The sequence below is a fragment of the Myripristis murdjan genome, chromosome 12, assembly GCF_902150065.1.
Source record: "Myripristis murdjan chromosome 12, fMyrMur1.1, whole genome shotgun sequence".
Lineage (NCBI taxonomy): Eukaryota > Metazoa > Chordata > Actinopteri > Holocentriformes > Holocentridae > Myripristis > Myripristis murdjan.
This window is the reverse complement of record NC_043991.1, coordinates 24,755,335-24,827,423: the sequence shown is the minus strand read 5'-3', so window position 1 is coordinate 24,827,423 and position 72,089 is coordinate 24,755,335. Positions and strand designations below refer to the sequence as shown.

The 72,089-nt window shown below is 41.5% G+C and overlaps 1 protein-coding gene across 1 annotated transcript; it reads left to right on the top strand.

Annotated features, from left to right (window-relative positions):
- Positions 1-52,408: 52,408 nt before the first annotated feature.
- On the top strand, positions 52,409-68,467 carry tmem38b (transmembrane protein 38B). Its single transcript, XM_030065343.1, has 6 exons — positions 52,409-52,893; positions 60,735-60,891; positions 61,343-61,527; positions 61,692-61,779; positions 62,337-62,454; positions 67,394-68,467. The coding sequence occupies exons 1-6, from the start codon at positions 52,770-52,772 to the stop codon at positions 67,691-67,693; spliced, it is 972 nt and encodes a 323-aa protein (XP_029921203.1). The 5' UTR covers positions 52,409-52,769; the 3' UTR covers positions 67,694-68,467.
- Positions 68,468-72,089: the final 3,622 nt, after the last annotated feature.

The following is a 72,089-nucleotide window of genomic DNA, read 5'->3' as shown; positions in this document are numbered from 1 at the left end:
AGCACAGTCTGTATATAACAACATCCTAAAGTGAGACTAAATGAACCTCTTTGGATGACTCTCTCTTTGCTCCGTCCCAAACCAAACATTTGTTAATTTCATTTTCTTGACCCGCTCTGCAGTGAGCAAAAGGCTAGGCCAAAGCAAATTGAAAGTGGACAAATTGAAATGAGGCCAACAGTATAAAAGTGAGAAGACAATGCTTTATTTAATGGCAATGCAACAATCAGTTTTCATCAGGGGGCATGTATTTCATTAAGGGCGTTAGGGTGCCGCCCCTCCTGTAGTTCCAATTGTGAAATACATAATGAAAAAATGTATTCGTTATTGTTGTGTACATAGTGCACCTTTAAACACTTCATGTAATGTTTTACATACTGTACCCAGGTAATTAAGTTTTATATACATTAATAAAACTAATATTACTGCAAAAACTCATTAAAGTTTCACATGTCATTGTCTCAGTTAAATCGTCAATACTTGTAAACATGGTGGTGTTATTCACCATGTTGTCCACACCACCTGACCCAGGACCGACCCTGGTATCACTGCATTACCTCTCTGATGCAGAGCTGACCACGGGCTTGAAGTTACAGCAACATCAACTCTGAATGACGAAGCTGGCTCACATCATTTGCAAAATGCTGCCAAACAGATCAAAAAAACAAAGTCTGAAGGAATGCATGGAAACAAACTCACTGACTGCTGGCTACATTGTGGGAATGGATGACCCTACAATTCATATATGTCTTATGTATAACACATAACCCCTAAAAATCCTCAAATAAAGGCATGATTTACTTAGTTATGACTCACAAGAATGTGCAAGCGGTTAGCCCATCTTCAGTCTTCCACAAAGCTAAAAGCCAAGAGACTGGGCCACTGCTGATATATATAAAAAAAAGAGGGAGACAGAGATTAGATGTTTTTACCTGCTGCTAAGCCTGTAGGAGGCTATCTGTTTCCCTCCCAGCTGCCTGAGAGGATCGATGTCCCTCGCTGCTGTGATTACAGGCCTCCCAGTCAGTCTGCCTGTTAACCTCAGGCCGACAAGACTCTCACTCTCTGTGCCACTCTGTGTCCAGATACTGTATCTCTCTCTGTCTCTCTGTCTGTCTATCTCTCTTGCTGTCACACACACACACACACACACACACACACACACACACACACACACACACACACACACACACACACACACTATGCCATGTTATAATGCAATTCCAAAAAATATCTACACCCCAGTATTGATTAACTGACTGACTGCATTGATCGCTTGATTGAGTGAGAGATAGATCAATAAACCATTTGTATGTATGTACTATTGTATGAACATTACCACCATTCCTCCATCATCATCACATTGACACTGTGTGTAAACACCAGGGGCGGGTAGTAATGCAATACAGGTTATGCAAATGAGTAAATAAGTACAAGTTTTAAAGAATGAGTACTCTTTTTTTCTGTTTTCTGTGGGCTGCTTGTTACTCTTAAACTACTAATTTGCTCCTTTCCTCGTCACATTTGGCCAAGCTGCTTGTGTTAAAATTGTCTCCCCCGTCGTGGAAGGTCAAACAGCTGAATCAGAGCAACCCTGGGCCGCACTTACGTCCACTTTTTAAAATTATCCTGAGGGAAACGGTTACATCATGAAGTGCTGCCTGCGCCTGCCCAAAAACCACCGAAATTTCAATGTTTAAAAACACATCACCCAGCCTACACAAACACATCGAAGTGGGTTTTTCATCGCCAAGAATTGGATAAACAGTCAAATGGACACATAATGATAGTGCTGTTCAAAATCAAACCGGCTTCACTTCAGCGTTGGACAAAATGTAGTTACATGTCAAAAATTCAGTTATATATTTTGTGGAAAAGTATCTTGACTGAATGATTCTCTGTTTTCAAGAGGAGCAAAATAACAAAACAAAATTAGATTGAAAAAAAGTAAAAAAAATGCATTAGCCCCAAATTCAGACGAGAACTATCACTGTTATCACATGATGTGAAAACTAAAAATGTTTTTACTTATTTACTCTCACCTGAGTTTTCTTACAGGGTGACTTATACTCGTAAATTTTTAGATGAATAACTTAACTTTTACCCAAGTATTTTCTACCCACCCTTGGTAAATACTAACACTAAAATATCCTTTTATGGAAAATAAGATCCTCTTTCAACCTACTGCACTGATGTACCTGTCCAGTGTCACAGGCCTGTCAGAGCCTATTAATATCATGTTTATATTATTTTTTTTTAATTTTTGCTTTTGCTCTTTATTTTATTTTATTTATTTCTCTATGAAGCACTTTGCTTTGAAAAGTTTTAATGGAAATAAACATTATTCTTATTAATAACAACAACCTTCTAATAAGTAGGTCTTCCTAATGTGTGTGGGTATGTATGCACCCACACACACCCGCTGTATCCCGGGCTGTGAACCCCCATATCCAGTGCAAAGACACAGGCTCTTGTTTTAAATATGAGATGGAGGTGAAAGCTGAAACTCTTTGTTATCATCTTGATTGCTGGGATGATTATCTCATGAGTTGACTCTCTGACTGATCGACTGAGGTTTTTCTTTTTTTTCTTTGACCGATTTCTTTCTTCTGGGTGCCGTGAGTCACAAATAGTCTGAAAAACAAAATACTAATGAAAGAACCACCTGATTAGTCAGGAGTAGACAAATGAAATGTGCAATTGTTGATTCACTGGAGGTCTTTCTTACTCTGACACACACACACACACACACACATACACAGAAAACTCTTAACAAAGCCCCTCTCAGTGAAGTGCCTGAGGCTCTATATAGCAAAGCGAGCTCTATGGGGATGAGTAGCGTGTGAATCACACTTGGTTCCCAGACGCACGTTCTCTCCAGACTTCACCTCCCCCTCCTCCTCCTCGCCTCCTCTGTTTCCCCACTGATGACCTCCTGGAGGTCAGCGCGTCTCTATATCATGTCAAACACCAAAGACTTGAGCGCGCTTCATGGAAAGAGCTGCAGCTGCCAGGTTTCAAGTGTGCAATACATGCAGTGAATTCTGTCACTGCTGATCTTTGTGTTTGCATGCATGGGAGTGTGTGCGCCTGCATGTGAATGTGTGAATGTGTGAATGCGTGTCTTTGTGTGTGTGCACTGGTGTGTCTGTATCTATTAATCTGCTCCTTCCTGTCTTGATGTATCCCTTTATGTCACTGACGTCTATGATGATAATGTATTCCCAGGAAACAAACGACACAGCTTGTTTGTGCCAAAAATGTGTTTCTCTTCTCGCTGATATGGACTCCATGGTGCCGCCGCAGCAGAACGGCCTCCTGTGTCTGCTTGTGACGCAGCTCCTAATGTCCAGATGTCCCAAAGAAGGATCAGTGTCAGACTCCAGGTGTGATTTGCCTCCTGTGTTTTCGCTCTCTAAGCCTCTTCCTCATGAAAAGGAGGAAGGAGATCTTACAAGTATTGCAGCAAAACACCTGAGCATGCACATGTTTCAACGCAGAATCAAAACAGTGATGCAACGGCCATATGACCACAACTCCCCCCTCCTCAGCCCTCAGCTTGCAGCGTCATGAGGCCACAGCTCTGCAGATCACTTTTGCACCAGATACTCTGCAACAATTGTGGCAGCAAGGTGAGAGTGCAGATTGGCCAAGTCTGACTGGTTGCAGATTTAAGAGACAGAATTCATTCGGAAATCATGGTCAAGGACGGTGAGCAAGAGAAAGTTATTCGTGCTTTTGTCTCTTTGTGATCAGACAAGTCATTCTCTACTCTGCCTAACTCTTTGTTGGGCATAAGTCAGTGTCTGAGCTTTAATTAGTACCAAAGACTGTTGCTAGGATACTGCCTATGGTTAAAAGACATTACTCCTGCATTTTAACATTGGCTGCCTGCACCTTTCGGAAGAAAATGAAGGTTTCACTGATCACTTTTAAGCCCAGTATGAGATATTAAGGTGACAAATGGGACGGGGCACTCAGATTTTGGAGTGCCCTGTCTGTGGATGTTAGTGAAGTCAGCATCCCTCCTTCAAATCCCTTCTTTAAACTCATGTCTATAAGCAAGCTTTGTTTTCTAACTGTTCTCTTCCTGTTTCTACACCTTTCTGCTCTGTTTTAAAACATGCAAAACATTAACTTGTCAATGTATGTCTATGGTCTTCTTCATTTGTGCTTTGATACTGACTCACTTGCCTTTGTACTTTATTTTATGTGTATCTTGTTTTTATTGAGGTACTTTATAAGCATGTTTCAAGGTTATATGACTACAATTATTGGTAAAATATTCTTAAAATTGTCATAAAATTAATATACGATATGTTTTATCACCTTTATGCAGTCATTGTAAGATATTTATGTTATATTTGCTTAGTTAAAAGGTGGCATGTTATTAGATAGGCAATCTAATGTTGGTTTCACCAGCAAACAATACATACATCAAAGAGCATCACTTAAGGCCTTTTATTTAGCACCAGCCACTGGAAAATTTGGCACACAAGCCATTCACCAGAGGCAGACTGGGGCATGTAATATAATCGGGGGAAAGGCAGGTCTTATATTGTCAGATTATGTGTGATTAGCTTGTTCCCTATTCTCTGCTTGTTAAATCCCTCACCGGGCAGCTGGTTTAGCGCACACGGCCTGAGTTGGACAGGGAACTAGAACAAGAGGGAGGAGGGTGTGTGGTGAAGTGGGGCAGAGAATCAGTAAACAAGACTGTGACATTTTCAGCCAGTAAAAATAGCCAGTCATGTTTTCAGGCTTCCGAAATAACCTTTGTCTCCCTGGGGAACAAAAATGCAAAAGGCAGATTTGGACTGCATTGGTTCTCACTTTATTTAGAGGTTGTGGTTTGGTGCGCTATTTATATGGGAGCTACCCACCTACAACTGGGTGCATTTAGTTTGGTGGTGTTTTTTCTGACCCTGGCAGTTTTTTTTTTCTCTCTTCCATGACCTGCATTTTAGCCAGCCACACTAATTTGAGCAGAGATCACGGTAAAGGTGATGACTTTGTGAAATAAAAAGAGACAAAGTCGTCTAACTTGTTAACATGAACTATAGCTCGCTGAATGGCACCGCTCTCATACAAATGTCAACTAACACTGAAATGTGAAGTAGTTACATCCTACTCAAATATAGTGGTAACACTTTACAATAAGAGTATAACAATTAACGTTAGTTAATGTTAGTTAATGCCATAATGGTTAACTGTTAGTTAATGATTATTATGGCATTTACTAATGTTAATAATATCTACAATAACCCTTAAATAACATATAAATTAATACCGTAGCATGGACAGCATTAGTACATGATTCTTAGACACATTAGTTAATGGTTAGTTAACTGTTACTTAATGTTTATTACCTGTTACTTAATGTTTATTACGGCATTAACTAACGTTAATTGTTGTACTCTTATTGTAGTGTTACCAATCTAGTCTTTGGACACATGCTATCAGACAAATGCATGTAAGCATGGGTTGTCAATTGATCCTTGTATCGACTGCTTTGGTTCTAGTATCGATACCTTGTCAGCATCTCAAAAACAACTCAACCACTAAACAAACTTACTTTGGAAAATTCCATTCAGGTTTGCTAACATCAGGTCATGTTGCAGGAAACCTGTCGGTCCAGTGGTTCCTGACTTGGTTACATTTGCGTGTTGAACCAGAACCAGAGACAAAGGGCCTGGATTTAGCTGAGCATGCGTTATGGCACTTCAGCGGGGTCTTTGTTCACATGCTGCCTCCCAAGCACACAATGCATTAGTGTTAAACCCAGGAAACCAGGTAGAGCCTTCATGAAAGGCGGTATTACCTGGCAGTGGTAATGGTTGAATGAGAGCAGCATAAAATAAAATAAAAGAATGAATAAAATAAAAATAACACATGAAATAAAAATTGTATCTAGATAAAAACTGAGAGTCATAGGTAAGAAAAATGAAATAATCTAACATTTTTCAAATAAAGACTTCTCATTGCCAAATTCACTAAAAGCCTGCAGTGCACTAAAAAAACAACTCTCATGTGGTCGTCTCACTGCTTTGCATCAGTAGGAATGCTGGCATTGCCTAATATTTGTTAAGTACTGCCAGCGGGGTCCGTGGGGAAATGCTTGGTTACATTTTATTGCTAACCCTTACATCATTGCAACATTAAAATGCCGTCTGAAAACCCCTGTCTGTGTAAGCAGGTGTTTACACGGCTCTAACGCTTCTCTTCTCTCTGGCAATCGTGTCAGCTAAACTCCAAGCCAGTCGATGTGGAGGGGTTGTTACAGCGAAGCAGCGCAGCGCAATCCAAACTTTTTGAGGTGGCACGGCACAAATAAGTCGATGATGCAAACTCGTATAGATCGGTGACAAAGCTGCACATGAAGGAAACCTGCCAGTTTTGCTGCATTTATAGGAAATACTGAGTCTCTGTTGACATTATGAGCCCAGGAAGCTGTGCTCCTCTGTTGCCAGTAACTGGTTATACCGAGCAAAGTGGCTTCTTGACAGATCCAACCTGTGGAAAAATACCAAAGTGAAAAAAAGTGCAGGTTACATGCTGTGGCAGACATTCCTCTGCCATGAATTGGATTATGTGGCAACAAAACAATCTGGATATGCCACATTCTCTTGTTTGGATGTTAGAATGTTTACCGGCAGCTAAGTTTAGCCATCAAACCTTGATTAAAGTAAGGTAAGGTTTCAGTCATGGTTAAATAAAAAATGTCAGAAATGTCACCCTTACTCAGTAGGTAAGAGCATGATCTGAGAAGGCAGACATTGCTGTCAGAGTTTAAAGTGAGAGCTTAAGCTCCTCCACCACCCCGACCACAACAAGCTCACTTTCCTCCACACTGTTTCAACATCAAACTGCTGCCTGTTTCTAGTCGTGCCTGCTTCACATTCTGCTTTTCCTGAGATGGTAAAGTACAATTTCTCTCATTTTTGTGTGCAGATCAAATAATTTGATCATTTAGATTATCCAGAGAAAGACAGAACATGAGATAGAGGGAGATAGAGGGAGACAGAGAAAGAGAGAACATAAGTACTTGTGGCTTTGGTAGATGCCAAAATTAGTGTGATGCATCACCAGTTTCAGTTCCGCCCTGTGTGCCCCGCAAACTGCAGTGAGGGGCTGGGAGGGGCAGCAATCAGGGTTGTACACAACAACAATAACAATACAAAGTCCAAAACAATCACCTGCTTTTGGGTTTTTTAACTCAAAAACAAGCTTTGGCTTTTGGATTTTGACATTGCACATGCACAGCAAAATAACTTCATCTGTGTGTGTGTGTGTGTGTGGCTGTGTGTGTGTGTGTGTGTGTGTACTAGGTATTGCTAATGTTGTGGGGACATAAATCTGTTTACACAGTCATGTTGTGGGGCCTCGCCTCCCTTATGGGGACAAAAAGCAAGTCCCCATAAGTGAAAATCATTAATTTTAGGTAAGGTAAGATAACTTTAGGGTTAGGTTAAGGTTAGGGTTAGGCAGGTAGTGGTTAGGGTTAAGGTTAGGATAAATCTCCAGGAAATGAATGTAAGTCAATGTTATGTCCTCTGAAGTGATGGAAACAGGACTGTGTGTGTGTGTGTGTGTGTGTGTGTGTGTGTGTGTGTGTACAGAAGAGGAATTAATCACGATTGTCTTTTAATGGCATGGAACAGGGCAGTGGTCATAGGCCTCAGAGGAGTTGGGAGAACGGTGCATTAACCTCTAGTGTACCCAAACACCTGGCCTACATTTTAAAAATGAACAGAGGAGAGGAGAGGAGAGGGGAGTGGAGGAGAGGAGGGGAGAAAACAAAAGCAGACCAGTTCAGTGAGTCAAGGGTAAAGGAGAAGCCGCCACAGGATGTTCAACCGTGCATCCATGGATATCAGCACGGATTCGGTGCATGAAACTCAGAAAACATCATGCGTTACTGTTGCATCATTTCAAAAAAGCGATTGTACCCCCAGTTCCAGTTCTGCTCCATACCACTCGAGCGTAACAATTGTAGTCATTGGGTAGCGACAGCAGGGGTGGAGAGGGAGCAGGGGGGAATTCAGCAGAGCAGCCACTGTATCAAATTGGCACAAGGAACAGTGGTTTTGCATATGTGCTTAAATGTCATGGTAATTGTCTTCTATCAAACAACACCCAGATTATCAATTAACTCCTCAGGAAAACAAGTGTTTCCAGTCCCTGCAACTTGGACACACTCTGGACTTCCCAAATTCACTAACACTGCTAAACTCCATGGCAGCCATCTGGAATTATGCCAAAAGACAATAACTTGATCCATCAGGAAATGGCCAGTCGGTTAATTCTATTTTTTAGCGGGGAGTTAAGAGAGTCAAAAACAGTCATTATGATGATTGATATGACCTCGACTGGATTTGCTGTCTGTTGTGGGTCAACTGATGAAACGATGTGTGTGTCTGAGCGATGCAAGACAGATTCCACATGGAAACCGCAGAGCATTAATAAATGAGTGTGTAAAATGCACCGAGTTAGCGGCCAAGTGTCCAAATATCAGAGAGGAGGAGGCAAACAGAGACACAGGGATGGAAACCCCACCCAGACGTTTTGTTTGTCACCTTCATCTATAATGTAACAGGAGCACATCTGGCACTCAGCACCATTATAAGTCTGATGGCTGACCACAATGCTTGGCTGACCACACACACACACACACACACACACACATGAATGCGTGTGCTCTAAGGAGTGCAGATTAGGAGTGCTCTCGTCACCTCTGCTTCTTTCTGTCCCAGCTGGAGTGAAGCAGAGAGCGGGGGGGGGGGTGGAATGGGCGCTGACGCTGGTCATTACGTTTGAATAGAACATCAGAGTCTGGATTAGAGTGACCAGATGAGAATGGGTGAAATTTGGGACAGGGGAGCTGGGTGTGGGCGTAGTCACATGACCAAGGTGCTTGTTGCCTTCAGTGTTATATTCAGTGTCAACAAACACTGACAGTAACAGTAAAACACATGAATGCCAAAACTCAGCACTGAAATGTATTATTTTTCTTCATAAACAGAGAGCCAACTATCTGTCATCAGGAAACAGAAACACAATGACTATGTGGTATGTAACAGTGTGTAAATCATTATCTGTGGCATAAAATTAATTTTATTCCATTCATTTTAACACTGCCTGTCACATCTGTCAGATCACTCCCTCTCTAAGGCTGCCTGCACATTTTTTTTTTTAGGTTACAACTAATCAAAACTCAGGTTTAGTCTGATTTTGGGGACAAACAGGACGGGATTCTGGATTCAGGACAGCTGCTTGTAATTCAGCCCTGTCCCAAATCTTTCAGGACGTCCAGGTTTGGATGCAGAGAATATTTAAAGTTGAACTGAGTCTGCCCACACAATGCAAAGGCAGAGAAATCCAATGAGAAATAGAGAAAGAGAGCTGTGTCAGCTTTCCACAGGCCCATACAGAGAAGCTCAGGTGCCTCCAATGTTCCAGCCCTGTCACCAGGTACTGTTGTCATTTTACATCTCTGCATATCCAGGCTAATATAATATGTTTTCAAATTTCACAACGTAGTATAAAGTGCCAACCAAGTAGTTTTGGTAGCAAACAAAGGTAATGAGCTAATGTCAGTTACGTAATGTTGCCATATTGGCTTCAAGTCTAAATGTTGATATGCATTGTATATGAACGTGGACACTTCATCATATTTTTGGTTGCAGAAACGTAAAACAACAACATTTTACTCTGCCGACTGGACTGAATGTTCAGTTTGACCCGAACAACAGAGGATCTCTGAATGATAAATCATCGGTCCTTTTAATCATGACGATGGGTGTATTATGAGTTCTACCCCATGGGACCGGAGCACCAGGCGGAGCAAGTGAGAGCGGCCGGGCCGCCCTGAGATCACATTACCAGCCGGTGCATTAGGATGATGAGGGCACCTGCTCACTCACATAGATATCAAACACGGAATGGAGGTCACCATGTATGGTGCTAAATTAAAATGTGGTGATTAATAATTATGTGTTGAGGGAGGCAGAGATGGGGGATGAGATTAAGCGTTATTAATACCAGGAAGCTGAGATTGGAACACGAAATAATTACAGCATCAAGGGCTGTGAGTAATAACAAGCGCCGCATCAACAATTATCACAGCCACAACAACAGCAGCAACAACAGCATCAACCGTAAATACAAGTGAGAGTGGGGTTGGGATGTGATTATATGATTGATGATATAAATAGCATTGCATTTTGCTGCAAAATGTTTGTTTTTGGTATAACCAGGGGAAGAGGGAGGTGTGAAGTAAAATAAAGCGTGTAACGGTGAGGGAACAATAAAAACAATCTACTCTCTGTCTGCGGCTCATCGTCTTAGCTGATGCCAGGCAAATCCACTCTGCTTTTCTGGAGACATAAATATGCAGCGCGCCATGTACAAACTCAGACTTAATGACTTACATTAATCATCCATCGCCGTTTAATGAGTGCTACGGCATAAAGCCCTCAAGACACATAGAGCACACACCCATGCTCATGTACACACACACACACACACACACATTTTATCCCAATAGTCACTCCCAAATACACACAGACAAAAAAAAAAAGTCCCAATTGTTCATCCAACACTCACAAAAAAGGGAATAGAGGGAGCGAGTGCTGACTGCAGAAATCCTGCAAGAGCCGCCCCGTCTAACCAGAGAGAGAGTCCTGCCCTCCATCCCACAGTCAAGTTCAGTGCATCGTCCCCCAGCGCCCACAACAAGGAACCCCGCGGTGTTTTGACTTCACATCTCAAACAACATGCTGATTAAATCTGTCCTCAATAACGGGACAAGAAAAGCCACAGCAATTGCCTGAATATTAAGAGCTGAGGAGAGAAACAAGAGGGAGAGAGAGAGGAATGAGGAAGAAGATCCTGAGGTTTTATTTCTGAGAATAACTGGGTGGTCTGGAAGAAATGTACATATCTCTCTCTCTCTCTCTTTCTCTCTCTCTCTCTCTCCGTTATAGTCAGACTCCTGACTTCAGCCGAGCAGGACACAGGGTTACCAACGGAGCTTTACTGTCTTAATGAGCACCTGTCTAGGCCGAGACCAGAAATTCCTGTCTGGTTTCTGTGTGTGTGTGTGTGTGTGTGTGCTTGTCCGCGTGTGTGTTTGGTAAGTCCCATTGCAATGGAGCTCACTGATTGCTTGTCATTTGTTGACAGAACAGCCACAGGTGCAGGTCTTTTCTGCTCTATTACTCTTTCTGAGTGTGCTCACTTTAGCGTTTCAGCCCCGGTCCATTCAGAGGCAAATGTTTGGTACAGTCGAGTCTCTGTGTCCTCTTTCACCCTCTTCAGTCACCCCCTGCACCCCCCCTTGACACACACACACACACACACACACGCACACACATGCACATTCGACAGTGGGACTCCGCTCAGGACTTGCTCAAGTCTTACAGGAACAAATGGCACTTTAGGAAGGAAGCTGTGTGAGTTGGCTCGACGAAATGGAAACACAAACCTGGAGGTGCAGCGCCCAGAGCGTACAGCACAAGATGCCATATCAGACGATGAATCAAGACTAAGATTAGAGCACACCAAAAATAGATAAAAATGTGGCAAAAAGGATGACAGCGGGTCTGCCTGTTTGTGTGTGGGAGTGTGTGCATGCATGCGTTATAAAACTGTCATGGAGAGATTTGAAAAAGTATTAACAAACCAGAATCTGAAATTACAAGAATGCCCACTATTGAAAACATGTTATTTAGGTACTGTTGTGCTTACAAATACAATTCGATCAGTGTTTCTGTATCTGCATGCAGAACGTGTGCAGAGCGGGCTCACGTACTGTCCTTAGCCAAACAGTTTGTTTTGGCTTGGTGTAAAATACATAAATCAGTCGGATTAAAGTGTCTGCACTGGACTGGTCCAACATGCCACACATAATCAATGATTTTTTTTTTTTTTTTGTGCCAGACACGTCCAATAAATCTGGGGGGAAAAAATGATGGAGTGCATTTTAGATACACGTACTCATTTAATTTACTGATATTAAATACAAAAGCACAGCATATGGCTCCGATAAATCAAATTGCTGATGTTAAATATAAGATAATAAATGTGCAAAAGACCGGAAGAAAAGAAGGAACTGTATACAGTGTGGAGACGAGACAGAAAAGTATAGAGGGTGACACAGAAAGAGAGGAAAGGAAGCAGAGGAACACAGAAGAAGACAGAGGAAGCGGCAAGGAGAGAAGAAGAAAAAGAGAAGAAAAGCGAGTGCCAGAGCTCCGAGACAATAGACAAGTTCTTCCTGTTGTGCAGCCTCAGCAGTGAGGATGTCCCCTGCAGATGGAGGATTTGCACACACACACACACACACACACACACACACACACACTCGAACCCACACACACACACAATTTGATGAGAGTTGGATGGGAAATAGCTCTGTCTGATAAGGCCTGCGAGCATAACTGGCTATTGTTCTGTGTGTCGCTTCGCATCATCTGAAATCAGACAAAGCGAATGGAGCAATAAACTCTTTTTGCTGCAGGACATTTTTGATTGCTTTCTGACACTGTGGCGGTGCTTGAAATGGTCTGAATGTGAAAACAGGCTCTGTGTGCTGGCAGTGGCCTCCAGCAGCAGCAGCAGCAGCAGCAGCAGCAGCAGCGGCAGCAGTGGATGATCCAAAGACAAAGAGGCTGGAAAAGCTCTTTAGTTCATTGTTGTAACAATCCATAGATAAAGAAACGTATTGAATTTTCCATCCTGCATTTCTCAGCAATTTCCTGGGGGCATTTCCATCACTTTGCAGGAGACAGATCATAGCTCAGGTTCTAAAATTTACATACTGTTTACCTTTACCTTTGACATTGGGATTCCAGCTTGCATTCAACAGACCTGAACTGCACAGTCTTACTACTGATAGCAAATTTGGAAAGCTGGCTCCTGAGCCACAGACAGGGTTCCTACACCTTTTCTTAAATCAAATTCAAGCACTTTTCAAGCATTTTCAAGGTGCATTTTCGAGGTTTTATAGCACCTTATGGCTGTGGTATATTATATACACACTCAAAATGATTAGTTCACTACTTCATCACATTAAATGAGATGTTATCGTGCTATAAACAAAACAAGTTTCAAGTTTCAAAACCAAACCAGCCATTAACTATGAAAATGCAACTATACTTTCAACCAGTTTTGAGCACTTTATTCAAAATCCAAGCAATTTTCAAACCTTGAAAATGCAAATTTCCAGGGATTTCCAGCACCTGTACGGACCCTGCATTGAGCTTTATTGTTGCAGTACAATCAGACTGCAGCTCTCTGGCCCCCCTGTAAGCAGGGGCACTGAGGTATTAATGTTTTTGGAAAGCAGGATATTTAGACCACTGCAAGTGCTTTGCTGGATTTGAGGCCCCTCAGCCACAACTAGAGCAAATTTCATTCTCGGTCTTATTCTTTCTTTAGAGTTGTTGTATCAGTGTTGTGGCTTGTCTCGGGCTTTCTCATATCCTGTCAGCTGTGGGTTACTTTTTGCTTCCAGGAAATGTCTAGTGTTTTTTTTTTTTTTGTTTTTTTTTTTACCTCTGCCAGCAGGCTTGGACAGAGGTTATGTTTTCACCCCATTCAGTTTTTCTGTGTGCTTGTTAGCAGGATATTTCGAAAAGGTATGAATGGATTGGCATGGAGCGTGGTGGAAAAAATTGATCATGGAGCAAGAGGGAGCTGATTCACCTTTCACAATCAATGTGAAAAGTGAATCAGTGTTGTGTGGCGGTGGGCGAGGCCTCTCATGACAAAGGCATGACATTTCCACACGGATTCAAGAAACGTTATAAAAACTTTGTGGAAAGGCTGGTCACGTTTGAAGGAAGAACTGACTTCTCAACAACTGGCCAAGTGGATTGTGGGACTGGTTGTGAAAGAGGGACCATACCAGTGCTTTTTGCAATATATGATTGTAATATCTACAAGATGTATATGCATAAAATGTTAATCTCTTCCCAGAGCAAGCAGTTGTTTTTAGGATTCTGCATCATTTTCCCTACCTTTTATCAAGACATTAATTTCCATTCATTCCACTGTGATAAGAAAATGATCTTTCACAGACTATAAACTTTCTTCACACCAGTATTCCATCACTGTAATAAAATCGTCCACATTAGTTTCCCTAAAAGCAGCAGCACTGCTGTGTTTTGATGACTTGAATTTTGGTGGGATGAAATGCTCTCTCCGCCCTGGAAAACCCCGGGGAAATATGTGTTCACACAGCCAATTATCAGTTCTGCTCTTGTTTGTGAATGCTGACAACTTTGTTCGCTGCAGAACATGATTTGCATGATTTGCAAATCGGTGTGTTTGCGATGGAAAATGTGGGTAAACTGTAGGAAATGGGTCAAACATTCAAACTCACTGGTGTGCTCCTTCAACTTTTGGTTAATATCCAAGAACAGGCATATCTTGACAATTGCATAATTTTGGTGAAGGTATGCTCTCTACTAAGGGTGTTCTAGTTTAAGTATGAATTACCCAATAGTGCATATGTATCTGCATTAAAAGAGTCCAGATTTTTGCAGACAATTTTTTGTTTCATATTCCCAAAGCACAGCCTTTAAAAGAGCCTCACTGAGGCAATGATTACATAAATTGTAGGGCTAATAATGCGACCTCTTATTGTTGAAGCTATTCCATTTTGGAGCTGCTCTGGAAGCTGCCTGCACATTGTACCAGTCGATTTCAGAAATGCTGTATTACAAAGTATTAAATCTGATTAATGCTCAGCTGAGAAACTTTGGCTATGGACTACACAAAACAGATGCAATACTGAATAACCTTTACCCATTAAGGAAAACACCTTCACTTGGTAGATACTTAAAATATCTACACGTCATCAGATATACTGGCAGCCGTTTTCTCTACTGCACAGTTTGTTTTAGTCTTGGTCTTCTGTGAAAATTAATTTTAAAAATGGAAACCGCTTTCACATTCGATTACTAATTTAATGGCACTGACTCTGCTGTGTGAGGTGTTGATGAGGTCGGTAAGCTGATTAGCATGCCGAGCACAAGAGGAGTTTAAAATAGAAGTTTTCATATTTAATTTCCTTTATAGCCGTATTTATGCAATATTTATCCGGCACCAGCTGATAAATTGGGTGTGAGAGAATATCAAATCAGCGAGCAGAAAGCGGCGGGTGTGATTCTCGTCCGAGAGCAGGTATGTGGTTGACGTGGTGCAGTATAAATAATGAAGGATATAAAAAATTGACCATGCCTCTGCACCATTCATATATTTTTCACCAGGCAGCGACTGGATTAGCATTCCACTTAGACAACGTGCGAATGTGTGAGACAGATGAGAACATGTGGAGAGAGGACCGGCCTTTGGTGTTGGAGGAGCGGCACCTCTCCTCTCGGTGCTCTGAATTATTCAGGGGAGAACGTCTACCTGTGTAACCGCTGTGAGACTCATCTGGAAATTCAGGTTTTAGCTCGGTCCATGACGGGATAAGTGCTGACAGAGAGCGTTAAGAGGATGTAAATAATGACTGCACTTTCTGTATTTTGTATGGAGTTGGCTGTGTGTTGCTGTTTGCACTGAATCATTCAGCTCGCTGCGCTGCTTTGAATCCACATTTTGGCAGAGAAACACACACCTGCTGCGTTCAGAGGCACAGCAAACACACACACACACACACACACACACACACACACACACACACACGCAGGCTTTGAGGAGAATATCTTCAGAAAAGGGAAGTGTTAAGTGTAATGACAGGTTTCTCCCATCAGTGAAGATTAACTCTACAGTCCCAGTTGATGATGGCACAACTGGGGATATGATGATATCGGATTTTATCATGGATTGCAATGAAAAAAAAAAAAAAATACGCACAAAAAGTTCATCATAGTGAATTTTCCACTATCAGGATAATTGTAAATTGGGATAATTATAAATATCCTCACATGTGTGATTTGGAAAAGATGTCTAGTTCACCAACATCCAGTTGTATATTGTTGTGGTGCTGGCAAGCAAATGAATCTCTCCTTGTTTTTCACTAAGAATGATGTTCACTAAAAAAATAACTGTGTCATATCTGTGCTGCAATAAAAATATTTGTCTCTTAACAAAATGTAAGGTAAAAGTGATTCTTGTATGTTTTAGTGTAATTTTAAGACTTTCAAGCATATTTGGATGATTATCAAGATAATACCATGAATCGCAATTATTTTGGCCAGCATAATTGCGACATGAAATTTTTCATATCGCCCCGTACCTAGTCACAATCACAGAGCAGAGGAAGAGAGAGAGAGGAAAAAGAGATCCATCAATCCTAAAGGTTATAACCCCTTTTCCTTCCCCTCTTCCCCCCTTTCCTTTTGGAAAATGTGATGACACTCAGACTCTGTGCAGGGCTCAGATGGGACGCTTCCTTATAAATGTCCCATAAATCAAAGAGGGAATATGAGAACATGCTTCCTCCTCTGGTTTTCTTAAACTTTTAATATGTCTGTTGTTTCCTATGTGCCATAGCGTAAGTGATTTTTTTTTTTTCTGTCTCCTTGGTATGTTTTTTTTTTTTTTTTTTCTGTCATCTGTGTTAGCATTAATCATGCATCATGCTTTTCAAATTATTGTGTTTCATTCATTTTCATTTCCGTTCTGAAATTGGCCCACGGACACTAACAGAGGAAAGAGCTGCCACTGTTCTCTTAACAGTTCACAAAGGGAAAATATGCAATGGAGGCTGCCTGCATTGTGTTTCAGTGTGTGTGTGTGTGTGTGTGTGTGCGTGTCAGACTGTCAAACAACAACAACAACAACAACAGGGGGCCACAGCCTGTCTACTTAATCAAAGAGTTCAAAGCTCAAAAGTTTAGGGCACACACACACACACACACACACACACACACACACACAGTGAGATATCCAGCCTTCTCTTTTGTGGCAGCTGTCAGCTCATTTCCAGTCTCACTGACATCTTAATGGTGTGTGGTGTGTGTGTGTACACGTGTGTGTGCATACACTAGTGTGTATGTGTTGTGTGTTTACAGCTGCATGTGGGATAACAATCTTGTGAGAGCGCACAAACTGTCTTCAATTTGCTGGGTTCATCTTTTCGACTGACATCAGAGTGAAGACGTAAACCAAAGCAAACCTCAGTCCCACCTCCACCTCTCTGTCCCTCGAGGCTTGAGAGAGCTCATAAATATTTTCCTCCATTTCATTCTCAGTCAGAATTTTTTTTTTTTTTTTTGCATAACAACATTTAGACTTACAGCCAGTGTTGTGGAGGCTTCATCAATGTCATGTGACTGTTAATGTCTGCATATGCATGAACTTTTGTTAGCAAAACTACTTGGTTAACCCTATAAAGCCATTTGTCTTTATAGTCATTTATCATATATGATATATGATACACGTCATCAAATAACACATTCCATTTTCATTTTAATCAATACTTGACCAAAATACTGTTGTATACCTTTAGACACTTCCCCTGTTCACCCTGGACCATACCATTGGCACTTCAAGTACATATCATATATCATACACCAGAAAGCTCATGTAATAACATATTTTTTTGATTTTTTTTTTTAAATATATTTTGTTATAGGACTAAATAAAGGGTTCAATTTCAAAAAACTGCAATTTTCTGCCAATTCTTTCATAGTTCAGGCTTTATAGGGTTAAGGTTAGGAAAAGGTCCTGGTTAACATTTCAAAGGTTCAGTTCATGTTTATTAATATTAGATATATTAGCTAAAAACAAACATAAGTCTGCAGAAGCAAAGTGCTGTGAAAGTGAAAACGTGACATTACAATGTGTCCTTGGTTTTCAGAAACATCAAATGCCGTCATATTTTCTTCCCCTGGCATCCAGGCTGGTCATTTTACTTGTTTACTTTACACTCCTCTGTCTGTGCACCTTTTGGAGTAAGGCCATGGCCACATTAAGCCAGGTAAATTTCACCTTTCTTCTCTCTCTCTACCACCAACCACTGATGAAACGATGGTTTGTGTAGCTTAATTTATTCGATTAAACCATTGGATTTAAACATGCAGCATTCCAAAAGTTTGCTTTAAATTCGCTTGCCAATTAGACGGACACATATCTTATGTGGCTGGTTGCTCACTGGGTTCCTATGCAGACCGTCCGTCCTGCAGTTCATTTCTCCGAGCGCTCTTCCCCTCTTCTTTCTCTAAAGGTCAGTACGCTTTTGAACAGTCCCTCGGCTCCCCATTCTTTCAACTTTTTTGAATTTTCCTTCTTTGAAGTCATCAAAATAATATAGATTGTTGATGTTCTTCAAAGCCGACGGAAGGCATCAGGTGATTGAACACACACTTTGTATGTGTGTGTGTGCGTGTGTTTGTGTGTAAAGTAGGGGCACAAGTGAGAATCTGAAAGAAGAAATACCTCAAGCTTCACAGATACTTGATATTAAAGCATGTCTCCCAGCTGCTGAATTATTCAGTCCCACACAGGCTTGTGCAGGTTGAAGTATGAAATTGGACTGGTGTTGTGTCACGGGTGAGGACATCAAAACAACCCTCATCAGTTCCATGTATGTCAACATCTATTTGTGTTTCTCTGCATGCCTGTATAACCTGCATGTGCACTACGCATTCTGAGTGCTGGGAAATTAGCAGACAGGAAAAGGCCATCATGCATGAATGAAATCACTGGATAGATAAATAAATGGAAATAAAATGCCACAAAAAAGCATCAAATACCTAACTACAGAGTGTAGGGACATTACACTGCAAAAACTCAAAATCTTACCAAGAATATTTGTCTTATTTCAAGTCAAAATGTCCCATTACACTTAAAATAAGACATGATCACCTGAGAAGTAAACTTGTTTTTAGAAAATTTTCACTTGTTTCAAATTTCAAAAGTGAAAATTAGCTTGAAACAAGTGAAAATGGTCTATAAACAAGTTATTTCTTAGGTGATCATGTCTTATTTTTAGTGTAATGATATATTTTGACAAGAATTAAGACATTTTGACTTGAAATAAGACAAATATTCTTGGTAAGATTTTGAGTTTTTGCAGTGTATTCAGAGTTTAGGCACAGGCACAACTTATATTTATTGTAAACCTTCCTCAAAAAAGGCCATTTCTGTCTCGTACAGTCTCTTGCAGTGCATCACATGTTACTGGTGTGCAACATCTCAAAGTGCACTGATGTTTTAACCCACTGAACACTTTTCTTCCCTTAAATTTCCCCTTAAATCGGTTCAAAGTCACATAACATACATAATGCAACGCACATATTCTGTAGCTGCGGGTTGAGATCGAGTGGGATATGAAATCTCAAGGTGCCTTTGTTTCACGGCTGCAGCATTACATCAAATAGAGAGCATCTCGATGTCTTGCGCTTCATTTTATACACACTTCCCTGCAGTTCAGAGGGACTTATATGGGATCTCTGGAAACCTTGAGATCTCAAATAAAGCTCAGTGGATCTGAACAAACCGTGGTCGTGGTCGCGCTCCATGCATTTGTACAGTAATGACGTACACGCTGTTCTGTTGTGTGTATGTGTGTATGCATGTGTGTGCATGTGCATGTGTGTATGTGTTTGTGTGGGTGGCAACGCAGTATCACCTGTGGTGACTGTTGCACTGTTCTCATGGATGAACAGTTTGAACAGGGTGGATTTATGAACTTTGAATTATTGATGGAATGAGGATTATGTAACATGTTGACATAGTGAATGTATTGTTTTATGACCCTTACCAACTCAAAAAAATAATAATAAAACTAAAAATGTAAATGTATAATAATAATAATGATGATGAATAAAACAAAATGAAAAAATGATTGTGTTGAGTCAGTGTGTTAACTATGCTGGCGTTTGTTGGAGTTTGTTTTCCCAGAATCAGTGTATTCAGTCTGTGTTGTGTTGTGTTGTAGAGATGGAGGTGATTTTCCACCAGTGTGTAATGTAACTTACCACCAGTGAGCCCATAACTGTGGTCACGCCAGCCTCCAAACACCTCCGCCCTCATGTTGGGTTGCAGGAAACATTACAATAGCTTCACACTATATACACTATAAAAAGAAAAATGTATGTCTCCACCTCAAAACTTCACGCAAATAGTGAAATGTATCTGATTTTACCTTTGAAAGTGACAGGCCATTGTGATGTCTGAGGTAAAGAAATACTGTAAAATGTTTTGTGAGGAGCGCTCATGTTTCTGCCGCAGTGAGCCGGTCTGTGCGAGTTTTGTTATGGCAGATTGAAAATTACAGTAAATTTGTCCAACCTGCTGAGAGCTGCTGGTTTCATGATGCTGGAGTTTGTTGTGCAGCATCTTTCTGTGCAGGACTCCTCACATAAACAAAGGAATCCCTCAGATCTAGCTATCCTCAACCTCGTTTCATGACAGTTTTTTCTTTCCCACATATGTCAGAGATCTTCTCCCCCCCCATCTCAGGATGTTAAATTATTACCAGGACAGACATTGTGTATATTGTCACTGCCCTGTTCTCTCTTTTCCTTCCCCCTCTTTTTCTTCTCTTTGTCTCCGGTTTAATAACGGCTCCTTTTTGCCTAAATGGTGATTTTTTTTGTGTGTGTGTGTGTTGTTGTTGTGTGAAGGGTCAGTCTTTGTCCAAGTCACTGTCTCTCCCTCCCTCTCCCTCTCTGTCTTTCTCTTTCTCTTTCTCTTGTCTGTATCTCTTCCTCATGCCCTCCACCTTTCATTGTCTGCCCCCCCTCCCCTCCTATCCTCTTTGTTTTCCCCCCTCGTGCGAGACTCTTCCACTTAAAACATGCAGGTCTCATCCCCGTGTTTCATCAACACTTCTGCTGACAAGAGCGTGACGCATTCTTATTTCCCCTTTTTAGAATAATCCAGTGAGAAAATGGTAAGAAACTTTGGCATTAAAAAAAAAAAAAAAAAAAAACATATTTAAAAATGCACACAAACTTCCAGACGCGTTTTTGCAAACTTCAGTCTCGGCGCAGCTGGTTCGATGGGTTCTTTCGGACTTGCAAAGTTCAAACTACATCTGGGTGAATCACACTACTTCCTGATAGCGGTTGGCCACACAGTAATGTATGCATGGCTAATCTTTTCCCATACATTGGGCCAGTGTGTGTCAGCTTGGGGCGCCTCTACAATAGCCTTTTGTGTGCTTCCAGTAACCCCAAGCTTTGCTGCTCAGCTTACTTAATTGGCCATGCTCTGTTTGAGGTATTGACGGGGCTCACTGAGTGTGTGTGTGTGTGTGTGTGCATTTCTGTGTGTGTGAGAGAGAATTTGGAAAGGCGGATGGCCACTGGATCAGTCATTAGACATGTCAGCGGAAGCAGTGGTGTGCTGTTTGGGGCTGCAAAAAGTATTTGCATGACATTAAAACACTTGAACATTTGAATCACACTTAGCTGGAATAAATCTGTTTGTGCATACAAGTAGAGTGAAACTGCTAACACACACACACACACACACACACACACACATGCAGCCCTTTCATCTCCCGTCCTGAAGGAAGCATCTCTGCCAGCAGGACGTTTCTTCGCTGTGTGTCCTCCAGCTCCCCAGGGAGACAGGCCCGTGACACTGGAATGCAGCAGAAAGACGGGGAGACTCTCCCATTGTTTGGAAGAGCCGGAGCACCAACCAGCTCCGTCACATGACAGGAGCGCAACGTGAGACCCTTCCAGGTTCCTCGCTTTTTTTTTTTTTTTTTTTTAAAGTGGCTAAAGGCGGCAGCATCCAGTGATTTCTGCCACTTCATGGGTTTTTAAAATCTCATAGTGGCACAAAACAGATCACAAAGAATTGAACAGACATGTCGCATAAAGTTTTTCCTGGCAACAGGGCTGGGAATACTGTGAGAAAAATTCAATGCATTTTGTCACAATGGGGAAATGTGTTTTTTCATAGTTAAACAATAAGACGAGTGTGTGTCTGAGTCTGAGTGCCTGACAGCTAAGTGTGTCTGTGGTTGTGGGTGCATGTTTTTATTCGCAGTCCTCCTCGCTGATACGTTTTACCGTGTTCATTTGTTCGCTGTCTTTGACCACTCTACCCTATCACGCCGGCTTCCTGCTCTGTGGCTGGCAGGGGAACTGAAACCAGATCAGTCGGTGATCTGCTTCCTGTCTCTCTGATGCCAGCGAGGTGACAGCTCTCCAAAGGCCGCTCTGATCCCACCCACAGACCAGAGGGAGCAATGCAGTCTTTTAGAGTCAAAACCAAGGGCTTTCCATGCACCAGTATGTTTCAAATTTTCATCGTGGTCGACACATGGTTGATTTGTTGATTATCCTGGTGGGACAACCTCCCGCCTAAATACACAGAGGGTCAAAATCATCATCTGTTTTTTGTGCGGCCATGTCATCACAAAACTAATCAGTCATCAGAAGGCAAAAGAATGACCCCAATATTTAAATGCCATCATAGTGTTTTAAGTCTGCTGTGTTAATGTTGTTGTACTGTGATGTATTTCACATTTTACAGTCCACAAAGATCATATTCGTTCCTATGGGACATGCCCGCACCACAGCGAGGTTTATGAATGTGTGTGCATGTGTGTGTTTTTTGTTTTGTTTTCAACAATTTAGAAAAATCTTTCAATAAAAGTATTGCTAACTTGGATCGTTTGACCATAAACTTTCAAGATGCCACTGCAAAAACGCAAAATCTTACCAAGATTATTTGTCTTATTCAAATCAAAAATGTCTTATTTCTAGTCAAAATATCTCATTACACTTAAATTAAGACATGATCACCTTTGTTTTTAGACAAAAAAATTTGCTTGTTTCATTGGCAAAATTTGCAAGTGGAAAAAGTGAAAATTCACTTAAAATAAGTGAAAATTAGCTAGAAACAAGAAACAAATTTTGCCAATGAAACAAACAAATTTTCACTTGTTTCAAGCAAATTTTCACTTGAAACAAGAGACAATCGTCTAAAAACAAGTTACTTCTGAGGCGATCATGTCTTATTTTAAGTGTAATGAGATATTTTGACTAGGAATAAGACATTTTTGACTTGAAATAAGACAAATAATCTTGGTAAGATTTTGAGTTGTTGCAGTGATGTAACTTGTGAAATCCACAAGTCAATAGTAACCTTGTGTGTGAATGAAGCACGTTGCCACCACATACTTTGACCAAATTAAAATATTTCTTCAATCTTATATCTACAGTCATTCAATAATCGCTGTTATCACTGAATAAAGAATTTACAGAAATAAAAAAGAAACATGTTGTATGACACAGAAAGTCCTGGTCTGTCATTATGGAAAGGAAGGAACTTGATGTATAAACTAAAGTTAACTGAACTAATGTGAACTAAACATTTAATTTTAAATTCTGTTCCTTATAGACAATAATCTGAACATTCACTTACACTCATGTCTGGTTGTTCCTACTCAGTCATTTCATTTTCTTTGACATCTCTTTCTTACTGTACAATTGATGTGTTTATTCTTTATTTTTGGGATTGTCTCATAACTAAAACTGGAAGGGATTTCCTGAATAAACAAAGGATGGGTAAACTGTAACTTTGGCATTGTTTGATGTTGGGGTTGGCAGCGTTTTGGTATGAGAGGAATGTCCACGTGAGAGACACAGCAGCTTAAAGAAAATTCTGCTCGTCTCCCTCCGTGCCCGCCGCTCGGAGGAGGCACAGCTCCACATGCTGTGTGAGCGCTTCTTAGGGGAAGGCATGACGTGACATGAGCGGAGAAAAAAACACACACTCGTGAAAGCTTAGGTGTGCTGCCAGACAGACAGACAGACACACACACACACACACACTGCAACACGTGCACAGAGAAAAAGGCAGGGTGCCCACTGTGCCTCCCTCAGTGTTGCCTAGGAGGGCACACCTGGGACGACCTACGTCAAGCAGGTATGATGCCACAGCTGTCTCAGAAACACACACACACACACACACACACACACACACACACACAGATCTTGCCCCATCTGTTTTCTTGTGCAGGTGGTGATTAATAACTGGATACATGTTTTTGTTAGCTGTCTCATTTTCACTCAGAGGTTCCTGGTGTGTGCACGTGGATGTGTGTGTGTGTGTGTGTGTGTGCGCGCTGTGTACAGATGTCTCCGTTTCACTGTATCACTTCATGACTTAAACGTCCAGAGGTGTTTCTCGGCCTGTCCATCATTCAGGTGGTTTTGGCTGAGCTGAGTGTGTGCGTGTGTATGTGTGTGTGTGAGTGTGTGTCTCACTGGCTGCCGTCTTTCTCCCTCTGCACGGCGCTTTACTGCCCTCAGGCACTGACAGAGGATCTCAGATCAGCCGTACTTCTGAGGGCACGGCGCTCGGTGCTGAGATTAGGATCAGACCCACCTGATATCTGCTGAACATTTGATTCCTCCAAATACAGAAAAAATCTCAGCATAAGAGCAGCCTGAGATACTTGACATGGTGTATGAAGTGATAGAGATGCAATGGCACTGAGACACACTTTCAGGAGAAAGTACTCGGCATTTAAGTTTTGTGTATGTATGTTAATGTAAGAACACTTGCAAGACATAAAAGCAACAGAAGGGAATGAAGAGAGGCCACACAAGCAACATCCAAACAGAGTCCACCTCCACTCAGTTAAATGATGTGAAACGTTTACTTCAGGGCGGCTTGTGAAAGATGAAAAATATTCAAAGAATCGAATGCTTCGTTGACCGCGGGTGCCCTCGACAGATTTCATATGTAAGCCTTTACTAAAGACGAGGACAAGCTTTCAGTCCTCTCTGTCAGGATGCTCTCCTTCACCTCCATACAGCAGGAAGATGGCTTTTTTGTTGTTCAGTGACACTGTGGGGTTGTGTTTTTTTATATGAACTCATAAAGGGATCCTTTTAAAGTTAAACGTCATATCCCAGGAAGGTCTACAGATCAGAATTTTGATTGTGCACATGGAGTTTCTGTTTCTGTTTCTTGTTCAGCCAGGCACTTTGTTTCATGCCCTTCTCCTTCAACAGATTTCCAATCGATTTTTTTTTAATAGCGTTTTCAAAAATTTTAAGAAAATAAGCTCTATCACAAACATTACACTTGAACAGACTGTCAGTGTCATGTCACCACCAGCCGCCTGTGCACATTCACCATATCAGCTACTCTTCTCGTGTTCAAGCATTTAGCCAGCTGTCAAACACGCCAAAAAAAAAAAAAAAAAAAAAAATCATAAAGGTTGAATAGAAATGTTTATAAGAGTGTGGATGAACAGGAGACAGGAGGCAGGAGACAAACTGCAGGTTAGAGCAGACAATGAATGTGAATTAAAGTTTCACTTAATGACGTGTAATTACTCTGACAGACTTTGCTACACTTTCGTTGGGGCAAGTTGGCTTCAGATTTTCCAGCTGAGATGTTAATGGGTGTAATTTAATTTATGACACAGAACAAAATGTCAGACTTTCTTGGGCTTATGTTGACCACAAACCTTATTTTCTGCATGAATCAAAAACCCTATGGGGAAAAAAAAAAATGGAAATCCACTCTACTTCTGTGACATGGCTCACAAGAGAGACGAAGAGCTGGAGCGATGGATGTTTACGGTATGGAAAACTGTGGTTCTCTTCCAGCCCGGGATCTTTGTGGCACATTGTCCTCTCTCTCTCTCTCTCTCTCTCACCTGTCCTTCCTGTCTCCTCCCACTGTACCTAAAAAAAAATAATCTTAAAAAAGAAAAAGTCTTGCTAGTCAACCAGAAACTGATGGATCAACCTGCCACAGCCACACTGATTCAAACCATTTGGAAAAGGGGTGGCAGGTACAATCCATAGCAGGTGATTGGAACAACCATCTGTCAATCTACTGTCCAATCAAACGAATGTCATACGGCACACCACTGGAGCTAAACAAAAAAAAAAAAAAAAGTGAGTAAGCATATTGGTAAGCATATCAATAGCATTTTAGCATGTACCTATGTGATTTTTACTGTTTTGGTGAGAAAATCTACACTGATGTTCTGTTGTTTCTGTGTCCCAGTTCTGCACACTGTAACTTTTCATATCATCATCATCATCTGAACCACCTGCAGTCCTCACAGGGCGCTTACTGGTCTGAATATTTATTAATTGGAAACCAGGCTCTTCAGCTGGACAGCAGCCAGGCTGATCATTTGAGAGGCTCCTGCTGCACTGCTATAAAACTGTTATATACCTACTGTATTTAACTTCTTAGTATTATTGTATTTTACCTTATTTTATTCTATCTGCTGCTTTTATGTCTTGGGTTTTATCTTATTCTCAGTCATGTTTTTATTTGCTGTTTTATTGGCTGATGTATTTTAACCAACTTGTGAAACAGAAGACAAATTTCCACTTCTGGACAATAAAGATCTATTATTTTCTCCTTCCAATATCGATTAAAACATGGAGGGAAAACATAACATTGAAGTAAAATTCACTTGCATTATCTTGTGCCCTGATCAAAGTAATTCAGTGGAGAGTTGTTTAGTTTAATCACTACATATGACTATGCTATATAACCCCCCCACTCCCTGTGTTTTACTTCTGCATTGTGTATTGCTCACTCAAACACAATGTCTTGCACGTGCTCTCTTTAATATTCTATTTTTCTTCTTGCTCTAAGTTTCCTTCCTATTTTGCTCTTCCCTTCTTTGACCTTATCTCATTTGTTCCTCCTCCTTGTGCACGTGAGGTACAGGGGGAAGTGATACCCCCATGAGGGATGGATTTGGAAAGGAGCCATCTCATAAAACTGCAATAAATCATTGATGGCCTCTATATGTACAAGAGGCTGCTCTCTTTCCCTCTCTCTCACCTGATTCCCCTTCGAGGGATCATGGGACCTTGTACGAAAGGCATTTACCTGTTGTTTCCTTTTAAGGAGATAAAAAAGACACAGGGAGAAAAGTGAGAGAGACACAGACACTATGAAACAGAGAGAGAGAGAGAGAGAGAGAGAGAGAGAGAGAGAGGGGAGAGCCGACTGAGGAGGAGATAGGGAAAGTACTGAGATACAGTGAGAGTGAGAAACAAAGAAAAGCAGGATGGAGCGGTGACCGTGAGAAATGTGCTGCTGGAGGTAAAGTGGACGGCTGTTTAGGCCAGTTGTAATAAATGTGTTTCAGATAAACGAGAACAAGGTCAGAGGAAGAGGAACTTTTATGTCTCGCCACTCAGGCCTGCTGCAGAAAGGTGCATGTACATGTGTGTGTGTGTGTGTGTCCGTGGATGGTTTTTACATCCCTATATTCTTGTGTCCTGTAGTGATGTGGCCATAATGATAATGTCTGCCATATGTGTGTGTGTGTGTATGTGTGTGTGCATCTACATGTACATGTGTGAGTCCTGAAGAAGCCAGCAGGGCAGGGCAGGATGTCTCCTCCATTGCAGTGAGCAGCACTTCAAACTTTATTACTGCGGCTGCAGGAACAGCCTGTTTCCTATAACATTTTACAAGCTTGCCCACATGTCAAAATGTCAAAAAAAAATAAATAAAAAAAACATGTCAAACACATCTCATTCAGATGTGCAGAAATGAAAAAAAGAGCAAATCTTACAATAGAAAAGAGAAGAATATTACATCACAGGAGACTAAATAAAAAGTATATTACACTAATAATAATAGGAAGAACAGCATATACTAGTCTGTCTCGTGCATATTATTTATATATTACATGCAATCACTGGAATGACCTCACCAGAAGGAAAAGCCAACGTTATGGTCCTGAGCTGATAAGAGACTTTGACTGATTGAATGTAATCAGCGCTGTGGACTCGTGGGCAGATTCAGGAAATATTTCTTCTTAACTCCATCGGGTTGCCGCTGGCATCCAAGGCCGTTGCAACCGCTTGGCATTTTCACTGAACCTCACTTCCTGGCATTCATTCGCTTCCTTCCTGCCGGCCAATTAGAAACAGCCGTTTGGGGCAGCGTGAGTCTCCGTTTCCGGGCGGCTCGGTGAGCTCAGCTGGCGTTTCTGTGATATCTGCGACAGCCTTGACCTACTGGAGGTTTCTCTCTCCATTGTTTGAAAAGCAAGATGCACCGCGCGGGCGACGCAGAGCCAGGGGACAAACTGTGTTTTCACAGATGTGATGCATTTTACATAAGTCAGACGTACTTTAAATAACTGTGCACAGTCCTTCAGCAACAGGTGGAAACAGCACTTCACAGTCCCTCGGCCCTAATAAATAAAACATTGAATCTGGCATGGCAGATTCTGTCTAGTGAAATGCATGACTTGGCCTCTTCCCTTGAACATCTTGAACTATTTAGTTGGAAAAACTTCACTATTAGTGCATGACAGTGTCACTTAAATATTCTCTATCTGCTGGTTGCAGCACTTCATTGAAGCTACATCATACTTACACTGAGTGAAATATTACATAAAGCAACGTGTTGTTGCTTTATGGATGCATCTTTACACCACATAGAAGATATGTCAGTGTTTTCTACATTGTTTTATATGCATTTTCCTTGTAATCCAGCAGGATACTGGAAATAGTGTAAACCTTGGGATCCCCACTAGAATTTAAATGAAAGCTCTGTGGATTTGATGTCCCGACACTTTTGACGATATTTTACCAAGGTTTTGTTCATAATGTCAAAATTCGCTCTTCTGCCCTGCTTCAGTTTATTGTTGTGCACATGCAGTTGAGCTGGAGCCCAGCCCCTCTCTGCCATGCCGGTAACATGATCCCTGTCAGTAAAGTGCTGTCCCTTCCATGAATGTTCCTGTTATGTCGAGCATGGAGCCTTGAGAACGTAACTGCTCCCCTGGGAAACTCGGGAATAGATCTTCGTGTGATGAGGGCAAGAAAAGGCTGATTCAGCACACGGGCTCTGACCCCAAACCCTCCCCCGCCCCTCTGCTTATCATCCCATCCCCTCTCCCCCCCCTCCTCTATCTTTTCTAGTATACTGTTAATCAAGACTATCCGTCTGGGAACATGTAAGAGGAGAAGTGCTCTAAGGTGGTGGCTGTGGCCTGGCGATGGCTGGAGGGGGTTCAGAGGGAGACCGACACAGAGAAACACACACACACACACACACACAGAGAATGGTAAATATTTGTAGCGGCATGACTGTGAAGCAGAACATGGCCGAATAAGACTTTATGCACTCAGCAAAACCTTCTCTGGGTAAATAAAACTTAAAAGAGAGAACACCATATCCTTATGTTGATTCCTACTGTCCATGAATCTGATACTTCTAATCTTATCTTGAGGCTTCCAGGGAAAAGACAAACTGAAAGATATGCCTGTGTGTGTGTGTGTGTGTCTGTGTCTGTGCATGCACCCATAGACCTACAGCACACTTTCTTTGAAACACCTGTATCACTAGATGTCTGTAATTTTCCAGCGTAATAAACAGGGATGAAGGGCTGTACGCAGCCATGTTGTTGTGAGTGTTTACCCTCGACCCGCATCCCGTATTTAGCGCTGCACTTGTTGAACCCAGCGGTGGTTTGAGAGCAGGATGCTGTTATGACAGACAGAAAGGGTGTTTACTTTGGGAATATAAAGCTTTCATGATTTACACTGAGCTGACAATATTCAAATGTATCATGTTTCCATTCACATGGCAAGTTATATATGTATATATGGGTTAACCAGTTGCAAAATCCATTCTCTCCCATTATATCCAAGGGAGAAAATAGGTGGAGTCTGTAGATATAGATATGGATACAGATATAGATGCAGATGAGCCTCCTTCATGCAGTCAAGCTCTCTCTGGTGTTTGTGTGTCTCCTTCTCTGCTGCTGTACAGGTCCTAGGCTTTCTGCAGACATGGGATTCTGCTTTCACCAAAATACTGCAGAAATGCTTTGGCATAAGAGCAACTGGGATGCTGCGGTTTATGATACAATACATATCACGATACATGCATCACCATCGCAAAACTCAGAACCAGCTGAAAATGTATGGAGCTTAAAATTGCACCTCCTGTACAACACCAATGAAATATGCAGTGCATTATATGATAAATCAGTCAAGAAACTGTCTCAAAATGTAATTCAGAATCCCATTTCATTGTATTATGGCAAAATTACTCTCTTACTTTACAAAGTGGAATAAAATCAAATCTTATGAATATGAAGTGCATGGCAGCAGGATGCTAAACATAATACTGTGATGCTCAGTTGTATTTTCTTTGCACAGCTCTATTGGCCTGATTGGTGAGTGTGTTTGTGTGTGTGTGTTTGTGTGTGTGTGCGTGTGTTCTGCGTCGGTGTGTACACGCAGAAGTAGACAGTCAACTGTTGTCTTTTGTCATTCGCCTTGTCTGGAAACAGGAGCCTTGCTGATAAGATCTATTTTGGAGCCGCAGAGTTCACAACAGCTCTGCACTTGTGTTTTTCTTTTTTTTTTTTTTGCCCCCCCAACTACATCTGTAATGATAGCCGGATAACCCAGCCCGTTTTACTGCTCGTTTGTTGTTGTCCTTCTCTTAAAAGTGACAAAACTCCTCAGGCGACAGATGCCATCCATGCTGTTTGATTTAGTGTGGAGACGTGGAGTCAAAAACATATTCACATTAATATTCACGCTACATCTAATTGCCATTAGATGTCGTGCTAATTTGTGCTGATTTGAGAATAAAAAGGAAAAACAACAACAACAAGAAACCCTGCAGTAATCAGTTTCCTTATCTCGTCTGTTTCTGATGTACGTTATCCCACGTGTGTACAGTGTACACATGCAACCCCCTCCCTCACACACCCATGCACACAGAACCCACCCACCCGTTAACCCCCTCTCCTGAGCACACACCATGTCTGTGAGAAAGTGTGTGTGTTTTTGCACGGCCGTTTCGAGCATGCCTGGACATGTCTCTGAGGAATGTGTGTTGCATTTTGCGGCGGACAGAGGAGGCTCCCTTGGACGTCACAACAGGGCCAGAGAGCCTATAGCCTCGAGCCCCGGTACCACAAGCATCACCGACGACCACTGCAGCTATCAGCATGGGAAAAACCACTGAGGAATGCCTGAGAGACACAAACAGGCTCAAATAAACAAGCCTGGTATGCGCAGGTATGCGCCGGAGCAGATAAGGGTGAAGGTGTTTGTGCATGTGTCTGCACTTGAGTTCCTTTTTTGTGAGACAACAAGGTATTTCTGGGTGTTTTGTGTTTTTGTTTGGGCCCGTGTTTGTGAGCATCTGTGAGCCCGAGCCTTTCCTCATCAGTGAGCAGCGAGCACACACACAGACTGTAATCAGTAGCAATTATCCTCAAACACAAAGCGAGTCAAGAGGAGCATTCCTCCTCAGCACGACAACTGCTCAAGTGAGGCTTGATTAATTTAAAAGCCTCGCCGAGGCGGCTCGAAAAAATGAGCGGGACTGAAAGCGCCGTCGTTAACCGATGTTCATTTAAAACATGGCAAAATGATGTTGACAATCATTTATGTTTAAGTGTCTTCATGCAAAATAAAGGGGAAAATAATGAACAAATGAATTATTTATATTCTAATCAAATATTTGCATAAAATCTATTTGTATCTGCTGAGAACTATAATCCATTTACATTCCCCTTGACACAAAGCTCTGTAATGCATCCGTTTGGACTTGGCCTTGGTTTTAACACCAAGAGCCCGTGTCTTTTCACAAAGTGCAAAAACACTCCCAGTTTTCCCACCGTGGATCATTACCCACACATACACACACACACAAACACAGTGCACCCCTCTTTCTCCACCAGTTGAAAGCAAAGAGAAAGCCGGGAGAGCATTTGGCAGACTCTCAGTGGATTTAACAGTTTCAATTGACCTGTGGTCTGACACCCTCTTATGGTGATTTGAGGAGAAAGAAAAGGGTTTGATCACTGGACTCGGATCCAATAGAGCAGACCAGAGGAACTGAGAGCCTTGAGAAAAAAAACAGAAAGTAAGAGTGAGAGAATCTGAAAAAGAGTGGAGTGGGGAGACAGAAAGAAAGAAAGAAAGAAAGAAAGAAAGAAAGAAAGAAAGAAAAAGAAAACAGGAGGTATGAGGTAGTGGCATCCCAAGAATAGTTGAAAAGAATGCGGTTCCTCCTCCCCCTGGGCCTTGGGGGCTTTCAAAGGAACTCATTCACAGCGCTGGTTTATCTGATGCTCTGAACAACCTCTCTGAGCTGAATCCTCTCAACTCTTCACAAGCCCATCAAATACCAGGATTATTCAAGAAGAATTCACAAATTAAAAACCATGTCAGAGCACCTCAGTGTCATCGGCTCTCAAGGATAGAGCGCTGTTTGTGCTTCAAGCCTCAGATGGCTCCAGTACCAAAACCAATGTCATTTTTTTTTTTTTTTTTGAGAGAGAGAGAGGGGAGTTATTGTTCAAATCAGACAATATCAATGTTTCTGAGTCTGTCTTGACTATCGAAAATTATTATTATGAAATTTTTTGACACATTCACATCATGGTTAGATGATCCAAAAACGGAACACAGAAGATTGCGAAGAAAAGAGACCAAGAAAAACAAAAACATGTTTTCTCGCTCTCATTTATTTACATAGTAGTCTTTGCTGTTTGAAAGGAGGATGAGTTTATTGCAGTGATGGAATACAGTTGTTAAGAAAATTTGAATATCATTTAGGGTGAGTCCAAGTCCACTTTTGCTATTTTAACAGTGCGAAAGGGGGGTAGTTGTGCCAAGCATATGGTTAGAAAGGGTTGTGCTTAGTCTCTTCATTTATCATATGTGTGTTTTGGGCATAACATGCAATAAACCAATCCGAGAGCTATCTCTACTCTCTCTAAGGAGCACGTGCGCAAAGTAAAAGTGCACGAGCAGACCGTCTACAGCAGCAGCAGGATTCCATCAAGGCTGCCTGAGGTGAATCAGGCGTCCCTGTGTGTTTAACAAGCACAGAGTATGCATCTGCCTATGTAGGTGGACATTATCATAAAATAACAGTGAAAACTGCACCATGGACTTCAGTATTTGTTGGTCGATTGCACAATCGCTTTCGGCTGCCTCGAGCATTATAACAATGTGCCAAGAATGCATCTGACCAGAGATCATTTTAAGATTATTTGGCATTTCTGCTTTATGGAAAGGCAGGGATGAGACAGGGGATGACATGCAGCAAACGGCTTGGGCTCAGACTCTGTGGTCAAGACTCAAGTGGTACGTGCTCTACAAGGTGAGCTACTGGGTCACTGCCCCACACCTCGTTTTAAGACCAGCAAGCCCATGGGCACACAGATGGCAGCAAGTGCAAGTGCTATTTACACGCAGGACTGGCAAAGACAGTCACACTTGGTAAAACCCTGTGTCAGGTGTATGACAGGACCCTGAAAATTAATTTTCAAATCGTTATGGAATGAATGGAAACCAATGGCTGGCTAAAAGGCAGGAAAAATGATATCAGAGTTCTATAATACGACGACTTGCTTCAGGAAAAGATTAACAGAAACGTGAAGGCACATGTTGAAGATACATGCAAAATCACTGGCATGGTCCGTTAAAACAGTATAATGGGTTTTGTTACAGTTGTAGGTATGAAACATAAATATTGTTTCTGGAAATTCTGGGATAACTCCTGGGAAAGCTCCAGTCATGGGAAAAACATGGCCTATTTACCCCGGCTGAGCGTTGTGAGTCATCTTCTCTCGCTGACGGTCTACAAGTTAAAGGTCACTGTTGGAGGTCAAAGCCGGCTTGACCTCCCCAACTCCAAAGTGTGTTTAAACTCAGCTGTCCCCTGCACCCTCCACCAGTCTCGCCTTCTCTAAATTGTTCATTGAATCAACTCGCAAAGTCTGTTTTTCCCCCTTGGTGGTGCAGACACACACACACACACACACACACACACACTGGAGAGCATAAATCATGTCTTATTTTGGTGATGCCAGATCTGGGTGCAGCATTTTTTTTTTCTAATGACCACCTCTCTTTCCACTTCTCTCATTCAAAGCCGTTCAGTCTCTCTGTCTAACTAAAGAGTCATAGCTTCTAATAAGATCATAGCCACAGCCATCTCTCTAACCAGCCCCACTGCCTGGTTTCACCAAAAAGCAGACTACACCCTGATCTGGCCTCCCCAAAATGATACTGTACAGTCCAGGAAACGCTGGCAACGAGTATGTGTGTGTATATGAGAATGTGTGTGTGTGTGTGTGTGAAAGAGAGCAAGAGAGAGAGAGGGAGAGAAAACAGAAGATTTGTGAAGAACTACACCCTCCACCCTCTGTGTGTCTGTGTCTGCTTGCATGATGCATGCAGGAGCATTTTCGTTTGTTTGTGAGTAGCGGTGGTGGTCAGAGGGGGTCACACGGGACAACAGAGCAGCTCCTTGTGTATTTGTTGTTGCCACAGTGCTTTGACACACACACACACACAGGAACATTTTTAACACTGCCCGTTTCCTGGTTGTGGACGGAAACCGTGTCTGCATCCGGAGAAAAAATGACGCGGTTCTCCAGAGGAAGATCGCTGAAGACGCTCCTCCAACCTGCAGTCAATAGTAATCAGTGGAAATATCGCTCTCATTTTATATTAAGATCTATTAATGTGAATCACAATCATTCCCCTTATAATCAACCTCCACATTGCACTCACGAAAGATTTAGTAGTACTTTTCGTCCAGGATCCATGTCCTTTTTTTTGGTAATCATGCCCTGTAACTTTTGTACAGTAGTGTAATTACTGTGAAAACCTTTAGTATAACCAGAGAGGGGACACGTGGCCAGTTGGCTAAGCCGTCATTTTGTGTGTAATCAAAGACCAAACTAAAAGAGTTTACAACATGACTACTAATTTACCACAGGATGACGTCAAACACACAGGCTGTGCAGTGTCATTAGGCTTGCATCTGCACACACACAAATCAAATGCGCAGACACACTTGAGTATGTTGTAGGTATAATGTGTTTGGCTTGTACAGTATGTGTGTTTGTGTGATTGTGTATGTGTGTGTGTGTGTGTGTGTGTAGTTGGTATGTGAGAAAACTGTGGAAAGGTCTCGAGGGTGAGAGGTTTTTCCAGCCAGACCCGGAGGCAGCCAGTGCCCCACATACATACCAGTTTCCTCGGGCGGAACGCAGCAAGCTGACTCACTGACTGACCTTCGACGTAGATCTAATGCGCTGCAGACTCCATTGTCTCGTGTGTCATAACGCTCAGCTGCTTGATTTATTTCAGGCACTTTCCAGCAAGCAGCGCTTTGTAAACATGTCAAACCACCTGTTTATCGCGAACAGCGGAAAAAAAGACCCCATGTCCTTTGAGGAGAGGGGGAAGCAAGGCAGGATCACGCTGCTTTAGCTTCAGTCAAAATGCTTGTGACTAGAGAACCTTCTGGGTAAAACCTGTGGTGAAGACACTGTCACGTGCAAGCAGGCAAACGGATCCAAACGCAGGAGCAGATGCAGTGAAGAAAACATGCATTTATTAACAAATGCTAGAAACTAAAGAACACAGACATAACATACCAGAGGTGACTATTATTATGACAACTGACTGTCATTTCTGTTCGGCTTGCAGCTGGTCTATGGTAAACTTTAAAGTACCATGGCAGTGATTTTTGTGATATTGTTTAGTGTAATATCTATAACATGTATGTAATTCATGAAGAGCCGCTCATCCCTAAATGCAAACCTGCACTGTGCATTGGGCCTCATGCGCGAATGTGGTGCATATCTACACGCTGCAGTGTCCCCGGGGTGAGAAGGTCACAAAGATCCCAAGTCATCGCTCATGAGGCCTGCACACACCAAGTCAGCTGAGCTCTGTCATCTACGGGACGCATCGCTATAATGATCGACAATCAACATCTGACCAATCACGGCTCAGAGTCGGGCACCAGTGCAGGTGAAGAGACGGCCACGAAGAGACAACTTCAATCCAGTGCAAGCAAGAGGGGAAAAAAATCAAAACAAAACAAGAAGTAGCTCAAGCGTCACTTGAAGGTGTGTATATTGTTTAAGTAAAAATCTAAAAATTAAGTTATTATACACCTCAGCTGCAGTTCACCACATAAGAGAAGTCCAGTCTCTATAGGCTACTGGACAGCCATTTATTTCCAGCAGCAGACATTACTATTTTCATATTTATTCATTTCATTATTCTTTTTTAAGGAAAGCTTTTAGTTTTTAGAATTTTTTTTTCTATTTCAGGTTGACGTTTTTTAAGGAAAACATCTGTTGTTGAAATTCTTTTTGTTATTAATTGATGACCTGATTTATTTTTTATTTCAGGTGTTGTTTATTCTTATTAATAAAGATTGTTACATTAAATGGCGTTTTATTATGCACTGGTTTTGTACCCATTGTGTACTTGACAGGCAGGAGCTTACACCGGTGGGGCCCCCTAACAAATTTACTTAGGGCCCCAGTTTGGCCAGGGGGCAGCTCTGAATTCACATCTCTGCTCATCTTTTCTTAAAGCAAGCAGCCAAACTCCAATATCTTTTCTCCTACCTGTTATCCAGCCATTGGATTCCATTCATTCCACTCCTTTTTTTTTTTTTTTTCAGGATGGATGCAGGATTTTTTTTCTGCATCAAATTATGTAGTCATAAATCTTTCAAGGGGCAGAATTCTTGATGACAATTAAGCAAGAGCTACAAGACATCATCATAATTTAAATTTCCCAATTTCCCCTCGGGGATCAATAAAGTATTTCTGATTCTGATTTGCAACTGTTAGTGTTGTAAAACACTTGTCAAACAAGACACATCAAGGTTTGAATTGGGACTTTTTTTTTTTCAGTGCTAGTCAAGTTTTCAGCACAGTTCCTCACTTTCCACGCTTCATAAATACAAGCTCCAAAACTGTCAAAGCTCCAAAACAAACTCAAACTGTGAATTTGGTCCCTGACGAGAGGAGGATATTGATGGTGAAGGGCTCTGTTCACAGAAACATTATTCCTATCCAGACTGGTCATATTGCAACTACAAGACCTCTCTTCAGTGGGCATGCATTTCATAGACAGTGTGAGACACAGGATGTATATAGAATTGTCTGCATCACAGATGTTCCTTTATATCTGCAGCACCGATTTAATCAAAGCCTTTTCTGCCCTTTGAGGAAACTCAGGTTCTGCCTGCCATGAGCCCACTGCACAGCTGTTTCAGACAGGTGGATGAACCTGTTGTCCCGAATGATCCACACAACGAAGGTTTCAGCCCAGACAGCCTTTCTCAGCGTGTGTTCAGGCAATAATATGAAATGTAACTGGAGAGCTGTCCTAGTCTCTTGTTTTTATGATTCCACTGAGGGTTCAGCACCCAGTCCGTATGGTCTATCTGTGAGTTGAGCATGCTGCGTCTTATTTACTTCTGGATCCTTCATGTACTGACACATCTAACCCTCTGAAAACTAAATGAAATCCCCTTGCTGCCAAAAATAAATAAATAAATAAATAAATAAAAATCTAAAAGCACATCTATCTTACATTTTTCTTTGTCCTCTGCCAACAAGTGAGTGAACTGTTTACAGTATACACTCCTCTTCTACCAAGTTTTTTTTTTATACATGAATAAATTATGCACACTCTCTACTTTTTTCACAGTCCCCCTGCAGCCAGACACAGCCCTCTGCTGAGACAGTGATTGTCTGGTTAAACTGTAAGAGGCCATTATAATCACATTATAATGGTCCCCAGCACTTATCAAAATCAGCTGTAAAGTGCCTGAAATGCAAATGAACAAAACAGGGATTATTATAATACATTTGCAATTATAAAAGAAAAGTATGAGTGCACTAAGTCATGCACACTGTGTCCACGTTGACATGACAAGTGTGCAAAAACTCAGCAATTCGGAATCCATTCCTTTAGATTCAGGCTAGTCTGCTGTGTGGCTTTTTCATCGTCTTTCTGATAAAGAGCATCTCTAATATTAAAAGCCATTTCCAAGTCCAACACAGGTGTCTGATTAATGTAGAAGACAGGATTAAAGGATTAAAATTAATATGCTTGTGGTTGAGCTGAGGCTTGGGCTGCCCAGGCTCATCTCACTATTTGAAATCAATGCTGATGCAACCCAGATCAATCTACTTGCTGCTTGTCTGATTGAAACTAATTGCACTTGTTTTATTAACCTGGATGAGGGTGGGGAGGTGCGGGCGGGGGATTTGTGGTCAGTGATCCTGAACCGATTTCATTGTTTTTAGTCATTATTAAATCAGCTCTTGTGTTTTCATAAAAACATAGTGCTGGGGATAAGACGAGGCAGTCTTTGTGTAACCGGCTTCATTTTTCTTGTTAAAGAAGCGTGACCATGAGATTAATGACGGCAAGATGCACTTAAAGGGTTTGACACACCGTTGGACTGAGTCGAACATTATCAAGCTGTGCTGCGGTGGTTTCAGCCGCTGCACTACTTTTGTACTCGCCAGAATATAGTCGAAACATAATTGCTGGCATTGTTCCGAAAGGCTGCTCCTAACAGGAATTAGAAAAAACCAAGTGTTTGTGTGAGCTTCAAAGTAGCAACAGAGAAAAAACAACCACAAACATGTAAACATCCGCGACATGCACACCTCATTTTCTTGCTCACATCCGTGCACTCGCTCATATCCCTATCGCCTGTCGGATTTAGCGAACCACAAAATTGTCACTGGGTATTCCAAAACATTTCGGCGCTGGTTTCTGTTTTAAGCTGCGTGGTCACTGCCGGGGATTAGCGTGTGGAGCGGCCTTGTGACAACCCGTGAGTCACTTCGTCTGGTGTGGATGTGTACATAAACAGATTCCTGTGACACTGTTTACTGCCTCTCAGAGGAGAGACCAGGACACTGTGTGGTGCACATACAGTGCTCAAGGTCAAACACAATTCTTGAGCAGCACTTGAGTGTGTGTATTCCCAAAAACATAGGCTGTCACGGTGCTACTGTCCCTTCATCATGACCATTAGGTATGTAGTGGTTTTGATGCTTTTACCGTTGATATTGGCTTGATTTTTGACTTGATCTGATGTTCTGAGTAGGAGCATGTGGATACCCTGAGGCCAAATATTTCAAGGGTGTCACGGCTTGCAGACTGCATATATGAAGATTAAGTCTGAACAGTGTGGAAAGATAATGTATTCCGCTTGAGCAGGGATCTAACATATGTTTTTTTTTTTTTTTTTTTTTTTTTTTTAAGTGACAGTTCAGTCCCGATTTTGCCAGGAGCTCATCCTATTCAGTCAGTTGTTTCAGCGTTACAGCAGAAACATAAGCAGGCAGTTCAGGAGGATCAGGGTTTGAACCTATAATCAAAGGCCACTTGAATGAACCATTCACAACAGTTCAAATTCACACACAAGAAAATCGGCCACAGCTTTGAAACAAAGGCTCAAATAAGAGCTCATGTGACCTCAATGTTGAATTAACATTCACACGATCTGAATGAAAGAATATGATCTATTATCTTTTGTAAAGGCAACAGCTGAAAAGATGACTTAGTTTGCATTCTAGTTAAATCTTGATCTGTTATGCTTTTTTTTTCCTTCTTTCTTCCAACTTTAACCCATCTTGAGCTTCATGTTCATGTTTGTGAGTGTGACGCTGTAGGCAGAGAGGAAAAGGAAAAAAAAAAACACACCAGAGGACAAATGGTACTTTCTTAAAGCTACTGTAAAGCGGTTTTCCAACACAAACAGCTGTGTTTATATTAAAGACACAGAGCACCTTGGTAAAGCGCACAGAGAGAAGGTAGAGGGGGGAAAGATGGATGACCCCAAGGCTATTGACCATGACCTTATACCTCTGTCAATGGCACACATCCCATCAGCACAACTTCACATTACCATGAGAACAATTTACTGCTCATGAAGACACACACACACACACACACACACACACACACACACACACACACACACACAAACATTATGGATCAGTGTGGCAGTTCAGTGTGATTTATGATGTATTTCCCTCCATCCTGCTGGGCTAACCAGGGAACTCTTAACTGTTGCTACACCCTCTGGTTGTAAAGACCCACACTCCCAGCATCACCCAGACCAATTACACTGTTTACAGCCAACAGCTACATGTGGGAGGACATTTTCATCAGCGCTATGAGAGTGTGTCATGCTTTCTGTCATTTGTCGTCTTCTGTGTGCATTTCTTCTGCAGAGTACAAGAATAACCAGGGTCATATTGTAGCATTTCACATGAACTTTAAGTAGGGACACATTTTGACACATCAACAAGAGCATAACATATCCAAAATATGCCATGATTAATGATTTGGTCTTTATGTCAAATTTCATGAGGTGTTGTTTTTAACATTGGTGAGCAGAAGGCAGCACACACACGACTTGCTTTGTCTCTTGTTTGGTGCAGGGAATCAAAGTCCCTAAAGATCCAATTCCAAAGAAAAAGTCAATTCCTGCACACACTTTTTCATCTCGGCATTGATTTATTTCAGGGAGTTAGCCTCACCCTAACCCTAACTCCCTGAAATAAATCAATGCAGAGGTGAAAAGGTGTGTGCAGGAATGTACTATTTTCTTTGGAATTTGATTTCAGGGAGTTAGTGCAGGAACTGACTTTTTTCATAGGAATTGTTTCAAACATAGCCAGATTTGGAGCCATATGCACCTTTTCTTTTCTTTTCTTTTTTTTTTTTTTTTGCATATTTCCAAATCATCATTACATTAATTGTCTTTACCTGCTCATACCTGTTCAGAGACACAGGGAAACACTCTGAATAGGACCCAGTCTCTCATGGGACTAACACATCTATCTCATACTCCTGGTCACATTTGCACCTGTTGGCATTTAAAAGTCTCCCAGATGATTTTCATGTCTTTGGACTGTGGGAGGAAACCAGAGCGCCCAGAGGAAACCCACAAGGAGGACATGGTAATTACATTTTTAATATTTATGTAGTTATTGACTTGGCAATAACTGAGTATCTTCTCTTCTCTTTATTAATTAATTTATTTATTTATTTATTTATTCATCCATTCATTTATTTAGTAGTGCTAATGATTTGAGTTATAAGGTACATTTGCACTTGATGTATGTTCATTAGTGTATATGATAATTCTTATGTTAATGCATAATTGTAATGAAAAATGTGCCAAATTATTTTCTTCTCAAATGGAAAGGTCAAGCTGGTAAATATTTAACCATCCACAAAACTAGCCAACCAGAAGTTCAGAGAAGGAAGTGAGAAGTGCATGAAAAGGTGGGCTGGACACAAAGTGGTGCATATATAAGCAGCATTCTGTGGTAAATCAGGGGAAACAGCCGCACAGTTGCCTCAAGGCAACAGAGCCAGAGTGAACCAGGAAAAGCATTACCTGCAGCATTAGGGTTAGTGTATCTCACCCTTTTGCAGGCTCCTCTGTGTCCTGAGCAAAACTCAGGAGGGCTCTCAGCAGCCAAATGCACTGAAATGCTTTTGCAATTTCAAATAATATAGTACAGTATAGAAAATATACTGCAAAATATCCAAAGACTCTTGAGGTTACCTTTTTCTTGTTCTCTCTGTAATTGTTTCATTTTATCACACCAGTGGAAAATATTAGGGTGATAGGCCCCGTGGAATGCAATGCAAAAAGAGAGAGAGAACAGTGATGGTCGAGGGAGATAGACAGCGAATGAAGAGAGGGAGTGGAAGTAGCAAGAACAGACATTTCACAAAGTTTTTGAATCACAACCACAAGAGGTTCTTCGTCATACAGTCATAACTGTGCACAAACAATTTTAGACTGATAGGCCCAGTAGTTTGCGAGATCAGCTGCAGACAGATACACAGACATTAGAGTGTGGATACCCAACCTGAGCCTGTTGGGACTCGTCGGGACCTGATGGGTCAGGCTGGGTTCAGACAAAAATTTAGAAATTAGGTTTGGGTTCAGGTCGACTATTTCAGGCAGTAAATGTAACCCAGCGATGGAGGACAAGCAAAATCTTAGGCTCAGGTCGGGTTCAGACACAAAAACAAGAATGCATGTCGGGTTCGGGTCAGACTCGATTACTATGCTCAGGTTGGGTTCAGACAAAAATATGCAGCCCAATCCGCACTCTAACAGACACACACACACACACACACACACACACACACACACACACACACACACACACACACACACACACACACACTAGACCAAACACATGATCTCCTCCAGTCTGCCACCTAGTGGAAATCATTATTAAGACATTCAGTCAACGTGCTGACAGAATATCTGGACAGCACCTGTAGTAACACCCATGGACTGGATCAAGAGCAAACCCAAGCACCAGGGTTGTTGTGGAAGAGACCAAACCACAGCTTTAATACACAAAGGCTAACCACTTTCCTCCAGCTCCACTTTGAGGACAGCGCCCCCACAGCGACAGGGGAAACCACACTAAATTTTCTTTGGTCTTCATTATGTTGTGGTTTTACCCCATCCTCCCTTTCCCCTAAAATCTTTATTACAGGCACTTTTGCTTTTCCCGTCAAACATCTTCATGGTTTCTTTTTCTATTGAAACTCTTGCCTCTAACTCCCTTGGGTTGCCACAGTGTAATGTCTAAAGCGTAGCTCTGCTCTGACTTAACCAAGGCATATTATTCAGTTCAAAAGACTCACTGCCGGGAGGAAATTTTTGCTCAACAAATCAACACTGATTCACTGTTTAGACTGGCAGCTCACATAAGGACTAAAGGTGCATTCAAGTGCTATCAGAAACACTGTGATTACAAATTGGGTGCAGGTGAACAAATGAATCAAGTGGAACATATGTTGAGACAGATGGGCCAGCCATCACATTAGCCTATTGTTGTTGCAACCAATCACAACTTTATAAATGGATGGGAATATGGGATAAGCCCAAGCATATAGGGTCATGTAGGTGACTATTGTTGTGTTTGACACTGAGCTGGTGTTGTGGTTGATCTGTGATGCCAGAAAAAACTGTCTGCAGGTGTTGTGGGCCTACTTCAACAAAACATCTTTGACAGGACATGCCCACACAATTAGGGCAGACAATTACCTAACCAAGTGCCTAAAAATGCAAATCATACCCTTTATCAGCAAAACTGCAAGAGCAATAAAATAATTCATAATAACCAATCATGAAAAAACCCGAATGAATGAATGAATGAAGAAAATGATATGGCAGTTTGTAATATAAAATTATATATTACAAATAGATGAGCAGGGAGAGGCCCATCAGATAAAGAGAGCAGGTGACACAATAATATGTCAGTAGGTCAGTGCTGATACATCACACTCAGGTCTTTTCTCATTTTATGCCACATACCTGATGGAGGCTGGATGACTGAAATGTACACATCTTTGCTGTGAGGGCAGAGTGATGGATTTCATTCAGTTAATCAGTGCCAGGTAAATCTGATATTTGGTATTTTTGGTATTCATATATGGTACCATGTTATCTGTCAGTAGCCTCAAGGTCCACTTGCAACCCAGTCTCTACAGGCAGTATCATGCTGTTGGCTTGAGTGACTAAAAACTGAGCAACACTTTTAGAGACCAGGGGAGTGGAGTAACAAAGAAATTTGTCACTGGTGACTGTTACTGCTTAAATTACAACTAATACAGCAACTTGTGAAATTATAATAGCAACTAGAAAATGGCAGAATAGCGAGCCTATAAGCCTAAAGACAAATACTGGTGGCTACTGTGTGTATGTGTGTCTGTGTTTGTGTGTGTGTGTGTGTGTGTGTGTGTGTGTGTGTGTGTGTGTGTGTTAGGGGTAATTTACTGTGGAGAAGGTTTCCTTCAGTTAATCACAAGACCTTTCTGACACGTATTCACACAGAGGAAGGATGGGGTGTGTGTTTCCTTATATTATACCAATATTGCTGTAGGTTGTCCAAATGACAAAATTAACTCAGCTCATTAACTTAATTTGACTGAAATTAGAGGGTGTAGTCACAGCTCTCGAGCACTTTATCATTATTAAACAAAGACAAGTTCAGTTTCTGGGAGAGATACTGCGTAATCATATAAAGAATAAGAATATAAAGAACCCATGTCTCTCTACACCATAAGCAAACAAGTATATATAACAAGTATATAGGAGTATTTATAAAGTATATATTTTTCTCCACAGAAGAACCAATTATTTTGTCACTTTTTGACTGCCTGACTCCACTGGGTGTAACTGCAGGAGAGTCTGCTGCCAGTAGATCTATGGTTTCACTTACTTGTTGACCACATTATAGGAGGCATCTGCCTCTGCTTACAATGTAGGGAGACATGAGGGCACCAACACCAGGGTCTCCACACTTATAATGTGGAGCACTGTAATCTTGTGGTAACCTTGATCATCCTGTGGGATGCAAGACACAATGCCGAATCTCTCATAATTTGTTTGAAAGTGTCTGTTTTCCAGCATTGAAATTACACAAATCTTGACTGGTAAGCTGAATCACAGTTGAAGAGGAATCAACATTGGGAACTGAAGCAACCCTATGTAACAATTTTGCCTTGAAATAACAGCTTCAACTTCATTTTAATGCTACACTGACATGTAAAGAGTAGCATGGTGCCTCTGTCATGGCCACTCGGAAAGCCTGTTCCTGCGCTATGGAAGTCTGGGAGAACAGGTCACGGACAGGCATAACGCTTTATGGCACCACATCACCAGTAGCAACTGTGTCCAGCTAATTCGCTATCACCCAAGAAACCTGACGAAATCATTGACAGAGGAAACAAGGAAGAGGAGAAGAGAGAGTGACCGAGGAAGAAGAAAGACTGGAGTAAATGTTGGACTGGCTTTTAACCTTTGAGTTCATTCCGGCTTATTTGTCTTTGAGAAGAAAATGACAGGACCTCTGATAGTGAATGATATCCACTGAGTGAACTTGTTTGTTCCTCCATGATTTTTGACAGTGTTATGGAAGATTTTTTTCCCAGCTGCTTTAGATAACAGCCAACAGCCAAGGGTACAAATGATGTCTGTGATTCTGTGTATTTCTTCCAAACCAAATGAATTCAAACAAGTTATTGAAGAATGAAATCAGCCTGTGTGGCCAGGCCTCACTGCTTTGAAACGACAATAAATTTGCTTGTTTTGCGCCACATTTGCCTCTTGTTTTGCTGTGTTTTGAACAGCCCCATGGTGGCCTGTCAGGAATTAGTGTAATTCAATGCATTTCTTTATTTTCTGTGAAGTTTAAACTAATGGCTAATCATAATTAGACCTCTCTGTCCATGGTGCTGAAATATGCCCCAATTTGGATGAGATGAAAGCCGTTTTCACTGGTCTCTCTTAATAATTGAATTACATTACATTGAATTTTTGTGAATGTGAGAGACTGTGACTGACTATATGTCTGTTAAAACAATTTTAAATAGAACAGCAGCTCCTTCTGTTCTGGCTAGTGAAAGACTGAATCATCTAGCAAATACCTGAAAACTTCAATTAACAACATTAATTTATTTGTTTCAATTGTTGAATGCAACCACTGCAATCCTGCATGTGTTTATCGTTAGTACTAAAATAAGTGCTGTTCTGTAAATAACCTATCAATAACACTAAGATGAAGCTCAATTATTCTGTCAAGTGTTTTTTCTAACCAACAAGATTTCTGATTTTTGGCTCAATGTGCTTATTCCACACATTTGTCAGCTGAGTCAAAACAGTCCGGCAGAGTCAGTAATTATTACAGCATTAAGTTGATCTTGTTTCAAGTCTCTCAGCTGATTCTCTTCTATTTTCTTATTAAATGCAGTGTTAAAAAACAAAACAAAAATGGCAGTTCAACTCACAAGTTACTTGGTTGAGGTTTTAGGTTGCACAGAATAAAGTGTAAAAATGATGGGAGAATTTGGTGAGGCTGAAGGAAGGCCAGTCTCCAGCGAGCAGCTGGGACTGAGGACAATGCTTTAGGAGTTTGGGTGGGACCAAGTTGCAGTGATCCAAGGCAAGGGATAAAGACACGAAGAGTTGAGTGTTGTCTGCATGGCAATGTTAGAAGACGTATATACAATGTTAGAAAATGTATAAACAAATGATCCAATAAGGAAAGGAGATTGCCTTGGACTTGAGCCTGAGAGACCCAGGAGGAGAGAGTGTGCAGAGAAAACAGCTTCATTTTTGGGGTCTGACAATAGCAGCCTGACAGGTAGGAAACAAATCATGAGGGTTCATATCCCCAAGGTGTCCCCAAGTCAGCAGGACTGGGATGGAGCATCTAATGGTTGACAGTGTCAAAGACAGAACACAGGTCAAACATCAAGAGTGAGAGGAGAGAAAAACAGCTTCAGTAGAGTGAAATGCTTCCGTGACATCGAGACGAACAGTTTCGGTAGACTGAGTCATCTTGCAACCAGACTGGCTGGGGTCCAAGAGAGAGTTGGTTACAGACTGAACATGCAAGAGTTGTGGAGAGAAAAGAAAGGAGCTGGGCTGTGGTTTCTGATGTCATTTGCGTCAAAGGTAGGTTTCAAGGAAGGAGGAGTAGCTGACTTGAACACTGATGGTTGACAGCCAGTGTTGTGCAAGTTCACACTTCACAAGAATTACCTCAAAGTTCAGTTCACACCAACTGAAATGAGCTAGTTCACATTCATAGTCCACATTTTTTGAATTCTGAACTAAGGTCGCAGTTCCAAAAACGAACTAGTTCACATAGAATTCCTCAGTTTCTTTTTCTTTCTTTCTTTCTTTCTTTCTTTCTTTCTTTCTTTCTTTTTTTTTGTTAAATAGTTTCTCTGAGCTATTCTACTGTGTACCTGCCTCCCTGAATGCACGTTTCTGGACAGCCTCAAACCAGTAACTATTTTGATGAGCAATGGCTTTTTGATCTCCTACAATGTAGCCTAGTACAAGTTTCTCTATTTGTTCTTGGGAAATGAAGTTAACTCATCCTTTACAAAACGCTGTGAGCTGGACTTGGCTGGAAGAACTTTGCATCTGTTGGCTCATGGTCTTACCCTTTGGTAACGATCTGGTGATCATCATTCACCCATAAATATTTCCCAAGACTAGTCAGATGTGTCAACTTGACGTGTGTTTTCAGACTCGATGCCAGTATGGCTGACGCTCTGACGTTATGACACAATGTACAAAAATGTGAGATTTTTGTCCCGTTGAAATCGAGACTGATTTGTTCATAAAAGCCATTCAGATATTCATTTGGACGGGGTTCAGCAGTGCCGGTAGCTGTGTTGTCTGAACTTGCGGTAGCCATAAATCCTTGGCCTCGGGTGCCATAAAACCTTGCATAATGACACTCGCGTTCATTAGCTGCAAAAACGTGAGCTAGTTCAATGAACAGTGTCCATGTAGCGTGTTCATGCACAACACTGGTTACAACCTGATGTCAGAGTGGAGTGATGTTAACCTGTAGGTCTTGTACATCCAGTTGTTCAAATGTGACACCAACAGTGATATTGCTTGATCAAAAAGACAGGAGGTACTTAGGTGAATGTCAGGAAGGAGCTGGTGATGGTAATCAGGAAGATACTATAAAATGTTGCTTGCCTTATACTTTGGCCTGCTTTATGCTTGTGTGCAGCTTTTCATACCACATTTCTGAGCAGTCTCACGGTGAGTTTGCAGCAAAGATGTATAGAATTTGCTAATTAGCAGTAAATTTAATCTCAGCTATCAAGCTCCACCATCTGCCTGAATTTCTTCTATAAAGAACGCGCTAACCGCGTGCAAATTTGCCTTTCTAATGACATCATTAATTAAGCTAATTAATGCATTATTTAGCCAATATTTGTATTTCAGCTTGTCTCCAGATAATACACGACATTAATGGTATTAATATGAATGAGTATATGAGTTAATGGGAATAATAATGATTCAGTTAAAAAAAAAAAAAATCCTTTTCCTCATTAATATGTAAATTTGGCAGCAGTGTGCTCCAACATCCACTGAGATCATCTTCTATAGGGAGAATCTGTGGTGTACAATTTCTACAATACATTTTCATTTTTAAAATAGTCACATCACTCTTGGTGACTGAGAAGTTTTCAGTTGAAAAGACAATTATGGTTTCATTCTTCTTTAAATCAATCTGTCTTATCTTTTTGGTTAAATTAGCTTTAAGAGTAAGACCTCTGTGTAGTATCATTAAACTGTACTATACTGAATAATGACCTTCTTACAACAGCTGATTCAGAACAATGCTCCATTTTAATCTCCCTTGGCCTTAGTGCTGAGATCAACACAACTGACCCTGATGTTCTGCTTTATTGCCTTTACCATTCACTAGACATTCCTGGCTCCGCTCGACTCCAGTCTCTCACATATCAGATGGTCAATTTTCAGTTAATTTAAAAAAACAATTCCATCTCCTGCAAAGATTAAGTATGATGTGCCTCAAGGCTTGATCCTTGGCCCCATTTCATTTTCACTTTACATGCTTCCTTTAGGCTATAAAATGTGTGGTCTGTGGATGACTGAAAGCTAGGCCCCGTAGCTTGCTGACAGTGAATAATTGGGAAGGCCTGCTGAAGATTCCTATTTGTATCAATGAGGCTTTGTCACACTTGCTTACCTCATAACTTAAACAAATATTTAATTTTATTCTATCACAAAGTACACTGATGCTCAAAAAATGAACGGAATCGAAATTTTCAATCTTTTCATCATCACATCACTGTAATTTTATTTTACTTCTAGGTATGTTGGTTAACTTATGTAAGGTTTCATGTTTTCATTTTGTGAGTATCCACATTAAAATGGCAACATTATCACCAAAAACATGCACTGACATTTACATGTTAGTAATATGCAACAGTTAACTCAAATACCTGGTGAAAAATAGTGCCATAATCAACTTTGCATCATACCACAAATCCTCTTCCATTTCACCCAATCCACTCCCATTCAGTCGCTGCACTGTGAGCACTGACTAACCAGGAGTTATTCAGTAACAGAGACTCCACAACTAATTCACCTCCTGATCATATGCTGTCTTTATAAGCATGGGAATTCCAACTTCCATATTGAAATACTGTTTGGTCTGTTCCAAGATTAGCGAACCCCCCATGTCCATGTTTATGAGAAACCCTTCAAAACTAGCCAAAGACCAGCGCAATCTCATCTGGCTTGCCCCCTGCCTGACTTTCCCAAGGGTACACAGTGTAGGGGGTTCGAATGGGTAACATACCAGTGACAGGGCTGGCAGTCACAGGCATAATTGAATAAAGATTCCAGTTGTTTTTAAATCCCCAGCTCCAGCCTCTGGGTCTTTGAGGCGGGCACCAGAAATCCAAGGAATGAGAGGCAGTCCCTCTGCTGTCGGCACTGCAGACTCAGTTTAATCCTGCACCACTGGGTAATACTGATGAGCTGCTGTGTGTGTGTGTGTGTGTGTGTGTGTGTGTGTGTACTGACAGCATTGATAAGCACTGAGCATGAACCTGAAAGACTTACGATCTTATAACATATTTTACGTGAGGTGTCACACATTGCCGAAACATAGGCCCTACAGATCACAATGACGAAATACAACTGGGAGGTTTCAACAAGCTCATGCACATCTTATTGCTCCGCTGGCTACCAACACAAACACAGGTGTGGTCTCGTGCGGAGCTGCATTGTGAATGTTGGGTTTAAATACACAATTACATAATCACCAAACCATGTGCAGTACCCTCCTTCTCCTATGAAAGCATGTTATGTCCTCGAGATATTTATCAATCTACCCTTGTCATGGGTTTGGTGAAATAGCATCACATCCAAAGGGACTTTCCACTGTAACGAAACCCCTCATCACCCCTCCCCACACTCATGGTAAAGTGGAAAACACATTAGGTTTGTTTAGAAATTGTCTTTTTCGAAATGATTAATGAGGAAGCCCTACAGATTCCAATTATGCTCTTGCTAATTAGACATATGTGTCTTGTGAATAGGGATATGGTCATCATGGAACACACTGTTCAAATCAGTTAAGACAAGAGGCTTGGTGTGGAAGTAGTCATTTTATCATTTTACTTTCAATCACTTTTTCATTAAATGATCATCCGAGGACATTTTCCTCCAACCAATGCACAAGAGTGAGACCCCTTTTCTTTTGGGGGCATTGTGTTGTTTAATTTTTTCTTTTGACTATATCTTGTGTGCAGTCCTACCGTTCATTTGTTGCTTTAGGGTAAGGTTCATTTTAACAAAAGAATATACTGTTCAGTAGGCTCTCTCTGGTTGTGGATGGTTATTTTTCCGAAGCACATCAATGAGAGCAGATGTGGTCGCAGTAAAACATATTACAGCTGGTCTAATGTCTCCATCTAGTGGCTGATATTTTAACTTACAGGTTCTCTCAATTAAATCTTGCAAACTTTGCACCTACAGTATTGACTTACCATCAAGATGATTTACTTTAATGTTAGCCCTCCAAGATATGCTGAGGTGTCTGTTGAGATTCTGATGAACAACTCGGTGCTCCTTCAAAATGATACTGACATTGTGTATGTTATATGAGTTTCCTTCCTCCCTGTGGACAGGTTTGGGGAAGTTTACAGGGTGGCTTAGAGGTCTGACAGACTGTTCTGTATCTGGGATTTTTTGAGGTTTGAGCCCAGCAACAGCCAGCAATGTGTCCATTAAAACATGTGTGTCTTGTTGAAGTGCCCTGAATCAAAGTGTCGCTAGAAGTTGAATAATTTCATGAATTTGCAGGTTGTCCTCTACTTGAGTAAGTTTTTAAATGTGTACTTGGACTCTCTGCTTCTAGTGTAGATCTAAGTCATGAGTTGTTGAAATAGGATGTTTACAGTGTTGACCCCAAAGCTTTTTTTTGTTTGTTTGTTTGTTTTGTTTTGGTTTGCTGACAAAAGCTAGTGTGTTTTGAATGTCAGTGTTGTTGTGTAACCCTTATATTTGCTATATTTTCTGAAAATGCAGAAGGGGAAGCTTCAACTTAAGCTCATTTTGAGTTGCTAGGTCACACCAGGTGGAAGCTAAAAGGGTTACAGCAGAGGTCAGATGATCATGGCTGTCTTAGAGCTGTGGATTTTGAGCACTCATTAAACCGTTATCAGTTTCAGTTCATTTACAGGCAGATAAACGTGAGGAACTTTAAAAATGAAACTGAGAGGGAGCCACCACTAGATGTCATGCTCAGGGCTCTGAAGTGACTCAAGGCTCAGGAAGTGAGTACACAAAATGCAGAGAAGAAAAGCTCTTCACAATGTGAGCAAAGAGCTGTAATCATCATAACCACAGACTCAAATATGGCCACATTCTCTTTCCATTAAAGCCAGGGGCTTATGTTATGAATCACCCAGTATTTTTTTCTTGATTTACAGATGCAGAATTCTCTTTTATATATTACACACCAAGGTCCACAGATAATTCAGTGGAGTTTACAGCTGAAAGGTCATCCAAAGTTTGGGTGTGTAGAGGTTGATACAGCCAACCAGCCCAGACTCCAGGTTAACACGAGGTGCATGTAAACCTAATGTGCAGTTGGAGTTAGCCACATTGGAGTTTAATTGTCAATACAGTTTTGTTGAAAATGTTCTTCTTTTTATTGTGAAGCACTTTGAGCTGCAATTCTTGTATGAAAGGTGCTATACAAATAAAGTTTTATTATTATTATTATTATTATTATTATTATTATTATTATTATTATAAATAATTCTAAAGTATAAAAAGATGCTTATTGTTACTCAAGCCTGGGCTTATTGTTTATCTGTTGCTGTTGAGATGAACCTTGTGTGATAAACTAACTCAGACTGATGCACAAAAGTGGAATGAAGTGTCAGCCAGCCACTTGAGTCTACCTGACATTCTAACATTTTTTCCCCCTCTAAACATGATGGGCACTCTGGCTGCTTGGTGGGCCGGGGCTAGCACACCATAGGCTCAAATTTGGCTCACAACTGTTGTGTCAACACCTCTCTCAAGTTTCTGTGTACTGTCAACCAACGTGAAAAATGTGCACCAGTGTGAGAAAACAGGCAGACTGAGGGCGATTCTTCACTATCGTGGAACTTCTCTTTGCATTTGGAGATTTAAATTTCTTTTATTATTATTTTTAAATAATACTTTAATCTGCATTTAACCAAGAAGAGCCCAAATGAGATTTTTTTCCGGTGATGTCCTGGCCATGCATCAGTATCAATATCTCATGCTTCAAAAAAACATGTAGATTGAACGATTAATAACAATTCAATATTTACATATGTATTATACAAGAAAAAGAAAATATCTTATGCACATTCTTTAAAGTTAAAAAGGCCAGGGCTCGTGGCCTTTGGTCATATGATATGATGACCCATATATGGCCTGAGGGTGTATGCTGTACAGAGACAATTTTGAACACATTCTGGAGATGATCAGAGGCATCGATCACCAAAATAGATGCATGCTTGATCTGGGATGACATATCAGTAGTGGAAGATAGTAGAGATGCAGCAATACTGACCCCTGTGGGAATAGACTAGTGCGTGTTTGTGTGTGTGCGCGTGTGTGTGTGCGCGCGTGTGTCTAGCCTCCTCCTGCACGCTCGGCTCACACAAACCTATAGCATCACTTCACACAGCCACACTCAGGTACGCGATTGGCCGGGCGTGCTGCCGCCTCGTCCAATCACAGCGCTGCTCTGGCTCCACCCGCCACATCACTAGAATGGCGGAACACGTACCAGGAATTCCGCCTATGCGCTGTTAACATGTTGCTGATGGGTCACCGCCGACCAGGACCATCCTGTCGCTATACAGATCCGTTGCCCGGCGACGAGAGGCGATCCCACAAGTCAAGTGAGCAGCTGGGGGCAACTTGGCAGCGGAGTGTCAACACACAGGCAGCTGTTTGCACCACCAGCGGCTGCTAGAAGACTTGACAGGATAAACCTAAGAGTGTTTTCTTTCTTTTTTTTTTCTTTTTTTATCGCCCTGATGCTCTGAGTTGGACCGCTGCCTCGACTCTCAAACACCTCCGGGATTAACCAGAATAGCCTTCTCTTGCTAACGAGCGGCAGAAATCAGATTATGGATTTGCTCGGGGTGCTGAATTTGGACGAGCTGTCCCACGGACTGGCAAACTTGTCCATGTTTCCATACTTTGACATGGCGCACTACACCATGTCGGTGATGGCTCTGAGGGAGCAGCCAGGTAAGTGTTGGTCACTGTGAGACACAAAGTTGAAGCTTTTTGTTTCCCCCCCGGGACACAGCGTCCACAAACGGCCACAGCACCCCGTGTTAGTCCGCTGGGTGTAGTTTGACAGCTCGTCAGCGGTGGGAAGAGTACTACACACTGCTGCTCAAGTACCAGTACTGTGACTTTGCTGATATTTTACTGCAGTAGAAGTACAAGTACTGCTGTAAAAATGTACTGCAGTCAAAGTAAAAGGCAGCTCATTTAAATTGCACCCAGAGTAAAAGTTACTGAGTTTTTTTTTTTTTTTTTTTTTTTTTTTTCAAAACAGTAACGGTCAAGTGCAATTTCCATGCACTTTGAAAAGGATGTTCCCTCTACATTTTTTTAAAGGTGCATTACACTAAATTGTCAAGGGTTGATTGAAGTGAGGACCCTGTGGGCACAACTGAGAAATGTACACTAAGAGCATAACATGATGGTGGAGACCATTCCTCTTTTTTCCACCTTTTCCCCCCATTTTTCCACACTTATTCCACACTTCCATCGTCCTTCTGCAATTTTTCATAGTGTGAGTTTTAATGGAAAGGAAGTAGAACCATTGTGAAAGGTTCCACAGTCTGGCATTGATTATTTGTTTATTCTTTATTGTTAAAAATAGTCCAAAAAGTACACAAAAAGCTGTTCAATTACAGTAATGTGAGTAAATGTTTAGTTACTTCCACATCTGCAGCTGACGCTTATTTTAAAAGTTTAAAAACATGAGCTATGATGCTTGGTCTGTAACTGTTCTATTCTATTCTATTCACATGCAGTCGTATCTAACTCAGTCTTCATTTCTCTTGTCTTCTCTTCAGAATGAGGTATATCTTCCTTCTCATTGAATTCAAAGTAATCATGTAAACATTTAATACTAAACCCGCCTGGCTATCCCATCATGGATTTTTGTTGGAAATCCTCACAGCATTAGCCTAATCTCTGTAGTGTAACACTTTGTGCTGCTTTGTGGATTCACCTCACTCTTATTAACAGTAACAGCTGGCAGACTTACAATTGTGGGCTACAGGCTGATAGAAAACACCAGACTTGCTTTATAATACAATAATAAACAAAGCTGTCCCACTGCAGTAAGTAAATAAATCGTTAAGTCAATAATTTGCAAAGACACTCCAGGTACGCAGAGCCTACACAGGTGGTGGGTGTGTGTATGTGTGTGTGTGTGTGTGTGTGTGTGTGTGTGTGTGTGTGTGTGTGTGCATGTCTAGTTTTATCAGGGTGTGGATACTAATTCCTTCACTGTTCACAGAGTGATATGAAAGGCGGTTTAATGTCGCCCTGCAATGAAACTTGATGCCCGTCAATAATTAATTTTACATCAAGTTAAGCTCTGCCTCAAGAGAGTCTGCCCATGACCCGTATTACTAAGCATGAGCAGACACCTGATTTGGATCTATATCTATTGTCTGTTTCCTTAATATAGAAACTGATATCACAATACAGACACAAGGGCCAAATATTAACTGTCACAGAAGTTGTAGGCCTATTGGATATTAAATGGGGTCATTATTAGCTTAATTTCAAGTCAGCTTTGTCACCATTGTACATCATAAACTCTGTGCTACAGCATTTTTTTTCTGAGAGTACTCAAACACACCCACAGTGATACAGAAAAACCTAATGAGTGAAAAATCTGTTAGACCACCCAGGTTAAAGTTGCCCACTGCTGTACACAGGACAGCCCATTGTAAGAGTTCATACCAAAGATGGGCATGGCGCCAAGTGTGTTATGTCACTGAGATAGTCGCTGGAGGGACAGGTGGACTTTAACTGCACAGAGATGACTTTCACACATATGCGCACACACACACACACACACGCACACAGTCCATTGTAGTCCCGCGGTTAAATCGCAGTCTATTTTAGAACATGCCTTGCAAGGCATCTGAGCTTCTGCAACCTTTTAACCCTCAATCCTTTACACCCATCTATCTGTCTCAGTGAGAGATGCCCAAAATACCATGGGTCATCAAACACCACACAAATCCTCATATCACCTCAGTATGTGTGTCTGTAGCTGTGTGTGTGTTGTGTCTTCCTCGTCTTTTTTTGCATGTCATAACGCCAGAACTGTGCATTGTGTGATTCAAGAGTGACACACAAATGAGTTGTTCGAGGAGTGGAGTGTGAGGACTGGACAGCTATTTGGATTAAGGGAATGCAGGGGTGTGGAGGAAAATGTTGGATGTTGTAAGAACTGTGTGTGAAGTGTGTGTCTGTGCATGTGTTTGCGCTGTCTGTGATTCTCTATAAAGTGGGGATTGTTTGAGGATAGGCAAAACACTTATAAAGATAAATATTAGGAGGACTACAGAGAGATGTAAGTCTTAAAATCTCACTCATGTTAGAAGGGGGAAAAAAAACTTTTGTCAAAAGTTAAGACAAATGCACTTGGGAGTTCCAGCTTTGCTCTTCCCCAGAAAGGAAAGGAATGTCCTGGTGTTTTTTTTCCCCCCTCGCTTGCCTTTCTACTTCCTCTCTGGTTTTTATCTTCCCGTCCTTCTCTCTATCCATTCTGGGACCGCTGTCTAATTTTAGGCAATGCGGGATGTGCTCAAGAGTTGGAAAACGTTGCACAAGACAATTTGCAACAACTTTGCATTTTTTCTGGAAGCTTTCTTAAATTTAGAGCAGTCAAATCATCATCCAGACGCCTCTCTTACAAATATAAGAGGGTATTTTGTTATGCAAAAGGAGTTTTTTTAAAAAATTTAATTTAATTTTTTTTTATTATTGCTGTATCTACTTATTGAAGATCTTGCTTGAATTTCAACAAAGAGATGACTGAGTGTATGTCAGTGGTTATGGTGACACCACTACAGTTTACTGTGGAGTTATTGTAAACACATTTGTAAACCTCATTATGCATGGATTGCATGAGAAACGTGAAGACAGGAGAAGTATAGTGGTAGTTACATGTCCATCAGTGGACCTCTCTTCAAGACTAAAATAAGCAGAGACAGGCCATCTGTGGTTATACTTCCTGTAAGGATCCTGCACGCATGGAGAAAAATAGAGAGGGAAGATAGCTGGGCTGTGTAATAGAGTGTGGAAGGACGTGGAAGTGAAGTTCAGAGTAAAAGGATAGAAACAATCGGTTTCTGAAAACGAGAACGACAACGGCAGAAAACAATGAGCTGGAGCAAAAGGGAGTAAAAATGAAAATCAAGAGAGTGGAGATGAGGAGGAAAGACAAAGAGAGAGTGAGGCAGGGCTTATTTAAAGGCCTAGATAGCGGTGAGTGTGCTAGAAGAGATGACCTCCCTGAGCACTAAATGACTGTTTTTAACCAGGACACACAGGGCGCAGACAAAGACACGTTCACTCTGAGCTGGGAAAATCTGGAAATGCTGTTTTGGTGTTCCTTCCAGACTACAGACCATTTGCCAAAAGCACGCCATCCACATTGAAACGTGCCAAAACGTTTTAAGTTCCCTATCGAGCTGAGGCCTGCATGTGCAGTACATCCTGTGCACGCTTGATAATGGACTAACAGCCTAGATCACATGGCAACCTCAATTTGATAAAGCTGGTCTGGCATTGTAGCTTTGAGGGGAGAAACAGTTTTTTGAAAACTCTAATGTGGGGTTGTCATGTGATCTAGGCGATTAGTATGCATTAGCATTTAAAAAAAAAAAAAAAGCGTTGTCAAATTTAGACACTTTTGACTGTGTTTTCAGATGGGACAACACAGCTTAGTGTGACCAGAAGGCCTAAATATCCCTCTTACTTTGTGCTCATTTACTTATGTAAGCTTTTATACTCCCTTAGGATCACTTATACATCTCCTTTGTTCTCATACAAGATGGTCTGAAAGGCAAAACTACTCTGAGATGCCAGAAGAATAGTCTACTGTTCCCAAACTTCCACAAAGAGAGAAAAGAGAGAGAGAGTGGTCAGGTTTGTTTCGGTTCCAGTGAAGTGCTGAGGTGAAGCCCTGAGCGGAGGACAAATGGGATGCCATACGACCCCACTCTGTGCTTTTCCTGTTGGCAGAAACAAAAAGCGAGATATAAAGTGTGAACGTGTGAGCGAGTGAAAAAGCGGGAGCGAGCGAGGTGGAAAAATACAACAGACTGGAGTCAGCAGGACAGGTCCGACTTGTGGTGTGTCTGGTGTCTGTCACGCTGCTCCTCACATTTGACTTGTAAATGTCTGTTCTTCAAACGCAAATACAAAAGACTGGAGCTTGCAAACGTGTATTTGCACAGCCTAGAATGTCCAAAAGTTTTACCACAATAATGGTCCACAATAATAATGATAGTTCATGGAGTTCATATTTATATTGAGGAAAATATTGCTTAGCCGTACTAGAATGCCCCATCAGTCCCAGGGGTGTATTGTGTTTCATGCTGAAATGTAAGCATGGTAGAGCCCTCTGTCGGCTTATGTTGACACCTCAGGACAATTCAAATAGACAGATAGGTTTTCTGTCACCGGCAAACAAATGGACTCAACATGTGTATATCATGCATTTGGTATTTCAAAACATGTTGAACAAATGTTAAGAATTATAATTCATCACTGAGCCCGGTCAGCTCAGCTCTGATCCACTGCACTGTTCACTTAAAAACAGCTTCATTACATCAGACCTCGGCTTGTAGAAATTAATGAGAGTGTATTTAAGGACTTCTTTCAAATGAAAACTCGTCAGTTGGAGTTGGAAGTTACTCATTGACTCTTTTGTGCATTTTTTTTGTGAATTTGTAAATGTCCCAGTGAATACTTTGGCTGCATTTACTTACATTTACTTAATTATGAAGTCACTGCACGCAGCGAGTGCATGATTCTTCACTTTTAAACTGCACTGTCATTTCAGTGTTTTTGGCGAGAGGTGTGTGTGTGTGTGCAGGGCTTTCCAATGAATAGGCCTGATGCTGCCAATGGCTGAACTTTGAAATTTGTTTTGCCCTGGAGTTAAAGGTGATTACAGCAGCCTTCTGTTTAGCATTTTGGCTAAGTGAGCTGAACTAAAGCTTCTGGTTTGCAGTTGCTGCGAAGTGTAGGGCGGTCCCAAATACCACATTTTAGGGCTGTGGAGCGTCGGTGGCAATCAACAGAGTTTATTTGAAGCTATGGCCAGAAGAGGGGGGTGGGGGAATACTGGTTTGCTACGTTGCTTTCTTACGTCATTTGTAATTCGGTCGTTTTTGTATTGATAAAACATTCTTGACGTGTTTGTTTTGGGCAAGTCTACCCACTGCAAGTCAGCAGCTTCAAGATCTGACACTGGAGAAACAAACACTATAAAAAAATGTCAGAGCTGGACTTTGCTTCACTGTAAAAAATGTCAATTAAGTGAGCTGACAGCGGACTGATATAAAAAATAAATAAATAAATAAATAAATATCTGAATCCCAAAATTGAAAACTGAATACCTACCCAGTGAACGAATATCCAAACTGTTGAATGTTGGGGTCCCACCAAAAAGATCTTTGTCTTCTCTCCGTGAACCTGCAGCATGTTGTTTGGTTGCACTCGTCCCCTCCCCCGTGTGAAAGCATGTTTGTGTTGCATCACTTGCATTGTGCTCCCCCTGTTGCTTCTGAACTTCCCCGTCGGCACTAACCGCTTTTTAACCACGGAGGCTTGATCACAGCAGACTTCATGCACTGCTGAACAGCTAAATTAAACATGTCTTGTTTCCTTCACCCGGCACCATGTCTGACAAGTGACATTACAAAACAGCCGTCTTGTTGTTGGCTGTTCAAGGCCAAAGCTCAAATAAAACCAGACCAAAATTTCATCTATGTAATGCAATAACTTACACTCTACTGTAAGAAAAGCAGCAATTATGTCTTTGTCTGTATATTTTCACCAAACACATGTTGTATGGGTGAGATGAGAATATTACTCAAAACTGGAGACTTTGTCTAAATCTCCTCCATCCGGCTCTGCTAACACAGGTAGACTGAATAGGACCATGAATTGTAGGCCTCCAGTGTGGTGTCACTTGATACCTACCTTTGTCTGGAATGACGTCAGCTGGATTAGAGCTGTTGTTGCATACTGACTTTGTTATTCCACTTTGTGTTTTCATATCTGCGTCAGTGGTGAAGCTGCAGAGACGAGAATGGTGTTAGATAATTGCGAGAAACACATTTATGGTGCATATGCAGGCGCATGTTTATGTATGCATGTGGATAAAAGGTATTAACAATTCCCTCTGGGTTTTATGTAATTATGTAGGATGTTACATAAAGAGATATGAAACAAACATGGGACATGCAAGTAAAGCTTTTGCACTCAGTCTGTGGTAACATCTCTCCCACTGTGTCCTTTCAGTCATCCAAACGTCTTTCTTTCTTTCTTGTTTTCAGCCTTTCTTCTTGCTCGCTTTCTTGTAGCCAGCACTATGCATTAGACCCTCTTTCTGTCTGAATTATTGAAACAAATGGACAAGTTTATGTAAGCTGGGCCTCCTGTGGTGTAGTTCAGACACATCAGCCTGTATGGAACAATATGAGGAATTCCTCCAGTGCTCATTATTGTAGTCTTATATTATATAAGATATGGTGTCATAAGATAATTTGTTGAGTTCTGTGCTTTTTCTGATCAGGCAGCAGAGCTGTTTCAAAATGTCACGGTTCTAAAATTGCTCTCATTTACATATTTATAAAGGCTTATTTTGATTGGCAATAAAATGTAATGACGTGTCTTGACAATTTCCATATTCTTTTAGGAGTGAGGGTAAAAAAAAGAGGCTGATTGAATCCACAGGGAACAGTGGGGTTACTGTTCTCCAGTGTGATGGAGTTAGAGTCTACAGAGGAGACTGATAGATCTATAAATCCTCCTGGTTTATCTCTGGCTCTCCAGGAGGGCATAATCTCTCTTTAATCTCTCCAGATTACCAGTATGGTCCTGCATGGCCACACTGACTGTGCAACTATCTTTGGTTTGCCTGTGTGTATTGAGAGCTACCTGGCTGAAGTCGGGTGAATCACATTCTTGTGTACTTTAATAGCATTATTCCGGGTAGGACCACAAGACCAGTCATCCTTCTTTAATATCATCTTGGGACACTTTAGGACTAACTTCATAAAAGTAAATAGAGCCTGAAAATAAAAGCCCGAAAGGGCACACAAAATCAACCATTTAAATGTCACAATTATGTTAATAAAACTCGTCTTGCTTTGTGTTTGATGTTTGAGCTCCTCCTCATAGAGCACAGTTACAGCACAGTGTCTTGATTATACACTGTGGAATTCATGCCATTTGTCTATAATTCAATGCTCATGTGATCCACTCAGTGCCTAAAGGTTTTCTCAGAATAAAGGGGAGAAGAAATGCAGTGGAAAGACACAAGGAGCATTGTGCAAATGATACTTATCTTCACTGAAGTGACATAACTGTTTGTAGCTTTTGATTGTGTATCTCTGCTCTGCACTTTGAACTGTATAGGCCCAGAGGTAAATGCTGGTTAATATTTAGACACCACAAGAGACTGCGAGGCAGGGAAACAGCCATAGTGTCATAGTATTAAAGCTGAATTGGTTGTTCATCATTTAATGCCCTTTTAGTCTGGCCTAAATCTTACTCATATCCACAAAAACAGCCCTTTGAGCCAATTTTAGTGAGATGATTATCATAATTATTTGTAATGATTGTTATGGTAATAGTGTTGTTTATCACCATGACAGACACGATCACAGGGTTTTCCTGGCTTTTAGAGACACTCATGCAGTTGTTGAAAGCACATAATATTTTGACCCCACCGGAGCTATTATAGGATACAAAATTATGGGGTAAATACACGGCAGTTATGCTGATTAGGTTTGTCGTCCTCTTGTGTGCAGGAGCTCTTGAGGTGTCCAGAAGGAGCCCCTTTGCCTGCTGGTTCAGCTCCATGCTCTTCTGTTTTGGAGGAGCAGTGCTGTCAGGGATCATGTTGGCCGAGCCGCCTGTAGCACCACTCTCCAACAGCACCAACGTCCTGCTGGCTTCACTCATTTGGTGAGTATTGTTGCAGGGATGGAGAGGGGGAAAGGAGGTGAGAAAATGATAAGGCTAAATGAGAAAGCCTTCTGTACCCTCTGTGTTTGAGGAATGAGTACACACACGTGTGCAGCAATAAAACAAAACAGAAATAAAGAGAGCTGTTGAGAAATGGAGTGAAACAGAGAAGCTTTTGAGTTTTTTCACCTCATAATGAGACACTTTGGTAACCTCTACTGGTCGCAAATGTAATTACACTTCTCTCACTAAAGTACACAGTGCCCCCTCCTGGTAAAAAGAGGTATTTGACATTGAGATTGACAGTATTTTGAAACGTGTTAGAGCCTTTCCTAACACTTTTCCACAGAATTTACAGGAGCCAAAATCATGCATCATTTGGTACTTGTGTATGTGTGTGTGTGCGTATTTGTGCCAACATTTGTGTGTGTGTGTGTGTGTGCCTCTGCAGGTACCTGGTGTTCTACTGTCCGCAGGACTTGGTGTACTGCTGTGTAGCCCTGTTGCCTCTCAGGCTGGTGCTGGCAGGGATGAAGGAGGTGACCAGGACGTGGAAGGTGCTGGGAGGGGTCATCCAGGCTCATGGCAAATACAAGGACAGCCTGCTGGTCATGATTGCCATCGGGTGGGCTAAAGGTCAGTGTGTTGGTGTGTGCACAGGTGCCACACCCAGGGATTGTTTTATGTATTATTATGAGTTCATTTCATCCGTTTTGTGAATAAAACGACAATGGAGCATTCCTGTTAGTTTTTAATGAAATGAAACGTGCTGAATGTTCATCTGTGTGTATCTTCACAAGGTGCTGGAGGCGGTCTGATAAGTAACTTTGAGCAGCTGGTCCGAGGGGTGTGGAGACCAGAGACCAATGAGCTCCTCAAAATGTCTTAGTAAGTCCACTACACTAAAGGTATTTCATCAGTAGATAAAATTAAAATAGAGCTGGGCAGTATATCAATACAATATCGATATTGTGATATGAGAGCAGATATTACCTGGGATATTGGATGTTGTCATATCGTGATACAGCATATCTGTTGTCATTTCTTAGTTTTAAAGCAGTGCAGTTTTCTGAACTGTTTTTGTTAATGTGTTACTTTCTTGTACCTGTTTGGTCATTATATCCACATTACAACAGTCACCCCCACAATATCATCACAATATCGATATCAAGGTATTTGGTCAAAAATATTGTGATATTTGATTTTGTGCATATTGCCCAGCCCTACATTAAAATGTGATCTGAATGACAGCGGTGACAGCCATCTGCAACAGGTTTTTAGAAATATATCGACTTTGTCTGTGGGAATTCAAGCATACTGAATGTGACTTCTGTCAAGTGTGGAATCCACAGCTGTGGTGTTACATGCATAAATCATAAAGGCGCCGTGCTCACAATCTTGGACCATTTTTAATCACATTTGAACATATTTATGTGTTTGTTCAGCCCGACCAAGATCACCCTGATAGGGTCGGTGCTGTTTGCCCTGCAGCAGACCCAGTACCTGCCGCTCCAGAAGCACCACCTGATGCTGCTCTACACGATATTCACCGTCGTCAACAAGGTCAGTCAAGAAATACATCTCTGATCTGATACTGCAGCAATTAGTTGATTTTTTTTTTTTTTTATAACTCAGTCTAACGGTTGTAGCACGCACTTGTCAATGTTACCTTGGTATTTCATGCTCAAGGTAGTAAAGAAAAATTTGAGCAGATGTACAGGTGCATAAAATTAAGGCCATTTTAAGTATCTTCGGTCCATTATCTCTCTGAGCTGTGACAAAGAAACTTTAATTAATTACAGCGTTTCATTATTGCTTCGATTTTAATGTACAAATGTTTTGGTACTGCAGCTCCCACCAACCATGTGGTGTTGCCCCAGTCTTGTCTTCTAAATGACCTTTCTCCCTCTGCTTTTTTGAAGTTTTAGCTATGGTGACTCACATTAGCTCGGTATTACCCGTAGGGCTGGGGTTTTTGCATCATTTTCATCAGCTTGCATCATCCCCCCTTCTCTTCTCTGGGAAACTGGTGCTCTTGACTGAGACACAGATAAATCTACCATGTCTTCTCTCAACTCTCATTCTGTTAGTTCCCCCTAACTATGATCTGTCAAATTAATGACGAGCCATTTCATCAGATCCTAGACTTGTGTCTAACCTCCTATTTGTTATTTTGTGTTGCTGATGTTCTCTGGGCTCCAATACACATCACGACATTTGCATCTCGTAAACAGTGCTATGCAACCTAACACTAATATGTAACCTACATATTCCATAAAAGATAGAAGGGGGAGGAAGACATCATACAGCGGTCCCCCTGGGTTTCCACAGGGATCAGGATAGGGATCGGGGTATTGCAGATATCTGCGGTATGTGCAGTAAGTCCATACATGCTTTGTGAAAAAAAATTCTGCAGTTGGATCAACTTTGTGGTAGAAAGAGCAAAAACTAGATTTCGCACAAAATTCAAAATGGCAAAAAACAAAACAAAAAACAGCAGATATCTGCGAAATCTGCTGGTCACCTACTGAAAAACCAGCAGTTCGAAAGCGTTCTGCAGTACAGCCTTTCAAAATGAGTTAGATCACAACTTTTCATGACATGCAGACAAAACACCTTCAGGTAGCCCACATTAAGTTGCAATTTCTTCTTTAAACAGATAAAAAAATCCACTAAATATAATTCTGTTTAAAATGAAATATCTTTATGCATGAACAACTGGTTGCCTAATGAATACATTAGTGGGGTCCAAGCCTATAAATCAGATGATTACGCGGTGAGAATATAAACGGGATTCATTCCACATCTTGAAGACAGTTACATGTCCATGACATGCAGGCGAAATGTTACATTTCACCTGCAGCTGCAGATGACCAGCTGCGGTCTGTGGGAACTGTGGATGGGCCGGCATTAAAGGTGCGCTCTGCAGAACTGCCACGACTTGATTTACAGGAGAACCGTTTGACTCTGCTGGCAAAAATGTGGAATAAGCCTGTAATTTATCAGTGTATCGGGCTGAAGATGAGAACCATGTAGATTCAACCATCAAATTGTGGGCTTATTCCACGACTTTTATCAGTTGAGTCTTAAGGGTGTTCACTTAACCCTCCTGTCGTGTTCGCGGTCAAATCTGACCGGTGTACAAGTTTTCTCTCCAAAAAATGCAGTTAATTTCATCTGTTTGTCATGAGGTTCCATGACTTTGTTCACACATGGCATCTGAACACATAAAATAAATTTGGAGAATTTTTATTAATTTTTGAATGTTTTATTTAACTTGTATACACCCATCGTGTTCCTGGTCACAAATGACCGGTCATTAGAAATGAATGGGTAAGACTACAATTAGTGTATAAAATAGAGTTAAACACATTCTCACACTCCTTTCCCACACCCCAACCTGCAGGTGTCTTTGAGCAGACACAGATGTGTGTGAACACACACACACACACACACACACACACACACACACACACACACCTTATACCCCTTTCTGGCTTCCAATGGCAACCCCCACGGGAAAGTATCTCTCAGACTTCTTTCCCACACCCCAACATGTAGGTGTCTTTGAGCAGGCACACACACACACACACACACACACACACACACACACACACACAAACACACACCTTATAACCCTTTCTGGCTTCCATGGCAACCCCCACGGGAAAGTATCTCTCAGACTTCTTTCCCACACCCCAACATGTAGGTGTCTTTGAGCAGGCACACATACACACACACACACACACACACACACACACACACCTTATACCCCTTTCTGGCTTCCATGGCAACCCCCACGGGAAAGTATTTCTCAGACTTCTTTCCCACACCCCAACATGTAGGTGTCTTTGAGCAGGCACACACACACACACACACACACACACACACACACACACACACACACACACACACACACACACACACACACACACACACACACACACACACACACACCTTATACCCCTTTCTGGCTTCCATGGCAACCCCCACGGGAAAGTATCTCTCAGACTTCTTTCCCACATCCCAACATGTAGGTGTCTTTGAGCAGGCACACACACACACACACACACAAACACACACACACACACACACATGGACACAGACACACACAGACACACCCAACTTTGCCCCTTTTTGGCTTCCATGGCAACCCTCACGGGAACCTACCACGGGAACTGCCAACACCTGACACCTGTCAGGTGTCAGGTGTCAGGAAGAAGACCCAGCTGAGGTTGTGGTCACCTTTCGGTCCAAAAATGGTCATTTTTCCTGGACCTCATCCCCACCTGAGAGGAACGGTCAACTTCCATGTGAAAATGTCATGAGGATGACTAGCTAAATCATAGTGGTCAATGCTGACGGGAACACAAAAGATGCTATTTTTTTGCCACTATTTAGAAAATTGAAATGTTTTCAAAACAGTGTCCTTGGAAAACACTGAAATAAGTACTCTGTGATAAATACTACAATATGTTTCATCTGAGTATTTGTTATAGTCAAAATAATATCTATATAATGTTTTTTTCCCTAAAAAACGAATGGTATGATCTCAGGTAAATTAGGCCTACAGCACATACATAGCAAATAGAAGTTCAAAACTTGTCATTTTCACAAGAGCAGAAGTTGATAAAAAGATCTAACACAACATTAGGTGATAATATGTATCATAGTGGATTTATAATCAAATATAATGTTACCGGTCACATGTGACCGGGAACCTCATGAGTGTTAGCCCAAAATGAACAGAATAGGAGGGTTAAATCAACCCTCGGTGATTTTGTGTAGTGCACCTTTTTGCATTCAGGAAACGTGCCTCTGTCCTTGTCGGTTGTCTTTATCATCAGCGTCCTTTGTGTGCCACACGCACGGTTAAAGTGTCAAGATGCAGTGATAAAAACATGATGTGGGCAGTTGAAATATATTTTATATGAAAACTGGTAGCAATTAAGGCTCTTCATAGGGGAAATTAAATAATACATTACTGTTGATGGTGTGATGAGGGAAATATGGAATGCAACCAAATCTCCTCTGTCATTTGGAAACCGTCCAACACATCACGTCTCTGAGGTTTGTTGCTCTGGCATCAAACATTTAAGAATTATGTCTCACTTCCTGTATGTCTTCTTCACGAATTTCATTTGTGTGCCTCGGCCAGACAGTGGATTTTTTTTTTTTAACTCTGGGTAATGGCTGTAATCCAGGAAATTTTATACATTTGTGCGAACAATTTTGTTGCAACTGGATCTTTGTGGTAGAAATAGAAAAAAAAAAACGTTTTAGCACAAAATTCAAAATGGGATAAAAAAAAGAAAAAGAAAAAGAAATTGCTGCAGAATTTCACTGATTTTGGGGGGGATTTTTTGTCTCAGAGGAACTTTAGGGCAACAAATGAAAAATAAGAGTCACAACAAAAACAATATGGGTTTTTAAAAACAGCAAAACAGCAACATGTTATCGCATTATAGAAGTTCATAGAAGTTCATAGAAGTTCTCTAATAAATACAAAAATGGTCATTAACCTGCAGATTGCGGTTAAAGTCATTCCTTAGTAATATGTAATCCATGACTCAAATGATAATAATCAGCATCAAACCAACTATTTTCAGAGCCAACTGCATCATAACTCATCTGCCTCACCCTCAGTTCGATGGGTTTTAGTTCAACTCCAATGCAGTCCACTTTTAAACGCTTTGCAGCAAGAGCACTTTAACCAGTAAAGCGGAAAACTGAACATAAAACAACCAAATTATCATTTATATCAGCTATAAAACTGTGAGCATGAGACTGTAAAACTTTCCTAATTGAAATTTGGTGTTTCCGTGGGTGTTTAAAAGCGTTCCGCAGGGACCTCGGGCTAGAAAGCAGACTGACACAAGGATTAAACTCAGATTTCCCCCTAGTAACACCTACAGCCAGTCTCAGGCAACTACACAACATTTTAGATGATTTTTCTGTGGGACTACTTATTTTCAGTCATACCGGTTTATGTGAAAAATTCTGTGAGCAAACTCTTAATAGAAGACGGCTCTCCAAATATACCAAAGAGAATTGCGATATTCCCCTTTATTTTTTCTTCTGCTTTCTGCTGAAGTCCCTACAGTCCAATAAATATAACATCTTTATTTTGCTGTGATGAAAGCAAATATTTTCCTCTGTTGGTTTTGAAGACTTGTAGCGCAGAAAAGCAAATAGCAAGACTTTGGCATTTTCGAAATTGGGTTCACGAAGGATACAAAAACTGAAAATGTTAGCTTTTTAGCTGTCACATAATCATCATAACTGTGTAGCATAATTCCCAGCCTGTTAGCCTCTGTGATTCTATAGTGTGACTCTAAATCAAATACATTTTTTATGATCACTCATATGTGAAAAACAGGTCATATCACGTTACGTTTCATTTGAAACTCGAGATAAGCAGTCAAACCAGTGCTAAATTTCCCTTCCTCCTTCCTTCCTCTCCTGCGTCCATCCATTCATATTCTTCCTTCTCTTTTTCCAGTCGAGGATGATTCTGACCGGCTCGTCTTCCTCACCTTTCGCTGCCATCGAGTCGGCGGTCTACAAAGCCCTTTTCGCCGGCTCCTCCCCGTACGCCGCCCTCACCTCCGAGGTTAAGAAAGCATCCATCGACAACGGCACGACCGCCAGGAAATCGTCCGCCGCCACGACCAAAGACTCCAGTGAGAATGGAGCGTTAGGGAAACGCAGCCCGGGCTCCTCTGAGGAGGACGGCGGAGCCCACGAAGCCAAAGAGCAGTCAGAGAGAGCAGACACACAGAACTGTAAGAAGACCGACTAGTCAGCCATAGCGCCTTCTCACACAATCAGGGTTTTGGAGCTGTTTCTGAAGACGTTTCTTTATATCTGGAGGTCACTCTCTAATCTTTACTTTATCTTCTCTATTTTTCAGGCTCTATTATTAAGAAGCTAACAGTCAGTTACACCAACATGTATGCCTTTTTCTCCCAAACAGGTTGTACTTTTTTAAAGTGCAATTTAAAGCTACCTGCTGAAATGGAAATTGAATTCGAGTTGACCTCAGTCACCCCTATGTTTTTACTCCTGGATAATCACTCTGCCCCCCAAAGTACTGTGATGTTTATGCTCTTACATGTGAAAAAGTATCATACTGAGCCCAGGCTGATTGCGTACATTCAGTACAATGTGTAGCTCAATTTTTACTATATATTTATAACGAGAGCAAGATGTCAGTGTTTTCCTCCAGATTGCATTGATGCTTCCTGTTTTATCTCTGGGTTTTGGGAACACGGTGCTGTGTACCTGCTGTTCTATGAATGTTCTTCGTCTGTTCTTTTCTCTCTGTATATATTCTGTTGAATGTACATGTTTCCGACTATAAATTGTTAAAAGCATTTTTAAAAAAAAGAGATTATATTCTATGATAACTCAGATGATTTATTCTATTTATACTAAAAACAGAAAATGAACTCCTGAATGTATGGATTTTTTTGAAATGGAATGCATTTTTTTAACTGTGTTCTGTTTGATTTGGTGAATGCATTGAAATACCATTGAAAGCATGAGAATAAACAGGTTCATTTGCACTATAAAATGTTGCTGTGTGATTTCTAATCTCGAGCTCTCGACTACACACGCCGCGGCTTCACTTTAAACACAAAACTCGACAGATGAAATTGATAGTTATGGTATAATAGAATTAAGTGACATTTATTTAGCACAATTACATGTTAAAGTCCTCACATCCTCCAAAGAGGCTTCATCAATAATAGAGAGTGGAGCTTCGAGAAGAAACCTTCTCTTAAAGTTGAAACATTGCATCAGTGTAACATCATCACCTGATTGATACCTCACCCTCTTTAAAAGCCGCTGGAGAAAGATCCTGAAATCCCCCCCAATTCACATCTATGTAACCTCAGACAGCGAGGAACCCCCCTGTGAATACAAATTAAGAACAGAGGGGGGTGTCGAAGAGAAAAGAGAAGACGCTCAACAGACGATCAAAAGCGATACTGGTTGAGATGATGTACCTACCTTTAATACACCTTAGTCCACAGATGTCAGACGTATGCATGTCAATTACTGGGTTGTATCTCAAAGTGTTTGCTGGGAAATGTCTTTGGTTTTGTGTGTGTGTGGGGGCGCGTGTGTGTGTGCGCGCGCGCGTGTGTTTGTGCGCGTTGCAAGCGTGATTGCTGTCTTACTGACTCTCGTGGTGAACTGTGTGACCCGGGAAAGTGAAAGACACATTAACAAGGAAGACTTTGTGTAGCCTTGCTCTGTTTTCCATGCGCTGCCTCCCATGACATGTAGGCGGATGACATGATGACAGCTCGGAGCCTGAAAGTTCCCAAACAATTCTCTTAATGAGGTCCAGACCTGAGCGACCCCCACCAGAATTACCAAGTGAACTGCGCAGCCCCCCACCGCCAGGCGCCCTCTCCTTTGGCCTTGGCCCCTTTGCTCCCTGCCTTCCACCTGCCCTCCTGCTCAACCCCATCTCTTCAAACCCTGCGTATCCCAGCCTTCCACCTGTTTTCCACTTGTCAGGTGCAGGACATCCGCGCACACATGAACACACACCAGCCAGCATAAACACACCGGAGCACATGCTTGTCCACGCACACATGCATGCGTGCACAAACATGTATGTGCACATTCCCACACACAAGCCTCGGACCCCGGAGTGATAAGGAGGATACACCAAGAACATGGCACACCATGCATCAGAGCTGTCAGGTTTGACTCTGTCAGACACACACACACACACACAGGCAGTGCAAAGATTATACGCATACGACTTTGATTAAATATTGAGAAGTTATGAGTACTTTGTTTGACATAGACAGCAACTTGATTTTGTGACTTTTTTTTTTTTTTTTGTTCTTTTCTTTGTGTGATTGTTTTTTTCCACTGGTAGATCCACCTATCAAAAGTACCTTTGATTGTATTCTAATATATAAGCAATTTTTTGAATCCCCGGCTTCCAGGAATTTTGTGCCAAATCAATATGAATAATTGCAAAATATGTTTAAGTTTGTCACATGCTGTGTAGAATACGACCAGCAAACTTAAAAGAACGTCCAAGGCACACTGTTCCGTTGAATTTTTTTTAAAAAAAGTCTTTATTATTTTACACGTTTAACCTGACTGCTGACCGACACGTTTCAGCTCCAAGAGCCTTCATCAGGGAGCAGGATCCACCTTATTTATGTAAAAAGGAGACAAACTTAAATTATTTTCCATTGATCTAACCCTCTCCAATGAGCACCCGATTCTCATCTGCCTGACTGAGGCCCCACAAAGCGCTCCTGTGTCCTTTTATTTTGTCAATATGAATAATTGTTGCTGGAAGGACATATTACAACACAATCTGTGGTGTCACACAAAGCAAGTAAATGTAGTTGACCTGAATTTAACTGTTAAAACAACATGCAATTATCCTACTACTGAGGAAAATTGCTTAAATTATACTCAATCAGTCCAAATGCATTTACCAATAATATACTACCCAAACACAGCAATCATTCCTCAACCAAGATGATGTTATAACAGTAAGGCTTCCTCACACTGTATGGCTCCCTGGCTATTATACAGTTATCTTGCAAAGACACAGACTTAGGAAAAGGCACACTCCCCTTTGGACTTTTAATTTAATATCCTTTTTCATCAATAGTTTATGTTGATATTGAAGTAATAATTACATAATATATGAATACAAGAGGTACTTTTAGTTATTAGTCTTTCCTTAAACACAGACACACACACACATAAATACTTTGTTATTAATTCTCATCTGGCTAATTAATGGCTTATTTCCCTTGTAACATTTATGGTGGCATGTCAACCTCCTCTGCCGCCTGGCACACAGCTACCCGCTTGCTGACCATGCAGGTGCAGCACATCACCACTTGGTGGCGTGAGGAGGCGTCATCGCTGATGGCTGGATGCCTGAGAACTGACAGGCTGGCCAGCAGCTGCAGACAAGAAGGGACAGGGACAGGAGGGGACCCCTCTCTGGAGAGCCAATGGTAGCTGCCTGCACACACGCACGTGTGTGGGTGTGTGTGTGTGTGCGTGTCTGTGTGTGTGTGTGTGTGTGTGTGTGTGTGTGTGTGTGCTTTCATGCATGTGTGTGGGTGCATGTGTATGTGACACGTAGAGTGGCAACAAAGGCTGAGTCCATCAAAAAGGCACAAAGAGCTCTGGGGTGTACACACACACACACACACACACACACCAAATCCCTCCAACCACCAGTGAGACCCAGGCGCTTTGTTTTCCTCTCTTTCTCCAGAGAAACCAAAATGAGCTGCTCACACAGTAACACCTTCACTGTCACTGTATGTGAATCTTTATTCATATCTTCACACAAAGGTTATCTAAAATTAGACACACATACACCCCCACTTTATTTATTTATTTTTTATTTGATTTATGGTTTTTATTTGGCTTAATGTCATTCAGTTGTGTGTCTCATTTGACTTTTTGCCCCGTCAGACCTCACTTCCTTTCACGTACATGCCTGTGAACGTGTGAAACTCGAGCTGTAATCTCTAGCTTGTGGCTGTGCACCTGCTCCAACTCAGTGGTGTGTGTAGCATGATGTCACTGCATTGTTTGGCCCAGCATGAGACACTGACATGGCTCTCTAATGGTACAGCAGAGAACATCGACACGTCTGCTGTGGACACTCACACACTTCAAATCTTCCGAACTGCATTGTAACTCAAAATGCAGGGCATATACTGACATTTCGTTTGTTCTTAAACTTTTTCATAGCATCAAAGTCAATGTGTTTTTTTTAATCCAAAGTTTTGTCAATGAATTTGAGAGTGATGCAACTGCTTCAGTTCATTATCTCTTGAAATGAGATGAAAGCAAAGAGAAGACTGCTAGGGACCACACAGGAAAAAAATTCAGGGAGGGAGAGAGAGGGAAAGACAGTCCAGATGAGAGTGGGGAGGAGGTGGTGGTGTCGGAAGGGGTGGGTGGGGTGGGGTTTAAAAAGAGGTGGGGAGCATTTGTGAGCAAGGAGTCACATCAGGGCATCATGACAGCGTGCTGGTGTTTTGCATGACCTCTTTCTCTCTCAATTTCTCAGAACCTCAGACACATGCTCACACACACACACACACACACACACACACACACACACACACACACACACACACGCACCTACACAGTCACACACACAAACAACAGTCTCTTCAGAG

Coding starts and splice junctions, on each gene's coding strand:
- tmem38b (XM_030065343.1), top strand. CDS start 52,770: ATGGATTTGCTCGGGGTGCTGAATTTGGACGAGCTGTCCCACGGACTG. Junction 60,892..61,342: donor CTGCTGGCTTCACTCATTTG/GTGAGTATTGTT, acceptor GTGCCTCTGCAG/GTACCTGGTGTTCTACTGTC. Junction 62,455..67,393: donor TATTCACCGTCGTCAACAAG/GTCAGTCAAGAA, acceptor CTCTTTTTCCAG/TCGAGGATGATTCTGACCGG.